This window comes from Camponotus vicinus, unplaced genomic scaffold (assembly GCF_025532165.1).
Source record: "Camponotus vicinus isolate PSW18456_S1 unplaced genomic scaffold, iyCamVici1.0 SCAF_6, whole genome shotgun sequence".
Classification (NCBI taxonomy): domain Eukaryota; kingdom Metazoa; phylum Arthropoda; class Insecta; order Hymenoptera; family Formicidae; genus Camponotus; species Camponotus vicinus.
In genome coordinates, this window is record NW_028141978.1 from 16,985,410 (window position 1) to 17,057,498 (window position 72,089).

A 72,089-nucleotide genomic window follows, 5' to 3' on the forward strand; every position below is an offset into this window, starting at 1 on the left:
GTATAATCCGTACGCCAATTCGACGCTTGGATACAGCGACGAGATACGAATACCTATACAACATCAGGATTTGTACACGTTACCGTGCGAAAGCTTTCTTTACATCGAGGGAAGGTTTAATGTGCGTAAAGCGAATGACGAAATGAAGGTTGTATTGGGAAACAATTGCGCCGCATTCATGTTTGATGAGCTTCGATACGAACTCGACGGAGTAGAGATTCTTCCGCTCGTCACTGTTCGGCGGACCGGCGAGGAGTACGACGGCCCAATCCATCGATTTCTCACGCTGATGCCGAGAGCGCCGAGGACCTCACGGAGTCATCGGTGAGACGAGCGTCGACCCCATCAGGCCGTTTATCGTTTAGATTATCAGGTAGAAGTAGCTCGAACAGGATCGCTGCCGAATTGCTGCCGTTAAAAATTCTTTTCGTGAGACGAATTCATGCTTTCGGTAATTGCGCATTAACGTATGGCGGCCGGCCGACATGTCTTGTTCGAGCTCAAGTAAAATTAAGTGCCCTCTCTCCCGAGTATGCGCCGACAGTCAAATTAATTGTCTTTCTTGTTGCGTTTATTGTGATTTTGTGAAAATCTTTGCCTGTTAAACTTTCGATACGAGCTCACGCACAAAGGCGATTGCGATATTCGATAACCGGCAACTACGTCGCGGCGTCGGCTCGCATATTTCCGAGGCTCAAATCGTTTGATACTTTATTGTTATTTATAATTTTTCATGTCTAGATTCAACCGTCCATGTTAGATACGTTAGTAGTCGCTCAATTCTTTCGTTAAAGCAGCAGATCTGTATAATCGACTCGCATCTATAATCGATCCTGTTAACTGTGTGGGCGGCGAGTAGATCCATTATTATAATTAATTATTTCTATTTACGAAAGACGGATGTCATTAAAGGAGTCGACACCGCGGTGCTCATTATTAAAAGTTATTTGGGGATTCGTAGCTGCCGAGACTCTAACAAGTCTCGTTTAGCGCGGAATTCCGGGACTTTTCTCTTACGCTTTCTTCTTGCCGCGTGACACTCGATCCCGCGGTGATCGCGCTCGAATGCCGGCCCGTCGCCGCCGGCTAATAATCCGATAATCAATTGTATAGATCCGTTCTACATCCACTCGAATTTGTGTGTCATTGAAATTTATTCATGTATTAAATATATCAATTCTTGTTATTATAATATGTTTTATTTGCAGCCACCTTGTATTCTCGATTCTTCCTTGTGAATTATTAAAACGGACCGCCCCTCTACCAATTTCGAGACGGGGTTAGCCGAGCGTCCGTCGCGGTTTTTCTGAGAGCTTTGCATTTTTTTTGTGTGTACTGCCGATACGTTAAATTTTATTAGAGTGGTGCGGATTCCCGCACCTGGCGCCCATATATTTTACTTTGGAGAAGAAACACTTTTCTTTTATATTAGGAGATCGCGCCGAAGGTGTGCCGTGGGCCATTATCACCGGTCATTTAATGTCATTAGCCCTTAACAAATTAACGGTCACAAATTGGCTATCGCAACAGAAATGTTGGAATAACTTCGACGCTCAAAAATTATGTCTCTCTAACGCACCACAAAAGTATAAATTTGAAGAACGCTGCGTGGGATTTTACTTACAACGGTGATAAAAATTATTTCAACTATTGCGTACCGCTCAACATGTTGCTGGGATTTTGCGAAGATTATAAACGCGTTGTGATTAACGCTCGTCATGAATTGATTTTGATACGTTCGCGCAACGATAATAATTGTCTATTCGGACATCCATCATCGGAAGCTGAGATTGAATTACTCAAGATACAGTGGCGTATGCCTCATGTAATATTGAACGAGATTAATAAATTGTCGATGTTGCGAATGTTGGAAAGCGGACGATGCTTGAACATGAGTTTCCGATCTTGGGATCTGTACGAATTTCCTCTGCTACATAGCACGACTAAGCATTCGTGGACCGTGAAAGCCGCCTCCCAGTTAGAGAAACCACGATATGTGAACTTTGCATTGCAAACTGGTAAAAAGAATTCAGTGTCACAAGATGTTACATTATTCGACGACTGCAAATTGACCAACGTTAAACTCTATTTAAACTCGGAATTTTATCCCTACGATGATTTAAATTTAGATTTTGAAAAAAATAGATTCGCCGTCCTATTCGACATGTACTCTCGTTTTCGCAAATCTTATTACGGATGCGATGATGACGCAACGCTATTAACCATTTCAAAGTTTCTACATCGCGGTCCTCTCGCGATCATTGATTGCTCGCAGCAAAACGAGTCTGTCAAAACTGCTACCGTGGACGTGAGAATAGAGTTTGAATGCAGGGAAAATATACCGGCGAATACTACCGCCTATTGTCTCATCTTGCACGATCGGGTTGTCGAATATAATCCATTGACCAATGTAGTCCGCAAAATTACATAAGTCAACAAATATCCCCTCCATTGCAAATGAAAAAATATAAAAGATTGAGATGTTTGATGATCGACATCAGTCTGCGATCAGATCTTGTCATCATGGCTCCGCCAACGTTTGTGGATCTACAAGGATTTATTGTTGGGAAAAATTTTGTCGTGAAGGAAGCTGCGGTTCTGAGAAAGGGATCCGTACTTTCTCATTACATTTTTACATGTCCCGAACCATGGCACATGCTCACAAAATCTGAAAGATGCCAGGTTTTATGGCTGATGAAAAATCACCATGTATTATCGTGGGATGATGGAAACGTTTCATATTGGAAATCGAATCGTTTAATTACGACGGCGGTGATGGATGCAACGGAGGAAGATGATGCGTCACCTCTCGTGTACGTTAAAGGACATGAAAAACGGCAATGGCTAGCCGATATATTGGACAATGATGCGAGAAACGATGTGATTATCGAAACTTTGGATGCAGACTATGAGGATGTAGCTTCTTTAAATAAGTTAGATGTTAAGAATACTGTACGTTGTGAAAATCATGTAAAAAATTGCGCTTTACAAAATGTATTTAAGATTTATAATTGGTAGTTGAAACATCATGATAATGATTCATCGAATCCATATTTATAATAAATTGATGATGCGATATATTTTTATCGTCTTTCTTATTCTGTCCTTTTCTTCCTTTTCCTTATCTATGTACGTGCGCAGTATTGTGTTTCCGTACGTGACACAGCTGCCACAGATATTGTATTTCGATACATGGTGATACGTTGTAATACATTTAAATATTTGATAATTGAATATAGTTTTGCGTTTGATAGCCGTTGATTTACGTTCAACAGTTGTTCATTTCTGTTCGACGAGCGTTCGTTTCCGTTCGACGGTCGTTCATTTCCGTTCGACAGTCGTTCGATAGCCGTTCGACAGTCGTTCATTTCCGTTCGACGGGCGTTCGATGACCGTTCATTTCCGTTCAACGGGCATTCGTTTCCGTTCGACAGCCGTTCAATTGCCGTTCGATGACCGTTCATTTCCGTTCAACGGGCGTTCGTTTCCGTTCGATGGTCGTTCAATTACCGTTCGATTACCGTTCAATTACCGTTCGATAGCCGTTCAATTACCGTTCGATGACCGTTCGACGGTCGTCCGTTTCCGTTCAACGGGCGTTTGATAGCCGTTCGATAGCTGTTCGACGGGCGTTCATTTCCGTTCGATGGTCGTTCAATTACCGTTCGAAGACCGTTCAATTACCGTTCGATAACCGTTCAATTATCGTTCGATAGCCGTTCAATTACCGTTCGATGACCGTTTGACGGTCGTCCGTTTCCGTTCAACGGGCGTTTGATAGCCGTTCGATAGCCGTTCGACGGGCGTTCATTTCCGTTCAACGGGCGTTCGTTTCCGTTCGATGGTCGTTCAATTACCGTTCGATGACCGTTCAATTACCGTTCGATAGCCGTTCAATTACCGTTCGATGACTGTTCAATTATCGTTCGATAGCCGTTCGATAGCCGTTCAACGATCGTTCGTTTCCGTTCGACGGGCATTCGATGACCGTTCATTTCCGTTCGATGATCGTTCAATTGCCGTTCGACAGGCGTTCATTTCCGTTCGACGAGCGTTCGTGTCCGTTCGACGGGCGTTCGACAGTCGTTCGATGACCGTTCAATTCCGTTTGACGAGCGTTCGTTTCCGTTCGATGGTCGTTCAATTACCGTTCGAAGACCGTTCAATTACCGTTCGATAACCGTTCAATTATCGTTCGATAGCCGTTCAATTACCGTTCGATGACCGTTTGACGGTCGTCCGTTTCCGTTCAACGGGCGTTTGATAGCCGTTCGATAGCCGTTCGACGAGCGTTCATTTCCGTTCGATGGCCGTTCAATTACCGTTCGATAGCCGTTCAACGGTCGTTCATTTCCGTTCGACGGGCATTCGATGATCGTTCAATAACCGTTCGATCAGGGTTGACGCATTATATTATAATGTTATATTATATCATGCTAATTTGCATGGGAACATGTATACTTTGTCTTACGACGCGTTTTTGATATGGTGATAATGCTACATCTCTACTATAAAATCTCGTGTCGAGACCTCGTTGCCTCGTCACAAAGAGTTTAGCAGTGCGAGAAGAGATTAAAAGTGTGTTAAGAAGTTTAAAAGTAATAGATCGCATAAATATCTATCCAGATTGGAAAAAAAAAATGTTCGACTTATTATGCATCGTATTTATGACGTTCCTGTGGAATGTAAGTATCGTTTTTGTGAATATTTTGTAAAAAATTGTGTATTTATATTAATTATATTTTTTAAATAAATTTTTGTGTAGTTCCGGGACCAGGTGGAAATTCCCGGGTTCGTGAACATTGAGCGTCGACGCTGGGTGCGGGCGGTGCACCGGGCTGAGAGGGAGGACTTCTCCTATATGTGGGGCGACACCCCGGAGAATCGCCAGGTCGAAGATATTTTCAACCTGCGGCAGCTCTTCGGGGAAGAGCCCTATGATGAAATAGAGGAAGAGTGTACAAGGGTACAAGAAAATTGGAACATAGAAGAAGAGAAAGAGGAGCAGGAGGAGGAGAATGAGGAGTCAGGATGAAGAAAGAGAAGAGGAATGGATTGACAGATGTAAGTGTTTTTTTTTTCTTTTTATAAATCTTATCGTAATATATTTCTATTAACGCAGCATCTTCTTTCTGTTCCAGGAGCGGCCTCCCCTTAGCCCGGCGCACCCCCCTCCATATATATATTGGGTTGGCAAATAAGTTTGTTCGGTTTTTATGTTGATACAGATTTATTCCGATTCACTTTTTTTTCTCGCCTAACTTCGCGTAACTCGATTGCGCATTTGAAAGGTTATGTTTCACTTAATCTTTCTATGAATTTTGGTTTGGCTAACATTATGATATTGTGTGCTGCATAGCTGTAAAGATGGAAGTAAATAACGTGCATTTTCGTCATATTTTGCTCTTTTATTTCAAGAAAGGTAAACGAGCTGCGGAGGCTAATAAAAAGATATGCCGTGTATATGGGGATGATGCCTTAACAGAACGCGTATGCCAAAAGTGGTTCGCCAAATTCCGTTCTGGAGATTTTGACATCAATGATGCGCCCCGTTCTGGTCGCTCGACCGAGATTGATTCGGATAGTGTCAAGGCCATCATCGATAAAGATCCATCCCAATCGGTGCGAGAGATTGCTACAGCACTTAATATATCCCATACAAGCGTAGAAAACCATTTGCACCAGCTGGGATATGTTTCTTGTCTCAATGTTTGGGTGCCGCATAAATTAACCGAAGCCAACTTGGCTACTCGTATATCCATCTGCGATTTGCTATGGAAACGCCAAGAAAACGACCCATTTTTAAAGCGAATGGTGACGGGAGATGAAAAATAAATCGTCTATGATAATATAGTGCGTAAAAGATCATGGAAGCACAGCAGCGAGCCGCCGCAAACAACTTCAAAAGCGGGACTGCATCCGAAGAAGATCATGTTATCCGTATGGTGGAATTTTAAAGGTGTCATTCACTACGAGCTGTTACCGTTAGGCAAAACGATTGATTCAACCGTATACTGCTCGCAATTAACAAAATTGGACCAAGCAATCCGCACAAAACGTCCAGAATTAGCAAATCGCAAAGGTGTTGTCTTCCACCATGACAACGCCAGATCGCATACGTCATTGATCACTCGGAACAAATTGATTAGTCTTGGCTGGGATGTTTTGCCTCATCCTGCGTACTCACCTGGCCCCTTCCGACTATCACTTATTCCGATCGTTGCAGAACTCTATGAACGGGAAATCCTTCAATAATAAGGAGACGGTCAAAAAGCAATTGGATTGGTTTTTCGCCGATAAGCCACAGATGTTCTACGAACGCGGCATAATGAAGTTGGTGGAAAGATGGCAAGAGGTCATTGATAAAAATGGTCAATATATAATTGATTAAAATTTATTTTGTGTATCAAAAAAATTGTGTTTTATTCCACCCTAAAAAACTGAACGAACTTATTTGCCAACTCAATATACAGGGTGAGCCATTTTAAGTTACCCACCCCAATAACTTTTTTATTTTTGAATGTACAACAAAATGTTTCAAATAAAAATTGCTTAACTTCGAGGGGGACAGAAGATAGTGGCAAAAATTTGACCTTGGATAGTCACTTGAAGGTCACATGAAGGTCACCTTCAATTTCTTAAATGGAACCTACTATTTTTCATTGCATATTCATATAGCTTATCTCGAGAGCTTTCCAAAACACTATAATTAAGTACCTTTTCGTTAAGTACTTTTTGAGTTATGAGGCTTGAATTTCTTAATTTTACATAAACCGTAAAATATCTTGTAAAATATTCATTTTTCGATTATCTTACCTTAATACTTTTACGTACAAAATAATGAGAGGAATCAATTGGTGTAAAGAAAACACATAATTGTTTCGAAAAAAAAAATGTAATTGTTAATTGCAAATTACATTTTTTCTTTCGAAACAATTATGTGTTTTCTTTACACCAATTGATTCCTCTCATTATTTTGTACGTAAAAGTATGAAGGTAAGATAATCGAAAAATGAATATTTTACAAGATATTTTACGGTTTATGTAAAATTAAGAAATTATTTCAAGCCTCATAACTCAAAAAGTACTTAACGAAAAGGTACTTAATTATAGTGTTTTGGAAAGCTCTCGAGATAAGCTACAAGAATATCCAATGAAAAATAGTAGATTCCACTTAAGAAATTGAAGGTGACCTTTATGTGACCTTCAAATGACTATCCAAGGTCAAATTTTTGCCACCATCTTCTGTCCCCCTCGAAGTCAAGCAACTTTTATTTGAAACATTTTGTTGTACATTCAAAAATAAAAAAGTTATTGGGGTGGGTAACTTAAAATGGCTCACCCTGTATATATATATTTTTTTTCATACTTTATTATATATTTTATTATATATATTATATTAAGTACATACACACACACACAAATTGTATAGTACACACACACATTTTAAGAAATTATATATTTTAATTGGAAAAAAAATTGCAGTTATTTATGCGCCTCTCCTTGCATTCTCATCTCCCTTATGCGTTCTCCCCTTGTGTCTCTCTCTCTCTCTCTTGCGCTAGTTATAAGTATAGCGATATCGTTCTCTCTCGCACGCGTTAATCATAAGGCTGAGTTTCCACTGAGCGCGTCACGCGTCGCGTCAACCAGCGTGAGCCAATCAAAACATCCTATTGTAATAACATGTTTTCCGTGTTATTACAATGGGATGTTTTGATTGGCTCGCGCTGGATGACGCGACGCGTGACGCGCTCAGTGGAAACTCAGCCTAAATCTCACTATCTTCGGCATGCGTCATTGTTCTTTCGCGCTATCTCTTTCTCTCGCGCTTAGAATAAGTAATCTCTCTCGCGCTATGACACAAAAATGTATAACAGATTTTTAATAAATGTATATTTATAATTTAAAAAAAAATGTGATTATTTACGCGCCTCTCCTTGCGTTCCCATCCCTTGCGTCTCTCTCTCTCTCTTGCGCTAGTTGTAAGTCTCGCGTTAATCATAAGTCTCTTTCGTATGCGTTCTCTTCGCGCTATCGTTCTCTCTCTTTCGCACGCGTTGTTCTTGCGCTATTATCGTTCTAAGTCTCGCGATATTATAGTTCTCTCTCACACGCGTTGTTCTCGCGCTATTGTCGTTCTCTCTCGCACGCGTTGTTCTCACGACATCGCTCTCTCTTTCATATGCTTGTCATTTACCTTTGCGTCGTCCTTCTCCCACCTATGCAGCATCTTACAATGCGTCGTCCTTGTCCCACGTTGACGCCATCCTTGTCACACGTTGATGTCATCCTTGTCGCACTGTCCTCTTCACATACTTAGCGCTATCCTTTTCCCACACGTAGCGCTATCCTTCTCACACCTTCGCACCGTCTTCTTTCCGCGGATCCCCCTTCTCCTCGTGGACCTAACCCCCTCGTCCATCGCTCGCGCCGCGGATCCTCTTCCCCGCGCGTGACGTCACTCACCGAGCGTCGCAATTCCTCCTTCCCCGCGCGTGACGTCACTCCCTCGCACCGCGGTTCCCCTCGCGCCTCACCCCCCCTGAGAGGACCTGAGTTAGAACCCGCCTTGTATACCTACTCGTATATTTAATACATAACGCATACATAATATATAATATAATAATACAAAAAGGCTGTAAAAACATTTAACGCTGTTACGCGTATTAAATAAAGCGAGAGACCAGAGGCAACGAGAACAAGAAGCATTGCCTCGTCGCCGACTGTGGAAAGTGAGAAGGAGACAGAAAAGAATATCTCTGTCCTCCTCTACTATCCGAAACTAGCCGAGGCTCCGGCTCTCACGGTACGCAGTTTACGTCTGCGCGCGTCATCCCCTCCGCTACGGTTGCTCGTTGCTCGCGTGGGCATTCTGGCATCACTGTGTACAGCCTTTGTACTAAAGCAGACAAATACAGCGATATATCCCTTATACAGGGTGAGCCATTTTAATTAACGCACGCAATTATTTCGGAAATAAAGCATTTTAGAGAAAAATGTTTCAGACAAAAGTTTTATGGTTTCGAGGGCGCCATAAGATGGTATCATTGGTTTGACACTGAAGAGTCATTTGAAGGTCACGTGAAGGTCACTTCAATTTTTTTAAATGGAACACCCTATATATTTTTGCACACTCTTGTAGCTTATCTCGAGAGCTTTCCAAAACACTATAATTAAGTACCTTTTCGTTAAGTACTTTTTGAGTTATGAGGCTTGAAATAATTTCTTAATTTTACATAAACCGTAAAATATCTAGTAAAATATTCATTTTTCGATTATCTTACCTTAATATCTTTACGTACAAAATAATGAGAGGAATCAATTGGTCTAAAGAAAACACATAGTTGTTTTGAAGAAAAAATATGTAATTTGCAATTAACAATTCCATATTTTTTCTTAAAAACAACTATGTGTTTTCTTTACACCAATTGATTCCTCTCATTATTTTGTACGTAAAAGTATTAAGGTAAGATAATCGAAAAATGAATATTTTACTAGATATTTTACGGTTTATGTAAAATTAAGAAATGATTTCAAGCCTCATAACTCAAAAAGTACTTAACGAAAAGGTACTTAATTATAGTGTTTTGGAAAGCTCTCGAGATAAGCTACAAGAATATGCAAAAGCATATAGGGTGTCCCATATAAAAAGTTAGAGGTTACCTTCACATAACCTTGACAACGCTATTCGAGGTCATAATAATGTTGCTGTGTAATGCGCCACATAAAACCCTATAACTTTTGTATGAAACATTTTTTTTTTAAATGCGTATTTTTCGAAATATTAAGGGGTTTCCACACTTTTGGCAAACCCTGTATAATACATAATGCATACATAATATACAATATATATAATACATAATAATTAATGAATGTGCCGATTGCGTCGTGCACATTACGATATATCGAAGTCGTTCCACAAACGTAACAATATATTTGCAATAATAACGACAACAAACGTATACTGACCACTTATACGTTTGCGTCGTGACAATAATATAAAAATAATATAAATGAATGGTGACATTCCTCACCACCCATGGGGTATCACTAAAGGCGCGTTAGGTTTTTTATTTTAGTGGACCTTCGCCCAGAGCCCTACTGTACCACACTTTAAATAATATTATATTGCACTAATATATCTACATATAATTATCTATATTACATTTATGCAGAAGTTGTTTTTTAAAAAATATTTTTACACATTAATATTTTTTTAGTCTGGTGTCAATTAGTGACAAGAAATTTTTTAATATTTTGCAAGTTTGGTGTCAATTAGCGACAAGAAATTTTTTAATATTTATGAAGTATTTGTTCTCTTTTATTATTATTGCGTTGTAAACGATCAACCGACACTTTCATCTGCTGCATATAAAGTCAAATTACTTTTTTCTTTTTTAGGATAAGCTGCATATAATTTATTAGATAACATTCGAGATAAATGTTGTTTGCTTATTGTCATGCTTATAGCTGTTTCGCCTCTACACTGAGAAAAAGGAATTGTTGAATTAAATAAATAATTTTAGTTGACTTCTATTTTGTTAATTCAATGCTAAAATTGTCTAAATAACAAAAAATGTGTTTTAATTAACAAAATAAGTGATTGAGACACTTGAATCAATTAGTTGAATGGGTATAGTTGCATGAACACCATTATGTGTTACTAGAACTAAAAAGATGTTGAATGAACTGAATCAAAATCTGAGTAACTGCACATACTGTTAAACTAAAAAATTTGGAAAAACAATTTTGATGGTTTGAAACAATCAAATATTCCATTTTAATAATCTTGTTCGCATGTTACGATGAACTAAATTTTCAGTTAGATACAAGATATATTACAACTAATAGTCTGAACTTGATGTAACGAAATAATGATTTGAGAGAAATCATAAAACAATTAAATACAATTTATAAATTTAGTTAATTGAATCAATTATTGAATTTTCTCGACGTTGTTGTATCATTTCAAAACCAAAATTAATTGAATTAAATACGATATTTGTCGATTTTTCATCATTTGTTAAGTTTTCAATTAGTGAATCATATTTTTATTGATAAAAGCAAAGCTGAGAATGATAAAACATGATATATTAGGGCTACAAAATCGGGAAGAAACAAAGCAAAACTTTGGAGGAAGGAATGAAGAAAGATTGAAAAAAGAAGGTGAAAATAGAACGAAAAGTATCAATACTTAATTATCAATATTTAATTATCATTACTCTTGATTATCAATATATTAATATGATAGAAAGAAAATAGAGAGTGAAAGAAGCTTTGAGATCATAGGTTTGCTACAAAGAAGCACTGTACATCAGTGATGCCAGATCCGGCCTTTCGGTAGCATGCGGTATCATGGAGGAGATAATAGAAAAAGACAAAACATGATTCTCTCTCGCTATTCTCTGCGAGAAAAGAGCAGAGAAGAGTGAGAGAGAATCGCAGAGAAGAGCGAGAGAGAATCATGTTTTGTCTCTTTCTATTATCCCCTCCATGCTACCGCATGCTGCCGAAAGGCCGGGATCTGGCATCACTGCTGTACATGTGCTGCCATGTTTAAGCCGCTCTGCGTGCGCGCATGTTTGTGCATGTGCGTGAGCCGGGACTTCCTTCTAGTACCATTTCGTGGATTGATTCGTTCGAGTGCGCATTTCGTGAGTATCCTTATCGCAGACACGAGACAACAGGCAAGAAAAACCGTTGGTCTTACGCTATATCCTTATTCGTATGTCGCGAACAAAGAAATCTGGAACAATTTTATTAGTGATAAACTAATAGTTGAAGAGAGAGTGCGGATAATAAAAGTTTATACGGTAAAGTGTATGTTATACATAAAACTGTAATCATATAAATAGTTTATTTTATCAAAATTATATACTATGAACAGCACGTGTGAAGAAATATTAGAACAGTGGGGACTGGCCCCATTGATCAATCGTTTCAAAGGTATATATTTTTTATTAGAAATTACATACATACACTCGTCCTTCGACTTACGCGGTATTTTGTTACGCAATTTTTTTTATTCACGGTAAACACGGTAATCTCCTTATTTACGCGGTTTCTTTGCTGCATTCATTTATATTCGAAATTACAAATATAGCTAAAAAACAATTAAATTATTCAGATATAAGCATAAACCGATTACTTTTATATTATCAAACATTGCAATGGTACTTGTCTAATGGTTTGGTAATATAAAAGTAATCGGTTTATGATAATATCTAAATAACTTAATCGTTTTTTTTATATTTATAATTTCGAATACGAATGAGTGTAGTAAAGAAAATAACGTGATTTTCAACAGTATAAGAATATAGTTTCTTAAAATTTGTTATGCTTTTGTTTTCAAAAATTGTTATTGAATAAAATAGTTTTCGTGAAATAAAATCAAAACAAACAATATTGGAATTTTCGAATGACGTATTTGCATACATTTAGATTAAAAGATTAAAAATTCGAAATCTGTGTATTGCGCATTTGTAGAGAACAGAATTGACGAAAACGCTTTAAAAAATCTGACCGAAAAATTGATTGCCGAGTTAATCCCGGAAATAGGATTGCGAACCATTTTCTTGAATAAATGGAAAGATCTTATAAAAATATCGGAATCTACTCTTTTTCCCATCATCAATGAAAAAGAAGTAAGTGAATATTTTAATTCGAAAGTGTAATATTACTATAAAATTATTTTATTTTGTTATTTTTTTTAAATTATTTTTTTTATTACTTGTGTTCATTCATTATAGACTTTATCTATAGTTTGATAAAAATTTTCGAATTTTTATGCGAGAAAAAAAGTCTTTTCTTTTTCTCTTCCTTTCGTTCTCCGAGGAGCGCGGATAATAAAAATATAATTTATCTATAAAAAAAATTTCAAAAACAATTTCGAATTTCTATGCATCAATATATTTTTCCATTACTCGTCAAATATTAAGAAGCCGAAATTATTTTTATAATAATAAAATATTAGTAGCATAGAGTATTTTACTGTTTTTAAAAAATATTCGCAGTACTATAAAAAAAAATTATTTCTAAAATTATTTCACTATTATCCATATACACTATATTTTTATGCATAAATTAAATTTATTCTTATAAATTCAATTTATTTTTTATTAAATTTTTGTGAACCTTATTCTTATATAATAACAATTATAAAAGTCGTACGCATCATATCAAAATTTACAAACTACTTTATATATTCTTTAAGGCGAAAAGTAAATAATAAAATGTTATTTTTTCAAAATTTCAGAAAAATGATTCTGATGATAATGACTTAAACACCATCAGCGTACAATCAAGTTCTCAAATATCGAATTCTTCGTCAAATATAAGCCTTAAAGAATATAAACTAACTAGGCAAAATGCTTTTGTTGGAGAAACAGAGTTTCGTAAAGTTCAATGTTGCGTGAAAAATCTTTTAAAACGTACGATACACGGACGTCTAATTCTTCAGGTATATAATAAAACAAAAGTACTGACTCGAAAAGTCCGAAATACATTGATGTTATCATATCAGAAGCATTGGATGATTTCAATAGGTAAGCCATATATTTAGAAGTCTAATTCCGAATTCGCCTTATATGCAGAATTACATTATTATGAAATTATTGCAGACGTTTGAATAACGAAGATTTCGAATTTTTATCGAACGATATTGTTAAAGTGTTTCCAACTAAATTAACTAGTACCTACTACATTCCACCTGTAAAGAAACGATTTTCAAAAGCTAATGAATCTATTACGTCACGAGGTAAACTTGTCGATAAATATCGTAATAAACTTCGCGATTATCATCGTTTGACTGGTTCAATATTATCTGAAGACTACGAGTTCTGATAACGAGATTAATAATACGGTAACCGAAGGTATGAAACATATTTTTTCAAGTATCTACATACAGGGTGATTCTGAACAAACGTTTGTCTTTAAAATATCAAATTTTCGAATGAATTCTAAAACAATTTTTCCTCTTGCAAAATTTTGCCCGGAGCTTAGTTTTTAAACTATAAAGGAAAATAGTTAACTACTTACGGAACGAGTACAAGAGGTAGGCAGGGACGGCGCGATATAGGCGATTACGTGAAGCACTCGCCGCGATCAGCTGATTGCTATTCGCGATGACTGCAACAATCAGTGTGTGTGTGAGAATGTGTACGCATACACACACACACACATACACACTGATTGTTACAGTCATCGCGAATAACAATCAGCTGATCGCGACGAGTGCTTCACGTAATCGCCTATATCGCGCCGTCCCTGCCTACCTCTTGTACTCGTTCCGTAAGTAGTTAACTATTTTCCTTTTGCAAGAGGAAAAATCGTCTTAGAATTCATTCAAGAATTTGATATTTTAAAGACAAACGTTTGTTCAGAATCACCCTGTATATACAGGGTGTCTCAAAAGTCCCGGAACGGTCGAATATTTTATAAACTATGCAGTTTAGAAAGAAATGTTTCAGACAAAAGTTGTATGGATTGAAGAGGGCCATAAAATGGTGTCATTTGTTTGACCTTGAAGAGTCACCTGAAGGTCACGTGAAGGTCACCTCCAACTTTTTAAATGGGACACCCTATATGCTTTTATATATTCTTGTAGCTCATCTCGAGAGCTTTCCAAAACACTATAATTATGTTAGTTTTCGTTAAGTACTTTCCGAGTTATGAAGCTTGAAATCGTTTCTTAATTTTACATAAACCGTAAAATATCTTGTAAAATATTCATTTTTCGATTATCTTATCTTAATACTTTTATGTACAAAATAATGAGAGGAATGAATTGGTGTAAAGAAAACACATAGTTGTTTCGAAAAAAAAGATGTAATTTGCAATTAACAATTACATATTTTTTCCTAAAAATAACTCTCATGGCAGCCTCACGAGAGCCACTTAACGCTCGATCTGCACTGGCATCCGAGTTTAGATTGCTTTTCATTCTTCACTCAGTCGACACAGTCCCGATCGGACACAGACCCGATCGGATACATGCTTTCGCTTTGTGCTTTTAATGCGAAACGAAGTCTATTATTGTACGGTTCCACATGGGTTTGCAACTTTACACGCGAAATGAGTTCAATTCATACCGCCCTGTGCTTTCAGGGCGAAACGAAGTCAAGAGCAACGTTGTCGCAAGAACGATAACATTTGACGATTACCCGCGGTGCTTGCACGAAGAGATTGAAATGACGCGTTAGCAGTCGTGTATACGATCTAAGTTACATCAAGTATTACACAATCCGCGAAACAAAAATTGCTCTGAGTTCGTACGACGACAAGCGGTATATCGTACCCGAAACCACCGATACGCTGCCGTGGGGACATTATAGCAAAGCTGTACGATTTTCATTACCATTACTAATCATTATCAACACTTTTAATGAAAATTAATAAAAATTACTAAAAGTCTGAACATTACTAAAAGTAATGGAAAGTAATGGAAAGTAATGGGCATTATTTTTCATTATTTTTCATTACTTTCCTATAGATTTACACTACTTGGAACTGGTACTGACCCACTTTTTGTAAATAGGATGTTTAATTGGGAATTTTGTGGGAATTCTCATATTTAATTTAATAGGAGTGTTAATCAATTTTAATAGTATTTATTTGATATCGATTCTTTTTTTCTTGTGAAAACCCTATTTTATTATTATTGAAAAAAATGTGGTTATTATTTGTATCACACTTGCAAATTGCAAACTGAGCTGACCGCATTGCGGTAAGTATAGATTTTCGATATCAATTGAAAATTCACTGTATTCTAACTTAATTCGATCTTGATTTCAGAGATTTGAGAATTAGGAAAAGGCTTTCATATAACTATAACCTGTACAGGAGACATTCCCGACTTTTTAATGTAAGTATTTACGAAAATCTCAAGTTGATGGACTCGAGTATAGATGATATACAATACATAAAGTAGATAGTAGACACTACAAATTGTATACAGAGTTACAATTTTAAATAATTATGCAATATTTGTGATTGATCATTTTCTAGTATTAATAATTTTTACAGAAAACAAGAACATATACATACATATCCTATCGTATCAGTCCATCGCTCTGCAGTCTGCCATTGTTCGCTTTCCACCATTGCGTTTGCCAAGTCGTCCATTCCAGATTAGCTTACCGATTACCCAGGTTAGTAATAATGCCTGTGTTTAACCCACAGACTTCTATATAATATACTAGACTGCGAACTACTCATATACTAGTATATTCGTGTCCCGAAAAAGTATGTACTAAAAGTACTGTACTGCGCATGCGTCAAATAAGCTTATGAAGAATGTCATATACAGGCTGCGGTTTAGTAAGCGCTATAAGTACTGCAGAGCATTTGTAGCAGCACTACGGTTGGTTCACTTAGCGCTACGAGACGCTATAGTAAACCTTATGACGTCATAAAATACGTCATGCTAGCAGAAAATCACATTTCATGTCAGCTTATTTGGCGCATGTGCTAGTTTTGTACATAAAAGTTGGGTACATCTCACAGATAGGAGCTCGCGGTCTATAGTGTATTATATACAGGGCGATCCTGAAAAACGTTATGTCTGCAAAATGACGTATTCCTGACACCATTCTAAGACAATTTTTCCTTTACCAAAATTTGATTTGAAGCGTAGTTTTTGAATTATTAAAGGAAGTAGTTAACGTATGACGGGTCGAATACAAGAGGCAGGCAAGGGTGACGCGATTCACCGTCAGACGCGGGTGCTTACGCGGGGCGCCTGCTGCGATCAGCTGGTCGCTATACACATACAGACACACATGCGAACACATACATTCTCTGTCTGTCTGTCTGTCTGTCTGTCTGTCTGTCTGTCTGTCTCTCTCTCTCTCTCTCTCTCTCTCTCTCTCTCTCTCTCTCTCTCTCTCTCTCTCTCTCTCATTCGCTCACTCACCTGTAATTTTTTTTTTTTTTTTTTTACGAGAGGGGAAAATGCATTTTATGCATACCCACCGGTCGATCCAGTGAGTTATGTGGGACTCGAGTACCAAGTCGAATTACCAACTCGGTACTCCCTACCCACTAAAAACCCCTCTCTTTTCACGAATTTCTTTTGACACACTGTCCCTCTGACTTCCCGAGATCTGTTTTCACATAACGTCAAAAAATAGTTATCATTACCTTGTTCGATGACTTTTGATGTATTGCTATAATTGCTTGAAGGAGAAATGAATTTTCCGATAGATCGTACGTTCTCAAATTACGTAATTAACGTAGATATCACGTTGCAAAAGACAAGAAATCCACACTAAATTATTAACTGAAAGTTTTTCTTCTTTCATGAACTGTATTCTTTTATAAACTTTAACGTAATCACATTTATTTACTCACTCGATGAGACGAGAAATTTACTAATGACTCTATCACTAATCACTATTAATCACTGTCGAATAATAACTGTTGGCGATTAAAAATCACTCAATGAAAGAAACACGCGCGGACATGTTACTACACGACACGACGACGCGACAATGCGACGATAATTACTCGGCGACTGAAAGCAGTTTTTTGTCATGGTAGGTTGCGGTAGGTTACGGTACTACTGGCGCTATCGAACGCAATCAAGTGTTCGATTGAAGAATGCGGTAAACATAATAAACATTTAACATATTAATATTATTATTATCATGAATGTGTGTGATATCCAAACATCGTATGATATCTATTTAAAAATTAATTACATTAAATAAGTGTTTTTAAAATATTTATTACTTTTACTATTATCATATAAAATATTAATATTAAATATTTATTTAAGATAATAGTAAAAGTAATAAATATTTTAAAAACACTTATTTAATCTAATTAATTTTTAAATAGATATCATACGATGTATGGATATCACACACATTCATGATAATAATAATATTAATATGTTAAATGTTTATTATGTTTACCGCATTCTTCAATCGAACACATGATCGCGTTCGATAGCGCCAGTAGTACTTTAATCTATCGCAACCTACCATGACAAAAAACTGCTTGCAGTCGCCGAATAATTATCGTCGCATTGTCGCGTCGTCGCGTCGTGTAGTAACGTGTCCGCGCGTGTTTCTTTCATCGAGTGATTTTTAATCGCCAACAGTTATTATTTGACAGTGATTAATAGTGATTAGTGATAGAGTCATTAGTAAATTTCTCGTCTCATCGAGTGAGTAAATAAATGTGATTACGTTAAAGTTTATAAAAGAATACAGTTCATGAAAGAAGAAAAACTTTCAGGGAATAATTTAGTGTGGATTTCTTGTCTTTTGCAACGTGATATCTACGTTAATTACGTAATTTGAGAACGTACGATCTATCGGAAAATTCATTTCTCCTTCAAGCAATTATAGCAATACATCAAAAGTCATCGAACAAGGTAATGATAACTATTTTTTGACGTTATGTGAAAACAGATCTCGGGAAGTCAGAGGGACAGTGTGTCAAAAGAAATTCGTGAAAAGAGAGGGGTTTTTAGTGGGTAGGGAGTACCGAGTTGGTAATTCGACTTGGTACTCGAGTCCCACATAACTCACTGGATCGACCGGTGGGTATGCATAAAATGCATTTTCCCCTCTCGTAAAAAAAAAAAAAAAAAATTACAGGTGAGTGAGCGAATGAGAGAGAGAGAGAGAGAGAGAGAGAGAGAGAGAGAGAGAGAGACAGACAGACAGAGAATGTATGTGTTCGCATGTGTGTCTGTATGTGTATAGCGACCAGCTGATCGCAGCAGGCGCCCCGCGTAAGCACCCGCGTCTGACGGTGAATCGCGTCACCCTTGCCTGCCTCTTGTATTCGACCCGTCATACGTTAACTATTTCCTTTAATAATTCAAAAACTACGCTTCAAATCAAATTTTGGTAAAGGAAAAATTGTCTTAGAATGGTGTCAGGAATACGTCATTTTACAGACATAACGTTTTTCAGGATCGCCCTGTAGAAGTCTGTGGTATAACCAGTACACATACGAGTATAATCAGTGTTGCCAAAAATAATGTCGGTATTGTCTTTACAGTTTATAGAATGAGTGTAGCTTCCGAATCCGATTTTGATTCTGACGACGTAGTGGCGGATCCGAGTTTTGTTTCCCTCGAGCAACTAACAGCGAGTGGCCAGCGTAAACGTAGGCGGGACAATTCTGCGGTTAATGAGTCTTTGCCCAGTAAGGTGCCGAAATTGGAGGAAGTGACCTTATTCAAAGGAGAATTCTACACCTGCGCCGAATATGTAAGTTAATCATACAATAATAATACATTGTATAGGACTTCCGGTTCCGTTCGGTTAGATGTGAGAAGCGTATGTGAGTGTGCGAAATTGTGGAGGTTCGATTCTGGTGTGTGAGTGCTGGATAGAGGTGAGAGTGAGAGAGAGTGGCGTGGCTAGGAGTGTGAAGAAGTGGAGTTGTAGGTGGAGTGGAGGAGTAGGTGGGAAGGGAGTGAGATAGATTAAGAGAGTGTACGGGCAGGTAAAGGTTAGGCGTGAGGCATAGAGCAAAGACTAAAGGTAGAGCGGGAATTCAGTGATTGAGATACGGGGGAATAGTGCCACCTAGAAAGAACTAGGGAAAGCAGGGGACGTGAAAGGTAGAAAGAGCTGTGATAGGGAAGTGAACGAGAATAGAAATTCAGGAGAAAAGTTTAGAGCAAAAAGGTAAATGGAGGAAGGTAGGGGAGGAGGAAAGAGGAAAGGGAGGGGTGATAAAGGCGGATTATTCAGTCAGGAGATGGGGAGAAGAGAGAGATCAGGTAGTATAGGGGTATTAGAGGATTGGTGTAAGAGAAAAAGAGATGATTCGTTAGAGGATAAAGAGGGGGGAGGGGAATGGGTGGCCATTCAAGGACAGCAAAAAGGTGATGAGATCACCGACTGGGAAAGGTGAAGGAGAGGGGGGAGATATAAAGATCATTTTGAGAGAGATTAGGGAGCTGAGAGAGGAGGGGAAGAGGGAGAGAGGGGAGATGGTTGGGAGCCTGGAAGAGATAAAGAAAGAGATAGAGGAGATGAAAAGAGAGATGAGGAGGAAGGAGGAGAGGTGGGAGAAAGAGAGAGAGGAATTGAAGGAAAGAATAGAATATTTAGAGAATTGGAGGAGGGAGGGGGGTAGAGAGTTGGGGGACAGAGGTTAGAGATTTGGAAAAAAGAGTAAAAAAATTGGAAGGTATGGGAGAGGGGAGAGGAGGGGGGATAGCGGAGGAAAGGTTAGAGGAGAGAGTTAAGAAGATGGAGTGGAAGGCAGAAATAGATGAAAGACAACTAAGGAGAAGGAATTTAGTGTTTAAGGGGGTGAAGGGAGGAGAAGGCAACTTAAAAGAGAGGGTAGTAAATATAGGTAGAGAGATAGGAGTAGAGATTGAGATAGAAGAGATAAGGAGCGTGAAGACGGGTAGGGAGGATAGGGGGAGCTAGCGATTGTGAAAGTTAAGTCGGAGGAAAATAAAAGAAAGATTATGGAGAACAAAGGAAAATTAAAAGGGAGGAATATGGATAGAAGAGGACTTAACATTTAGGGAGAGAAAGACAAGATGGAATTTGAGGTTTGCGGAGGAGGAGAGGAGGAAGGGGAGCGCAGTAAGGGTGGGATACGGAAAAGTATGGCTGGAGGGGATATGGTGGTTCTGGGATGAAGAGGAAGAATTGTTAAGAGATGGGAAAGGTAGGCAGAGAAGGTTGAGCGAGGAGGAGAAGGGGAGAGAGGGGGAAATAGGGAGCGGACGTCAGAGGGAGAGCTAAAGAGCGAGAATAGAAGACGTGTGGGGGAATGGAAAGGGAATGGGTGGGAAGGAAAAGAGGAAATAAGTAGTGAGAAGGATAGAAGGGGGAGGGGAGAGGAGAGGGAGGGAGGAAGGGAGAAAAGAGGAGTGTACAAGATAGCGTTTTGGAATGTGGCAAGGCTCTTGAATAAAGATAAGGAGTTTTGGAGGGGTTTAGAGGAGTGGGATGTAATGTGTCTATGTGAGACATGGGTGGATAGAAAGAAGTGGGATAAGATAAGGTATCAGATGCCGAAGGGGTTTAGGTGGGAAGTACAATGGGCGGGAAGAAAGAATAGGAGAGGAAGGGCGATGGGAAGTATGTTGATGGGTATAAGGGCAGATTTTAGAGTAGAGGAGGTGGGGAAGGGAAAGGAGGAAGAGGGGATAATAACAGCGAAAGTACGGATGGGAGAGGAGCAGTGGAGGATAGTAAGGGTATACGTGAACGGTGATTTGGAGAAAAAGTTAGAGAAACTGAAAGAATGGACGAAGGAGAAAGAAGAGGGAGTAAGGGTATTAATAGGGGGGGATTTTAATGCGAGGACAGGGTGTGAAGGAGGAGAGGTGGTAGAGGAAGAGGAGGAGAAATTGGGGAAGAAAAGAAGGTCGAAGGATAAAAAAGTTAATGAAGAAGGCAGAAGACTGTGCAAATTCTTGGAGGAGTATGGGTGGTCAATAGTAAACGGAAATATTAAGGGGGATGAGGAAGGAGGATGGACTTTTACGGGAGGAAGAGGGGAATCGGTAATAGATTACGTAATGGGGGACGAGAAAACTAGAGAAAGAATAGAGATGATGATGGTGGAAGGGAAGGTGGACTCGGACCATCATCCGATAACGGTATGGTTAGGAGAAGGAACGAAGGTCAGAAAGAAGAAGAAGGGAGGGAAGGCTAGAAGGAAAAGGGAAATATGAACGAAGGAGGGAAAGGAGGAATTTGCTGGGTTAATAGGCAGCAGGACAGAAGGAGCTGGAGGGGAGGAATGGAAAGAGCTGAAAGGGAGGATAGGAGAAGCTTTAGAAAGGGTAGAAGGGATGGGGAAAAAGGAAAGAGCGAAGGGATGGTGAGATGGAGATTGTAGAGAGGGAAAGAAGAGTGTTAGAAGGGAACTGAGAAGGTGGAGGAAGGAGGGAGGTGGAGGTGATAGATATAGGGAAGTGAAAAGAGCTTATAACAGATTGTGTAAGAAGAAAAGAGAAGAGGCAAGAAGATGGGAGGAGGAAGTGAAGGAGGCTAGGATAGAGAGTCATGTGTGGAAGATTGTGAATAGGGAAAGGAAAAAGAAGAAATGGGTGAACGAGGGAATCGAGTTAGAGGAGTGGGATAGATACTTTAAGGGGCTCTTGGGAGGGGTAGAATGGAGGGTAAGAAGGGGAATGGGAAGAGAGATAGGGGAGGATGGGGAGGAAGAGATAAAAATAGAAGAGATTAGAGAAGTGATAAGGAGGTTAAAGGATGGAAAGGCGATGGTAGGGGACGGAGTGCCAAATGAGGTTTGGAAATACGGAGGGGGGGGAAGTAGAGAATTGGTTGGGAGAAATATGCAAGAAGGTATGGAGGGGAGTGGGGTGGCCGAGGGATTGGACGGAGGGGACCATAATTCCGATAGTGAAGAAGGGTGAAGGAAAAAGGGTAGACGATTACAGGGATATAACGTTGTTATAAACGGCTTATAAAGTTTATGTGGCAGTCCTAGCAGGAAGACTAAGGGGGGAAATAGAAGATAAAGGTTTATTACCACCGAGTCAGACAGGATTTAGAAAGGGGCTGGGAACCACGGACAACCTATACGTTTTGAACTATTTGATAAATAGGCAGGTGTACGGAAGGAAGGGGAAGATGGTAGTATTGTTCGTGGATTTGAAGACAGTTTTTGACTCGGTGGATAGAGGGAAGCTGATAGAAGCGATGAGGGAGAGGGGAGTAAGGGAAGGTTTAGTAAGAAGGTGCGAGGAAGTTTTAAGGGAAACGGTAAGCAGAGTAAGTGTAGGAGACAGGGAGGGAGAGAGATTCTGGACAGGGAGGGGAGTTAGACAAGGGTGTCCGCTAAGCCCGAGCGTATTCACGTTACTACTGGCAGACATAGATTAGTTTTTGAAAAAGGGGGGGAGGATTGAAGATAGGGGGAAGGAAAGTGTACACCTTAGCATATGCGGACGATATTGCGATGGTAGCAGAGGATGAGGAGGAGATGAAAGGAATGATGGGAAAACTGGAGGGGTACTTGGATGAGAGAGGGCTGGAGCTGAACGTGGAAAAGACGAAGATAATGAGGCGTAGGAAGAGAGGAGGGAGATGGAAGAAAGTGAATTGGAAGTGGAAAAGCAGAGATTTAGAGGAGGTGAGGGAATTCAGTTATTTAGGTTATAAAGTTAAATTTAACGGGAGGCAGGATGGACATATAAGGGAGAGGGTAAGGAAAGGGACGGCGGTAATGGGGCATGTGTGGGGAATAGGAAAGAGGAAATTTGGGAAGGATTGGGGAAGAAGGTTATGGCTATTCGACAGATTGGTTTGATCGGTGGTTAGCTATGGTGTGGAGATTTGGGGGTGGAAGGAGAGAGAAGGTCTAGAAAAACTACAGGAGAGATTTTTGAAATGGATATTAGGAGTAGAGAGAAGTACGCCGGGTTATATGGTAAGGGAGGAATTGCAAAGGGAAAGACTAAGGGGGAGGGCGGGTATGAGGGCTTGGAGCTTCGAAAGGAAGTTAGAGGAGGGAAGAGAAGGAATAGTGGCAAGGGAATGTTGGGAAGAGATGAGAGGAAGAGCAAAAAGAGGAGTAGCCTAAAGGGGTGGGAGGAGGAGAGGAAGGATTTCTTGGAGGCAAGAGATTGGAAGGTAGAAGAAGTGGAAGAACTGAGAGAGAAGGGACAGTTAAGGGGGGAGGAGTTGAAAGAGAGAGCAGGATTCAAAAAGAGGAGAGATGGAGAAAGATAAAGAACTCAAGGAGCAACAAATGGTATGGTTGGGTAAAGGGGATGGGTATTCCGGAGTATTTGAGGAAGAATTGGGGTGAGAGTAGATGGCAAATGGTGGCAAAGTATAGGTTGGGGAATGGAATGAGAGGGGAGAGATACTGGGTGGAAGAGGAGGAGGGGAGAAGATGCAGAATATGCGAAAGAAAGGAGGAGACATGGGAGCACGTTTGGGAGGAGTGTCTGGGAGGGGGAGAGGAGACAACATGACAGGAGGTGGTGGAAGAGGTATTGGGGGAGGGGGAGAGGGTGAGGAATGGTTGAGGAGGCAGGACAGGTTGAGAGAGGTAGGAGGGGAAGAGAGTGTATGAATGATTGAAAGAGGAATGTATGAAAGAATTGAGGAGTTTGTAAGCGGAGGCGGAAGTCCGAGAGGGGAGAGGAGGGTTTAGGGCAAGCGTAATTTAAGTAAGGCGAGCGAGGCGAGCAAGGGTAGAGTTGAGAGAGCGTGGCGATGCGTGGCGTTAGGTTAGACTAAGTTTAGGTTAAGGATATGATGTAAGATGATTGTAATAGTTTTGTAAGTTTTGTAACCCCGAGGGGAACAATAAAGCATTCAATTCAATAATACATTGTATATTGTATTTGTATATTGATGTTCGTATATTTACATTACTGATAAATTCAATTTGTATAATTTACAGTTAATAGTAAATAAATGAATGTTGGTGAAACGTCTTTGGTGTTTCATATGGTATCGTTATGGTTATGGTATATTTGTAAGACAGAATTATCCCTTTAATTACATCGGTCTGTTCTATTGGTGCAGGTTAATAACAATGTTGGTGGTACATCCGATACAATTTCTGCAAAGTCTACCACCTGCAATAAGGCCATTCGCGGCAGGTAAAATGTCCAATTTCTACACTCACTTGCACAGGATGCACTCCGAGAAGTACGACCTCTATATGTGCTGAAAAGCCCATACACGCGGGGGTAGTGTCGCAAATGCATCATTTGATGATCGAATAGTTGCATTCATTGTTGACACTGCCCAACCTATATCGATCGTTGACAGGAAATCCTTTTACGATCTATTTAAAGACACAAACCTCAAAGTAATGAGTCGGGACAAACTTATGAAAAAGTTAGAGGAAAGATACAGGCACATGGTGGGCATTATCAAGAGGGAGATTGCCGATAATAAATATTTCTGCACTACTGCAGATATTTGGTCGGCATCTCATCGTAGCTTCTTGGGTTACACGTGCCACTGGCTGGGCAAAAATTTCGAAAGGAAATAAACTGCTCTGGCCTGTCGCAGATTTCCAGGGGTCCATTCGGCGGAACGGATTAAGGACTTGATTTCCGAAATACATGGAGCTTTTGATTTGAGCCATTCAAACATCGTGACAACTGTTACTGATAATGGCTCAAATTTCATAAAAGCCTTCAAAGAATTCGGAATCGAACATTGGGAGGATGATTCCGCCGAAGTGTCTGCAGAATCATGCAACGTCTACTTGCCAAAACATCAACGTTGTGCTAGTCACCCTCTTAATTTGTTGACAAGCGTGGACTTTGTACAATGTGTTCAAAAGAATGCCGACGTTCAGAGCAGACACAAACAGGTAAATATTGATTATAGTTTATGTATATGTACTAGTTATGTTGTAAATAAAATTTACTTTTTTAGGCATTTGAAATATGCAGTGACCTCTGGAAAAAGTGTAGGCAACTAAAGCAATACGAGCCCCCCGAATGGGTCTCCACCTTGGCGTGGTGGAGGGGCTTACGGTCGCATCCGGGCCCACCCGTTTAAGGGATGGAGCCGGGTGCGACCAACGAAGAGGGACCCCCCCCAAGCCAAGGTGTCAATGAAACCGTGCCGACGGCTGCGTGGCGCAGGGGGTGCGGCGTCTCGAACGGTTCCCCCGGATACCGGGCGACCTCCGGGGTATCTAGCCAAGCCCCAGCCATTCGCGGCTCTGGTTGGGTGATATCGCGCTTCCGCGGTACTCGTGGGACATACATGGATACTGACAGACAAAACAAAGACACGACAATGGACAAAGTCCTCCAGGGCGTGGCTTCTCTAGGGAGCGAACGACCGGAGGAAGGCAACTCAGGGGAACCTAAAACCCGAGTCAGGTATAGCGGAGCTGCTAGAAGACGCTATAAGAAACAGCTTCAGAGGGAGGGAAAGGCTACTAAAAACCAAATCCCTCCCGCTGAAGCCGATTCTAGTCCTGGGCCCAGTAGTGGTGGAGCCCCGACTGCGGCGCTTAAACGCGCCCGGCCGGGGAATAACACCCCTAGCCCCAACGATTCTCGCCAGGGCAAGCGACCCAAGATCAATGATCAAGGGTCATATGCCCAAGCGACCAAAGGGCTTATCAGATTAGCCCTCATTTTGGAGGGCTTTCCTGATCAGAAGCTAGGAGCCGTGGACTGTGGACTGATCAGGAAAATGATCAGAGGGCGTATCCTCGAGTTACCCGAGGGCACAAAAGCCCCCACATTCTCCGGCTCCTGGGAAAGAGACGGAGCCTTCGTTTTCGCGTGCGACGATGAGCAGTCGGGGGACTGGCTAAAAAGCCTATCCTCCGAACTGAAAGTGGGGGGAAACTCCCTACGTGTAGTGCCGGTCGATGAGCTGCCTAGGCGCCATCGAGTGGTGGTGCACGTGGAGGAGCCAGACTTGTCTGCTGAGGAAGCCTTGAGGCTCCTCGGCAGACAAAACGCAGGATTGGTGACCGGAGATTGGATCGTCACCAGGGGAAGCGTGAGTAGGGATGCCACGAGCACCCACTTCGCCTGTCTGATTGGGGATCAATCTCTAGACGCCCTGAAGTCCTGCAATTTCAGGCCCAGCTGCAGTCTAGGACGGGCAACCGTTAGGCTGCTTGAAAAGGAATGCGGCAGGAAGCCTGAATCTGTGGAGGGAATACCAGGGGAGACCGCCTAAATATGACGGTCTCCAGGGTACCCATCACCCAAATTAACTTGCATCACAGTAAAGGCGCCTCAGCTATCCTTGCCAGGAGCACTGCTGCGATGCACACACACCTTGCCATTATCCAGGAGCCTTGGCTCCTGAATAATGCCATCAAAGGTTTAGGCGGCTGTGGAACTATTTTCAGAGCCTGCTCGAATCGCAAACTAAGGATATGTATTGTAGCAAAAGGCCTTAATACTACTTTTCTGCCTCAGCTTAGCAGCGAAGATCTAACTGTCGTCCAGACGAGCATCAACCTGGAGGAGGGGAAGACAATGGACCTACTCATAGGGTCAGCATACATGCCCTATGATTTCTGCGACCCTCCACCTCAGGACAATGTCAAGAACCTGGTTGCCCATGCGGAGGAAGCAGGACTCGAACTCCTCCTGGGTTGTGACGCTAACTCTCACCATATAGGTTGGGGGAGCTCAAACATCAACCCGAGAGGGGAGAGTCTACATGACTTCATCCTGGACAAGGGACTTATCATCCTAAACAGAGGTACGGAACCTACCTTCATGGACGCTAGAAGACAGGAGGTAATTGACATTACTATTTGTACCAAGGGCGTGTCTGAACTGGTAGGAGACTGGAGGGTCTTAGATGAACCTTCAGGATCCGATCACAGACAGATACGCCTCACCCTTCGCCAGCAACCTATAATCTTGCGGAGGCGAAATCCTAGGAAAACGAATTGGGACGGCTTCAGGCTAGACTTGAAGAATAGATTAACTACCGTTCCGACTAGATTCCATACCAAGGACAACCTGGAAACTGCCGCGGCTTGCTTAAGCAACGCTATCTCGGATGCCTTTGAGGCAAACTGCCTCCTGAAACTTATACGGTCCCAGACCAAAGTCCCCTGGTGGAATAAAGAGCTGTCAAAGCTCAGATCCGAGACCAGGAGACTCTTTAACAGGGCAAGAAATTCTTGCTTGTCTTCGCACTGGGAAGCCTTTAGGAACGCCCAACGCAGGTATAGCAAGGAAATAGTCAGAAGTAAACGCAGTAGCTGGAGGGAGTTCTGCGCAAGCATCGAGAGCGCTCCAGAGGCCTCCAGGCTAAACAGAATACTCAGCTCTGACAATCGTATCCAGTTGGGATGTCTTAAGCGTCCCGACACAGGCTACACAGTCAATCTCACTGAATCCATCGAGCACCTTATGGAGACTCATTTCCCAGGTTTTCGAACGGTTGATAATCTTCCTGCCGCCCGTGTGAGACCCAGGGAAGTTTTTATACCCAGGGATTGGTCACTAGCGGCGAAGATAGTCTATCCCAAAGGTGTTGAATGGGCTGTTAAAACCTTCAAGCCTTACAAATCACCTGGACCAGATGGAATTTACCCCGCCTGCCTATAACAGGGCTTGAGCGTCTTGATAGGTCTCCTCGTTAAAGTGCTTAGGGCCAGCATAGCCCTTAGACACGTACCCCTTGTCTGGAGTGGCACTAGAGTCACCTTTATACCCAAACCAGGCAAAAATGACCATATCCTGGCCAAAGACTTCAGACCCATTAGCCTTACCTCCTTTGTTTTGAAGACACTGGAGAGACTGATAGACAGCCATATCAGGACATACCCCCTTACCATCCGACCACTGGCGCTCTCTCAATACGCCTATAGGGCGGGCAGATCTACGGATACTGCCCTTCATCACCTTGTGAGCAAGATTGAGACACAGCTGGCAAATGGAGGGTATGCCCTAGGATTATTTCTGGATATTGAGGGGGCATTTGATACCACCTCATACACAGCGATTAAAGAGGCCATGCACAGGCATCACATCCCCGAAACTCTGATCGATTGGACACAAAGTATGCTATCGGACAAAGTTCTGACTGTTGACTATGGAGATAAAACTTTGAGTGGTCTCCCGGCCAGAGGTTGCCCGCAGGGCGGTGTTCTTTCTCCGCTCCTGTGGTGCCTGGTGGTAGACGAACTTCTGGTCAAATTACAAGAAGCGGGCCTTCTCGTTTGTGGCTATGCGGATGATGTGGCTACAATCGCGAGAGGCAGCTTTCTCTCAACTCTTAAGGAGCTCATGGATAAAGCACTTAAGATTATTCAAAGCTGGTGCCAAGCCAAAAGTCTCACGGTTAATCCGTCCAAGACTGAGGCCATGATTTTTACCAGAAAATACAAGCCCGAACCTATAGGGCCTTTGAGGCTCTGGGGCAAAGAGCTAACATACACTTCTTCAGTGAAGTACTTGGGGATACATCTTGATCCCAAACTAAGCTGGAAATTTCATCTTGAAGTCAAACGTAAGAAATTTTACACCTCCATGTGGGCATGCAGAAGGGTAAAACGTGTAGGTAAAACGTGGGGCATTAAACCCAATGTTGCCCTCTGGATCTACAAAGCCATTCTACTACCCCGTCTCACATATGCTGCGGTGGTCTGGTGGCCCAGGGCGGAAAAAGTGGGGGCCAGGAACCTACTCAGAAGCCTACAGGGTTGTTACCTCAGGGCGGCGATGGGGGCCATGAAAACCACCCCTACAGAGGCGCTTGAGATTGCACTCTGTCTTCCACCCCTGGACCGCTTTATTATCAGCACAGCCAAACTTTCTGCTTACAGACTAAAGTGTCAGGGTGAGTGGAGAGGGCGGCATCTTGGTCATACCAGGCTATCGTTCCTCCATGAACACCCATTCTCTCTGCTGCAGGATAGAATACCTAGGAAATTCCAGGTCTCTAAGTTCTTCAAAACTCAGATACCTTCTAGGGAAGATTGGAGCGAACCAGAACGAATCTGCCGGCCAAACTGGGACATCTGGTACACGGATGGCTCGGGGGCGGAAGGACGATTCGGAGCTGGAGTCTACGGCTCAAGGACTAACCACAGGGAATCTTACTCCCTAGGGGAGCTGGCCACGGTCTTCCAAGCTGAGGTCCTAGCAATCCTTGAGTGCGCAAACACTTTAACCTCAGTTAAAGCCACTAATAAAAATATACTCATCTGCTCCGATAGTAGGGCAGCTATTAATGCCCTAGCCAAGACCACCACTGAGTCCTCGATGGTTTGGGACTGCATGCTAGCGCTCAACAGACTAGGTGAATCCAATAGGATCACCTTAGTCTGGGTTCCCGGTCACCAGGGAATTCATGGCAATGAAGTGGCGGACGGCCTGGCAAAGCTAGGCACCCTCGAGGTCCCGGCTAGGCAGGTCGTCGGCGTCTCCTTTACCATAGGTAAAAGGCTCATTAAAGAGTCTCTGAAACGGGAACATCTGGTTTCGTGGGGTCAGGTTCAGGGCTGTCGTCAAGCCAAGTTATTGCTGAATCGACCCCTTTCTAAAAGGACGGATGAACTCCTAACTATGAGCAGGAAAAAGCTCAATATCTCCATTGGCCTGCTCACGGGCCACGTGGACCTCAGGGCCCATTTATTCAATCTCGGCCTGGCCGAGCGGAAAGACTGCCGACTATGCGGCGAAGAAAAAGAGGACAGCATACACATTTTGTGCTACTGCCCCGCACTTGCTCTCAGGAGATACACACTCTGGGGTCACATGTTCATTGAACCCAGTGCTCTACAAATCGTGAGGGTGAGCGATCTACACAACCTTCTTGTAAGGGCCAAATTGGATCGCCACTTATAACCTCAGATAACCACGGGGTTACAGAAGATCTCTTAGATCTAGGTGACATTAGGGACTGACCTAGCCCCACCCGTTCTTATTACTACTACTAAAAGCAATACGAGACAATCGTTCAAACATTGGGATCAACTTTGGTTACTCCAGTAGTAACTAGATGGAATTCCTTGTTTGATTTGGTTAAAATCACTAGATAATAAAGTACCGCAATTCATTGTTCTCGGTTGGAGGAAATATGGCGTCGGATTACTAACCTAATCTGATTCTAACCTCAATAACAAAGCTTTATACGCGTTGTGTGTGAAGATCTCTGGTAATTTCCGAAGTAAATCGATAAAAAAATGCCAGGTTGCTGCGTCAAGGGATGCAATAACTGCAGCGAAAAAGGTTTTAAATTATTTAATGTGCCAGTTGACAAAAAAAGGCGTGAAGAATGGCTGCAATTAATTGGACGAGATACATTGACGAAGAAGGCTGCAGTTTGTAAGGTATAATTAATGAGTTATAATTGTGTAAAACATTAGATATTGCAGTAATAACAATTGCATTAATTTTGCAGGTGCATTTTGTCGAAGATCAATTTGAACAACATCGAGAAGATGGAAAGAAACTACTTCGTCCATTTGCAAAACCCAACTTGTTAGGTAAACGTACAATCAATCAACAGCAAGATAATTCGGAACAAACGACAGATCCTAGTAATGTCCAGAATATAATCTCTTGTAAGTTTTAAATAATACAATAATACTTAGATATAAGAAAGTTACAATTCAGATAATTATATCTGTAAATTACATTATAGTAATACATTACATTAATAGTACGTGTGGTTATAAGAGATAATTATATCTGAATTGTTCTTTTATAACACGTACTATTACTGTAATGTATTACTGTAATGTAATTTACTTGTGAAATAAATATTTGTAAATGAAAACGAGTCCAACGCACAAGTAACGAAAACAATTCCTGCAGTGTCAATGGTGACAATACTAATAGAGAGATAACAACCAAAAAAATGTTAAGAGACACTGCATCAAATCGTAAAACTTATGATGAAAAGTATGTTACAAAATTGAAGAAAAATTTGAAAACGACCGTGGCTGTATGTTATATTTTAAAAAAGAAGTTGCGACAAGTAAATTCAATGTTTAACACAAAGTTTAACAAAGATCAGAGATATTTCATAGCACATGGTAATCATAGAGGAATATCATGGTCTACAAATACAATTACCAAAGCATTGCGACTCTATGTGGCTTGTCGACAAAAAGGATACGAGGAAGTATGCCAACAATTACCTTATCCAAGCATTCGATGTCTACAACATCGCGTACAAGGCTTAAAATTTAAGCCAGGTATATTTGAAGATATCTTCAATCTATTAAAAATTAAAGTTAGTATCATCTTAATGCCTGGGTTCGGCAAAGCAAATCTGAGGCGTCTGGAGGCTCTTTTAACACATTCTTTGTTATTTACTGAAATTAAATAAAGATAGAGTGAGGTAAAAGAGCATTTTGACGTCTCAGATTTGCTTTGCCGAACCCACCTAACGTTTGCATGTGGATGAAGTTAATTTTATTATTTTTTTTGCAAATATTTTACTCATTTATATTTAACAAGTATTTGTAATTTAAGTTATTATTTGCTTATGATTGTTTTGTAATTTAATTTCAGATAGAAACATTCAACTGTGCAGAAAAACATTCAGTACTTTTAATTGACGAAATGTCGATAAAACCTGGATTACAATATGATAATTCTATTACTAAGATTGTAGGTCGACTTACTATGAAATTATCGGGTGGATGTGACAGTTCCAGTAAGTTAGCTACCCATAGCCTGGTTTCTATGTTGTACGGCATTTCAACCAAATGGAAACAGGCCGTTGGTTATGAATTCACAGGAAATACTTTTTGTTCACAAGAAATGCTTGAAAAAATTATAGCTATTATAAAAAAGGCACATGATATTGGGTTAACAATAAAAGTTATTGTTTCCGATATGGGACCGCAGAATAGGAGTTGGTGGAAGAATATAAATATAACAGCTGGTAAATTTAATAAGATCAATAATTATATCGAACATCCATGCAATAAAAAAGAGAAGTTATATGTTATGCCAGATTCTGTTCACGTATATAAAAATGTTGCATGTGCATTAATATCAGGTGCTAAATTTTATTTAAATGAAACTTTAGTTAAAAAGTATGATTTACCATGTAACGAAATTTCAATTCAACCCATCCCATTTTGATAAAATGAATGTGGCCTTAAGCGTAAGCTTATTAAATGACAATGTTGCTGCAGCTATAACTTATCATATAACGAATAATATTAATAGCAATATTAATAGTAAACATAAAACAACAGACTGGTTCCTCAGCCTTATGTATAAATGGTTCAAACTTTTAACAAGTCGTTGTCATAAACTTGCATTGTCTCATTATGACACAGATGTATATAAAGAAAATATCAGTTTTTTAAAAGATTTTATAGAGATTATTCAAGGAATTACAGTAGGAGATGGAAAATGGAAACCGTATCAAAGTGGGTTATTACTTTGTACACAAACTGTTCTAGACTTGCAAGTTGAATACTTGGAGAAATCTAATTTCAAGTATTTATTGTTAGGGAGATTTACGCAGGATGCATTAGAAAATTTATTTTCATTAATCTGAGCAAGAAAATCAATACCAGATGTTCGCGAATTTAAAACTACGTTAAGACTTGTTTGTTTATCACAATTTCAATCTAATATTAGTCGTGGTAATTACTCAGTTATTGATTCTGATCATGTGATCCAATATTGTAATGAAATGAAACAGTTAAATTTAAGAAATATTTCTGCGGAGGGTAAATGCCTAGAAGAAATACAAAATTTTTGCGATGATAGAATATATAATCCATTACTTGAAAACGAAACAGATTTGAGTGATGCCTCACAAACAGCGTTATATTATTTAATAGGTGCTACATTAACCAAAATTTAAAAAAATCAGGAACATTGCGATCATTGTTTTTATAGTCTTGTGACTGATCCAAATAATATGAACGATTCTAATAATAATCTAAAATTGTACACTAGATTAAGAGAATATAAGGAAAATCTATTATTCTTTCCAACTATGGATATAAATAACCTAATCTATAAGTGTGAATTATTACTCAGAAGAAATGAAAATAGTTTAATTCTTAATAGATTAAAAATTACTGAATTTGTAAACATATTGTTAAAAGTGTTCAACACGTATTCCCTCATGTCATAATATAATTTTTAAGCTTATAAAAGACTTTGTAGTAACAAGAATACACTTTTCTTTATAAAGAAAAAGTAGTGATAATAATTGTGATATTAATGAAAAAGCAGCTTTAAAAAGTAGTCGAAGTGTAGCAATGAAGATGTATGTAAATACAAAACATAAAATAAAACACTAATTTACATAATTTATGTGGTTTTATCTTTTATTTATACAAAACATAAGTTTAGCAAATAGGAGCAGCTTCTACTTTCACACAGAACGCTGTGTTGTCGGGGTTAAATCAGATTAGGTTAGTAATCCGACGTCATATTTCCTCCAACCGAGAACAATGAATTGCGGTACTTTATTATCTAGTGACTTTAGATTTGGTTACTCATTTTTTATTGCACAAGGAGAAACTCTCCGACTTGTGTGATAAATTGAATATTGCTTCGTTCTCCTCCTGCGATATAATGTATTTGGAAGAATATTCCCAAATTATGTCGCCTATTGCTCAAACATTGGATTATCTTCAAAGGGAAGAAAATCTTATGTTTGGATGTCTCATCCCGTCTTTAGTGTCTTTGAGTGTAAAATTTAAAAAAATCGCAAAAGGCGATTTTATGTACCTAAAGACGGTGGCAATCGACATGGAAGAAAAAAAGATTCCACCAATACTTCCAGCTGACTTCGGAAGCAGACAATGCTATAGTTGCAGCGGTACTGTTTCCGAAGATGAGAATGAGGTGGTATAACGCTTTGAAGAACCGCCCTGACGTGTCTCGGACCGAGAAAGATTTAACCGATCTGGTTATTGACCGCGTAAGGGACACGTTAGGTCCGGATTGGGCTGCCCCGCCTCATGCCTCCTCAGCCTCTCAGTTGGATGATTTCTTGGACATCGACGACGATGGTAATATACATTTATATTTTCAATTATTCAACATTCAACAAATAAATTAAAAAAGTTTTTCTTATTTTCAGACCAACTGGTGGAATCGGTTGCTTTACACGCTACACCCACTCCAGTATCATCTGATCCTTCGGACCCAGTTACAGTCCAGCTGCGGGATTATTTAATTGATCCGGATGTAGGAGTGGGTGTGTGGAAAAAGTACTCTCTGTTGGAGCAAACGTCATTGAAGTTCAACACTCCTTTGACTTCCTCTGCTCTTGTGGAGCGGCTTTTTTCACTCGCGGGAATCATTGATGCACCGTGGCGGCAGACTTTAGGGGACTTCTGCTTCGAAAAATTAGTTCTGCTAAACGCAAATGACCACCTATTCAATGGTATGCTATTCGTCGTTAAAATCATATTTTAGAGCTAGTTAACATTTTTAAATTTCTAAATGTCTTTTCATATATAGAGACGATGACATAAACGGCAGACTGCAGAGACAGGATCAACGGATGTAAATAAAACCAATAAAACAAATACTATTAAAATTGATTAACACTCTTCTATTAAATTAAATATGAGAATTCTCACAAAATTCCCAATTAAACATCCTATTTACAAAAAATAGGTCAGTACCAGTTCCAAGTAGTGTAAATCTATAAGAAAGTAATGAAAAATAATGAAAAATAATGAAAAATAATGCTCATTACTTTCCATTACTTTCCATTACTGAAAGTAATAATAATGAAATCAAACCATTATTTTTCATTACTTTTAGTAATGGCCAGTAATTTTCATTAATTTTCATTAAAAGTATTGGTAATGGATTAGTAATGATTAATTTTTTAATGATTATCGTACAGCTCTGCATTATAGGATACCATTGTAAATAAATGTATATTTTTCTTTATTAAGTAATTGTACATTTTGTATACAGGGTGATTCTAAATAACTTTATGTTTTTGCAAAAACATAATCTTGGCCGAATTCTAAGACGATTTTTCCTTTGGCAAAATTTCGTCCGAAGCTTAGTTTTTGAATTATTAAAGGAAGTAGTTAACGTATGACGGGTCGAATACAAGGGTGGCGCGATTCACCGTCAGACGCGGGTGCTTACGCGGGGCGCCTGCTGCGATCAGCTGGTCGCTATACATATACAGACACACATGCGAACACATACATTCTCTCTCTGTCTGTCTGTCTGTCTCTCTCTCTCTCTCTCTCTCTCTCTCTCTCTCTCTCTCTCTCTCTCATTCGCTCACTCACCTGTAATTTTTTTTTTTTTACGAGAGAGGGGAAAATGCATTTTATGCATACCCACCGGTCGATCCAGTGAGTTATGTGGGACTCGAGTACCAAGTCGAATTACCAACTCGGTACTCCCTACCCACTAAAAACCCCTCTCTTTTCACGAATTTCCTTTGACACACTTCCCGAGATCTGTTTTCACATAACGTCAAAAAATAGTTATCATTACCTTGTTCGATAACTTTTGATGTATTGCTGTAATTGCTTGAAGGAGAAATGAATTTTCCGATAGATCGTACGTTCTCAAATTTAACGTAGATATCACGTTGCAAAAGACAAGAAATCCACACTAAATTATTAACTGAAAGTTTTTCTTCTTTCATGAACTGTATTCTTTTATAAACTTTAACGTAATCACATTTATTTACTCACTCGATGAGACGAGAAATTTACTAATGACTCTATCACTAATCACTATTAATCACTGTCGAATAATAACTGTTGGCGATTAAAAATCACTCGATGAAAGAAACACGCGCGGACACGTTACTACACGACGCGACGACGCGCCAATGCGACGATAATTATTCGGCGACTGCAAGCAGTTTTTTGTCATGGTAGGTTGCGATAGATTAAGGTACTACTGGCGCTATCGAACGCGATCATGTGTTCGATTGAAGAATGCGGTAAACATAATAAACATTTAACATATTAATATTATTATTATCATGAATGTGTGTGATATCCATACATCGTATGATATCTATTTAAAAATTAATTAGATTAAATAAGTGTTTTTAAAATATTTATTACTTTTACTATTATCTTAAATAAATATTTAATATTAATATTTTATATGATAATAGTAAAAGTAATAAATATTTTAAAAACACTTATTTAATGTAATTAATTTTTAAATAGATATCATACGATGTTTGGATATCACACACATTCATGATAATAATAATATTAATATGTTAAATGTTTATTATGTTTACCGCATTCTTCAATCGAACACTTGATTGCGTTCGATAGCGCCAGTAGTACCGTAACCTACCGCAACCTACCATGACAAAAAACTGCTTTCAGTCGCCGAGTAATTATCGTCGCATTGTCGCGTCGTCGTGTCGTGTAGTAACGTGTCCGCGCGTGTTTCTTTCATTGAGTGATTTTTAATCGCCAACAGTTATTATTCGACAGTGATTAATAGTGATTAGTGATAGAGTCATTAGTAAATTTCTCGTCTCATCGAGTGAGTAAATAAATGTGATTACGTTAAAGTTTATAAAAGAATACAGTTCATGAAAGAAGAAAAACTTTCAGTTAATAATTTAGTGTGGATTTCTTGTCTTTTGCAACGTGATATCTACGTTAAATTTGAGAACGTACGATCTATCGGAAAATTCATTTCTCCTTCAAGCAATTACAGCAATACATCAAAAGTCATCGAACAAGGTAATAATAGCTATTTTTTGACGTTATGTGAAAACAGATCTCGGGAAGTCAGAGGGACAGTGTGTCAAAGGAAATTCGTGAAAAGAGAGGGGTTTTTAGTGGGTAGGGAGTACCGAGTTGGTAATTCGACTTGGTACTCGAGTCCCACATAACTCACTGGATCGACCGGTGGGTATGCATAAAATGCATTTTCCCCTCTCTCGTAAAAAAAAAAAAAATTACAGGTGAGTGAGCGAATAAGAGAGAGAGAGAGAGAGAGAGAGAGAGAGAGAGAGAGAGAGAGAGAGACAGACAGACAGACAGACAGACAGACAGACAGACAGACAGAGAGAGAATGTATGTGTTCGCATGTGTGTCTGTATGTGTATAGCGACCAGCTGATCGCAGCAGGCGCCCCGCATAAGCACCCGCGTCTGACAGTGAATCGCGCCACCCTTGCCTGCCTCTTGTATTCGACCCGTCATACGTTAACTACTTCCTTTAATAATTCAAAAACTAAGCTTCGGACGAAATTTTGCCAAAGGAAAAATCGTCTTAGAATTAGGCCAAGATTACGTTTTTGCAAAAACATAAAGTTATTTAGAATCACCCTGTATAACTATGTATATTTTATATTTTATTTATTTCATATTTTATATCTTATATATTTTGTCTTATATTTTATATTTTATATTTTTATATTTCATATATGTTATATTTTATATATTTTAATAAATGTTAACAATACATTATTTTTATGTATCCAAGAGTTGTGTGATTTATGCATTCCCAACCACTTTACGTAAACGTTATCGCCGTATTTGCGAATTATTTTTTCCACGAGATATACGTCGGGATTAGCGACGCGTTGTAGTTTATATTCGTAGAATCCTCCAGCTATGGGATTTCCGCGCGAATCTTCGAGTATGAATGTCGCGGGATTAGTTCTCTGCACCTCGACAATCTTAAACATTTCGATCGTCCAATTTGGCGTAAAACCTTTTTCAAAAAGATGATCTTGTATTTACTTACCGAATCACCTACTCTGAATCTTATTTTTTTACCGTATGATTTGGTTTATAAACCATATTTAAGTTTATCTGCGATTGCGGGAATGGTATCGACAAGTTTCGTACCGATAGTGCGATGTTTTCGTATACAATACATAATTTTTATATATCTCCAAGAGTAGAACGATTTATCTATTCCTAAACATTTTACGTAAACGCCAGATATTACATTTCGGTACTACACTGCGGTACATGATAAAACATTTTAAATATTTATTAGATAATTGAATATACTTTTGCGTTGATTGTCGCTTGATAGCCGTTCGACAGTCGTTCAATAACCGTTCAAAGCTGTTCGATGACCGTTCAACGGTCGTTAGATAATCGTTTAATGTCGTTCGACAGTCGTTCATTTCCGTTCAACAGTCGTTCGATGGTCGTTCGACAGTCGTTAATTTCCGTACAACAATCGTTTGATAGTCGTTCGACGGTCGTTCAAGGTCATTCGATAGCCGTTCGACAGTCGTTCAATGTCGTTCGATAGCCGTTCGATGGTCGCTTAATTGTCGTTCAACGGTCGTTCATTTCCGTTCGATAGCCGTTCAACGATCGTTCAAATGAATGATTGTCTATCGAACGTCTGTTGAACGGAAATCAACGATTGAACGATTATCGAACGACCATTAAACGGTTATCGAACAGCTATCAAGCGACGAGTGGCGCCCGTTTGACCATGTTAATATTGACCACGATGATATTGACCACGTTGATATTGACCACGTTGATATTGACCACATTGATATTGACCACGTTGATATTGACTACGTTGATATTGACCACGTTGCGATTGACCACAGTCCCGATTGACCACGGTTGATATTGACCACGTTGATATTGACCACGGTGATATTGACCACATATGTACACACACACACACACACACACACGCAGGGGTGCAATGGGGCCTTCGGCCCCCCTCCCGCAACCATCCCGCCGGTAGGCAAGGTGGACAATCGCAACGTGATCAATATCAACGTGGTCAATCGGGACTGTGGTCAATCGCAACGTGGTCAATATCAACCGTGGTCAATATCAATTGTGGTCAATCGCAACGTGGTCAATATCAACGTGGTCAATATCATCGTGGTCAATATTAACGTGGTCAAATGGAACGCTCCCATCAAGCGTCTATCAACGCAAAACTATATTCAATTATCTAATAAATATTTAAAATGTTTTATCATGTACCGCAATGTGGTATCGAAATGTAATATCTGGCGTTTACGTAAAATGTTTAGGAATGGATAAATCGTTCTTCTCTTGCATATATAAAAATTATGTATTTTATACAAAAACATCGCACTATCGGTATGAGACTTGTCGATATCACTCCCGCAATCGCAGATAAACTTTTAAATATAGTTTACGGATCAAATCATACGGTAAAAAGATATGATCCAAAGTAGGTGATTCGGTACGTATAAATACAAAATCATCTTTGAAAAATGCCAAATTGGACAATCGAAATGTTTAAGATTGTCGAGGTGCAGAAAACTAATCCCGCGACGTTCATACTCCAAGATTCGCGCGCAAATTCCATAGCTGGAGGATTCTATTCGAATACGAGTTACAACGCGTCGCTAATCCCGACGTATATCTCATGGAAAAAATAATTCGCAAAAACGGCGATAACATTTACGTAAAATGGTTAGAAATGATAAATCATACAACTCTTGGATACATAAAAAATAATGAATTGTAAACATTATATAAAATATAAAATATAAAATACGTATAAAATATAAAATATAAAATATGAAATGAATAAATAAAATATACATGGTTATGTACAGAATATACACAATTAATAATAAATAAAATATACATTTATTTACAATAGTATCCTATAATGTCCCCACGGTAACGTATCGGTGGTTTCGGGTACGATATACCGCTTATCGTCGTACGGACTCAGAGCAATTTTTGTCCCGCGGATCGTGTATACTTAGTGTAGTTTCGATCGTATGCACGACTGCTGACGCGTCATTTCAATCTGTTCGTCCAAGCATCGTGTATAATCGTCAAACATTATCGTTCTCGCGACAACGTTGCTCTTGATGCCTTTAACTTTTTTTGTATCCTTTCTTCCGTCCACTCGTAACGCGTACATCTTTGCTCTAAGCCCGACAAACTCGGTCATTATGGCACCGTTGTTCTCATCCTTCATTAAACTCGGTACCTTTTTATTTATAAGCGGTACATCGTACGCATTGTCCGCAGCATAATCGCTCGTGTCGAATCTGTTGACGGCGCGCTTCATATTCTCATATACGTCTTTGCACTCAATGTGATGTATGAGACTATCGGTATTAGTGTACATTACTTAACATTTGTCGCGATACATTGGCACCATGTACTCGTGATGAAACTCATACAAACACGTCTTGGATATGTCGAGTATGCACATATCCACATAAATTGGTTTGTAGAATTTCACCTGGAGTTTACACAATTCCACAGCTATTAAATTTTCCGAAAAGACGTTTCTGCTGTGGAAATTTGGCTTTGCGATCATTGCTTCTGCGCCGTACCGCCCGTCCCAGTGAGTTAGTAATTTTACATCAACGCGATTGCGCACATTTTCCATCGTTTTGCCAAATACTGCATTGTTCATTAATTTGTATAAATTTTTTTCGAAATCGTTTTTAACCAATGTTCTGAAATGTGTATTTAGTTCTATGTAATTTCGAAGCCTGGGAGATTGAGAAAACTGTAATATTCGATGTATTTTTGTTATACGAGTGACGCGTACACTGCTGCAGGTTGCGGTAGTGTATCACGTAACGCTTCTTATCGTGTAATGTTGCGATCAGCTTGAGCTCTCGCTTGCCAGGTGGTTTTTCGCGTGTCGGACAAAACGGTAGGCCAGTGTGCGCATCGTGAAGATGTTCCGGGTACTGGAGATCGACTTCGAGGATATAGCCTGTAGGCGAATCTGGCGCGATCGATGATACGTTAAAATTCGACACATCGTCAACCCATCGAAAATCGGCGTAAGACAACGGTTGACACATTGCCCATCCGTACAAATTATTTACATCAAAGTACATCAAGTACGATGATGGTTTCGATGGATCGTACGACTCCATGTACTTGTTATTAGCGCGAGCGTATCTACCCGAACATTGACTCAGACCGCCGCGTATACCACGTTCAATGAACATAACCATGTCGATGTCAGTAAACAGCTCGAACGTAATTTTCGTATGCTTCAACATGGCATCCCACGTGTATCTGGGGAGAGTATAGTAATACGCGGGGTCGAGTCCGTAACTTTCGATACATTTATCTCGAAAGTTTTCGAAAATATCGGCTAATAACAAGACATCAATTTTAAGATATAAATCGCTATATTCGCCTAGCGTCCGAATGGAGAATCGCGATGTCCAAGAATCCAGATGTTCTCGGCGTGCGCGTAACCGCTCTCGGATATAGTTTCGCCGGTCAAGGAACTGTAAAACGATTCGCGCGGTGGTAAACACGTATCTTGCAACCTATCTACAGAGTCGATGTATTCGGATGGAAATACACCTTTCCGTGTTAACAAATTGAAATTTTCTGTTGATAAATTTTGAAATTCTGATTTTAAAATTTTGAGTTTGTCTTTGTCCAAAAATGATGCCAATTTATCGAGACTCGATGCGAGAAATTTGAATGAATCGATGAAACGTAATTTTACATGAGTTTTTGATTCTTCATCCATACAAACATCTTTTGTGAACGAAATATATTTCTCTTTAATTATTGGTAATAAATCGATTTTCCCTTCGAACGATGTGGCTATTTCCTCGATAATACAGTATGAATCGTAACCGGATAAATTATGAAAAACTATCGGAATACAAAAAGATTCTTTATAATTTAAATTGCAATTTGAGTGTGCTGGACCTCTGTACCACCCGGTCAGATGGCAATGATCGCGAACGCGTGAATCGTCTTGCACGAACGGTTTTTTGCATATATGACATTGAGTGGCTCTATGGAATTTCTCTCACTCTTCGAACGTCAAATTTACCATGGGGACATTTGTTTCTAAAATATTTTTTACACGTAACGCTAAATTTTTGAGGTCTGCGGCGAACCATGCTATACAATCGGCGCTACGACGCGAATGGTACGCCGATAAAGATTCGTCGTACAAACAATGTACATAATAAGCTATACTAAATACTTGGTGATGTTGACGCAAATTTCGCTGTTCTTCATCCGTCTTGGCCAGAACGCATTCCAGGTCGGCGTAGACCACAAATGGAAGCCGCTCCTTCCGATTAAAGTTGTTGAACTCGAGCCACTTGTCCTTATCGCTCGGCAATCGGACAGCGCAATCGTTCATCTTTCCGCAGTCGACCGTATGCGACTGCAACTCGGCGTCCGAATTAAAATAATGCAGGCATCTGTAAAAGAAAAATTTTAATTAAGATTTATAACAAAGTGTATAACCTATAATTATTCAAATAATATAAATTAAACTTACCGGTCGCAGATATATTTCTTGTAGTCCTTTTTGCTCAGTTGCGAGCTCACTAGCCGGGATAAATTCTTAATCCGAGCGAAATGTCCGACGCTGTTGTCGTCTTCAATGTACAGCAAGTTGATATGCTTGTCCCGCTTCTGCTGCGAAAGACGTATCGGGACAATGCTGTTCTTGTCTTCGATGTTGTACACATTTATAGAAATGTCATTGGCAAGTTCAAAATTTTTTATTTGGTTCACAGTCACTGGAAACTCAATGTCCCGGAGATTCAGCACTGTTGTGTAATGCGGATACGATGATTCCCGATTCGTGTCTCTTTCAGCGGGGTATAGAGCGGCGACCACTGCCCACGCGAAACATGCATTGTCTCTGGATTGTACATTAATCACCGCTCTTTTCATCATAATCTCCCGCGGCAATTTGATGTAACATCTCGCACGCATAGGATTATACTTATTTATATTTACAGTTAAATTTAGTATTCGCGACAGTGCCCACCCGCTATCGCGTTCCTGAAACTCTTCCAGCGATGCTAGGGTGGGTTCGATGACGCGCCGTTCATACCACTCGCGTAAATCGGTTGTGCGAAAGAGTTCATAGTTTCTCGTATTGATACTTTTGTTGGCGCGTTTATCCCCAGCCACGAATTCACCGTTAAATATAGTGTTCACTTTCACATTATAATCTTTTTTCATAACGTTCTTCACATGTTCTATCACAATGTCTTTGGCGTCATCGAGAAATTGGCGAGGTTCGATGTTATAGTTTATCACCGCACCAGTCGATATGCGACTCTCGAATGCCGTATCAATCTCACTCCACACAAGTCCATTTTGACGCGCGCTTACATCCGGCACCCGCGTGTACGAAACGTCCACGTACCGAATTTTTCAACCCTTCGAGGCACACGATCCAAGCAATCAGCGATTGTCGATTTCCGATCGATATTCGCGGTCGCTTGATGCGACTTTGCTCTTCTAACGACTCGATATACGTATCACATCGTTGCTCCCACACAATGTAATCTTCCAGCGAATCAATCAATGTGGATTGCTCTCGCAAGTTTTGTTCTTTCATATTGTATCAGACTTGCGAAATGCGCTTCCCAATGATAGTTCTGGATGTACTTTAGCAAAAATACTGGCGGGGTGTGCCTCTTTATCATGATTTATATACTGTCTCGTGCATATCATCGAACATTCTAGAATGATTTCATCTTAAAAAATTCCCCGGAATAGCGTTTGCAATTTAACCTTGATAATTTCGCGTTTTGTCACGTACATTTGAAAAATCTAACGTGATTGTATCAGGAGCAGCCGTACATCGGCGCTCGATTTTAGCGAATTCAGCTAAATCTTTGTTCTGGAAATGATGTCACCGCAGCCGTACATCGGCGCGACAAAATTTTAGAGGAAATTAAAATGATGCGTCAGCAATAATCCCCTCTACATTGCAATTTGAGATACTATTTGAATTGATATTAATTCTAATACGATCAGTATTGCATCAATAGCGCGTGTAAAAGGTTCACTGCTGAAGAAATCAACATGAATTTTTACGTTCCGATTCCAAACGGTGAAACTCCACCGTGTAAGAAGCAAAAATGCGACACGTAAGTTTCGATCGTTTAAAAATTTTATTTATTAATTTTTTAAAATATTGATCTAATTATTTTATATTTTTATAGCATTCAGCCTCGTCGTGCGACTCGCATACTTGGAAGAAGATACGCTCTAACCCCAACGTCGTACAAGTATTTGGACATTGGAATAAGCGTTGGAGCTGTGTCGTACGTGGAACTGATTCTCGGCGATAATCGAGGCAATCAAATAGTGTTGCCTTTTTCAATTGGAATTTGTTGATGCAAAAGCAAGCAGACGTTGAACAATTTCTACAATCGACTGCTCTCCCATTAAGGATTGGAGATTTATCGATCGAAATGTATCAATCGAAAATGGTAAAACATTATGCGAAAATTCTTTGTACATGAAACCACAAACATTATTACATTTATTTAATTTTGAAAATTGTATCGATCATATGCACAATTGGTTATGCGAGAATACCTATCTCGTAAATGAAAAATTTAAACAATTTGAAACTGTATTACAACGTAACAATATTACTACTGTATGTGATGCTGTAAAAACGATACGCGATAGTGATGTCTTTAACAGCGAATCATTAATCGATTGCGAATTACTAACATGCACTGTAAATGATATTCTTTACGATGCTTGCAATAAATAATTATTTTTATTCCATCTGTGATTTTAATTCTTTCCTTCCATATGAATAAGACTAGTTGACAATTTTTCTCAACACGCTCCGCTAAAGATGTAGAGAAATGCTGAGGTAGATGAGACGTGATGCTCTAGTTGGAATGAGACAAAAGATATTAAAAGATACCAGTATATAATGAAGAGGAGTCTGCAGCATTAGAATATTATTTCTTTCGTTGTTCTTTGCGTTTCGTTAGTCTTGTGTTACGTTAGTGCAATGGCTGAAGAAGAGATTATTATCATCGATGACGAAGATGTTATTATCATCGACGAGGACATTGAAGAGGTTGTTATCGTCGAAGATGGCAACCAAATGGATGTTGATAATCTAGACGAATCAGACGAGGATGGCTCTGAGGAAGAATCCGAGGGGGAAATACCATCTTTAGTGGATTCAGATTATGTTAGTGATAATGATGAAGAATTAAGACTGAAAAAGTATAAATATTTAAACGCGATGGAAATAAATAATCTGGATACCATAAAAATGTGTCGCATCAAATACTATTATTATGATGCGGAAGAAGGAACTAAGTATTGTTCAGACTGTTTTCTGAGATTGGCATCGTCGTTTCGAAACATATACTCCGTCCGGAAACACAAAACGGATTATTGTGCTCTATTAATAGGCAGTTATTGCAAAGAGTGCAGGAAAAATTTGCACCAAATAATACCATGCAATATATGCCCCATTTGCACAAATTAAAATAAATGGATAACATTGTAAGTAACTTTCAATTTATAATACATCAAAAGTTCTAAAATAAATTATTAAATCTAATGAAATGTATGTCTTTTTCTGTTCCAGGAGCGGCCTCCCGTTAGCTCGGCGCACCCCCCCCCATATATAATTTTATTTTTTATTATATACTTTTTCTTATATTTTTATTATATTATTATTAAATATTATTAAATATTATTTTATTAGACACACACACACACACACACAATTGTATTACACACTATAATAAATTTTATATATTTTAATTAAAAAAGAAAAAAAATGTATTTATTTACGCGCCTCTTCTTGCGCTCCCATCCTTTGGCATCTCTCTGCGCTAGTTATAAGAATTTATCGTTCTCTCTCGCACGCGTTGTTCTCGCGGTATTATCGTTCTCTCTTTTGTACGCGCTATCGTTCTCTCTCTCTCTTGCGCTAGTTGTAAGTATAGCGATATCGTTCTCTCTCGCACGCGTTGTTCTCGCGCTATTATCGTTCTAAGTCTCGCGATATTATAGTTCTCTTTCGTATGCGTTCTCTTCGCGCTATCGTTCTCTCTCGCCCACGTTGCTCTTGCAATATCGTTCTCTTTCGTACGTGTTGTTCGCGATATTATCGTTCTCTCTCTTTCATATGCTCGCCGCTATCACTCACTCACTTATCTCGTCCTTCTCCCACCTATGCAGCATTTTACAATGCGTCGTCCTTGTCCCACGTTGACACCATCCTTGTCACACGTTGATGTCATCCTTGTCGCACATTAATGCCATCCTTGTCGCACTGTCCTCTTCACACACTTAGCGCTATCCTTTTCCCACAACTAGAGCTATCCTTCTCACACCACCGTCTTCTTTCCGCGGATCCCCCTTCTCCTCGCGGACCCCCTCGTCCATCGCTCACGCCGCGGATTCCCCTTCCCCGCGCGGACACCCTCGTCCATCGCTCGCGCCGCGGATCCCCCCCTACCCGCGCGGACCCCCTCGTCCATCGGTCGCGCCGCGGATCCCCCCCTACCCGCGCGGACCCCCTCGTCCATCGCTCGCGCCGCGGAACCCCCCTACCCCGCGCGTGACGTCACTCTTCCCCCCGCACGTGACGTCACCCCCCCGCGCGTGACGCCATCCCCCCTGCACGTGACGTCACCCCCCCGTGTGACGTCATCCCCGCGTGACGTCACACCCCCCGCGGTTCCCCTCGCCCCTCACCCCCCCTGAGATCCCAGCATTAGAACCGGCCCTGTCTTACTACTTATACAGGGTGTCCTAGACAACCCGTACACCCCTTTTCTTTCAAAAACTAAGCATTTTAGAGAAAAACGTTTTCGACAAAAATTGTTTTGAGGGGAACATAAGATGGTGTCATTGGTTTGACTTTGGATGGCATCGTTAAGGTGAGGTCAAGGACACCTTTAATTTCTTAAATGGAACCACCTATTTTTTATTGAATATTCTTATAGCTTATGTCGAGAGCTTTCCAAAACACTATAATAAAGTATTTTTTCATCAAGTACTTTTCGAATTATAAGGCTTGAAATAATTTCTTAATTTTACATAAACCATAAAATATCTAGTAAAATATTCATTTTTCCATTATCTTACCTTAATACTTTTATGTACAAAATAATGAGAGGAATCAATTGGTGTAAAGAAAACACAAAATTGTTTCGAAAAAGAAAATGTAATTTGCAATTAACAATTACATTTTTTTTTTCGAAACAATTATGTGTTTTCTTTACACCAATCGATTCCTCTCATTATTTTGTACATAAAAGTATTAAGGTAAGATAATCGAAAAATGAATATTTTACTAGATATTTTATGGTTTATGTAAAATTAAGAAATTATTTCAAGCCTTATAACTCGAAAAGTACTTGATGAAAAAATACTTTATTATAGTGTTTTGGAAAGCTCTCGACATAAGCTATAAGAATATGCAATAAAAAATAGGTGGTTTCATTTAAGAAATTAAAGGTGTCCTTGACCTCACCTTAACGATGCCATCCAAGGTCAAACCAATGACACCATCTTATGTTCTCCTCAAAACCATACAATTTTTGTCGAAAACGTTTTTCTTTAAAATGCTTAGTTTTTGAAAGAAAAGGGGTGTACGGGTGGTCTAGGACACCCTGTATACAGGGTGACCCATTTTAACTTAGGCAGCCAAATAACTCGAAAAATAAGCAAGATAGAGAAAAATGTTTTAGACAAAAGTTGTATGGTTTCGAGGGGGCCATAAGATGGTATCATTGGTTTGACCTTGAAGAGTCATTTGAAGGTCACGTGAAGGTCACTTCAATTTTTTTAAATGGAACATCCTATATATTTTTGTACATTCTTGTAGCTTATTTCGAGAGCTTTCCAAAACACTATAATTAAGTACCTTTCCGTTAAGTACTTTTTGAGTTATGATGCTTGAAATAATTTCTTAATTTTACATAAACCGTAAAATATCTTGTAAAATATTCATTTTTCGATTATCTTACCTTAATACTTTTATGTACAAAATAATGAGAGGAATCAATTGGTGTAAAGAAAACACATAGTTGTTTCGAAGAAAAAATATGGAATTGTTAATTGCAAATTACATATTTTTTCTTCGAAACAACTATGTGTTTTCTTTACACCAATTGATTCCTCTCATTATTTTGTACATAAAAGTATTAAGGTAAGATAATCGAAAAATGAATATTTTACAAGATATTTTACGGTTTATGTAAAATTAAGAAATTATTTCAAGCCTCATAACTCAAAAAGTACTTAACGAAAATGTACTTAATTATAGTGTTTTGGAAAGCTCTCGAGATGAGCTACAAGAATGTACAAAAATATATAGGATGTTCCATTTAAAAAAATTGAAGTGACCTTCACGTGACCTTCAAATGACTCTTCAAGGTCAAACCAATGATACCATCTTATGGCCCCCTCGAAACCATACAACTTTTGTCTAAAACATTTTTCTCTATCTTGCTTATTTTTCGAGTTATTTGGCTGCCTAAGTTAAAATGGGTCACCCTGTATATATATACAGGGTTAGTTTTATTTCCTGTGTCAAACTTTTTATCATACGAGAGATTATCGACTGCAATTATAATAAATTGATCGGTACACAGATGTCAGTTATTTGGATCGACCGTATCGATCCATATACAGGGTGTCCGATTCGTGAGGGACCAAACGAAAAGTCCTGATAGATTGGGTCAAACTAAGAAGAAAAGTCCTCTACCATTTTGCAAAATTCGCAATAATTATTAAGTAATAAGCAAAAATGTCCCGGCGCATGAGAAGCGGTAAACCGCTTGTAGTGTGTGATTATTAAGTGATCAAACGAAAAGTGGTGATAGATTGGGTCAAACTGAAAAGAAAATATCTCTAGCATATTGCAAAATTCGCAATAATTATTAAGTTATAGGCAAAAATGTCTCAGCGCATAAGAAGCGATCTGTCTACCGCTTCTCCCATTATCGACCCTGGATCGCGAGATCCAAGGAGACACTCGGTGCGGGCGCTCATAATGAGTAGTTGTCTTGAGTCTCTCGTAAAATTTGTCGTTGTGTCGTGTGTCGCAACCGAGATCAAGGCGAAAGGACGAGACCGAGGATCATCCCCTGGCTACAGGGAGTATCGGTGAGGTTGCCCATCTCTAAATTGTGAGCCACGTACGCGATTCCGTCCGTAGACCGGCCGCTTTGTCGCCGTCGCCATTTTCGTGTCTCGTTGTTGCTCGGATTTTGTACCGAGCTTTCGATTTTCATGCATTTCGGGCGATCGGAGACAAGCGACCGTGGCAACAAGGACGATCGTAACGTCGGCCGTAGTTGATAAGGAATTATCTCCGTTCGTCTCTCTCCGGGATTTGGGGTGTCGCGAAACACGTAGCGACCGGCTCTCGTATATCGACCACGTGCGCGGTAAATCACGGGGAATGCGTCCGTTATATGTGCTGTCGAAAAGAGTTGTCGAAGCCGCGTAAGGCATCCCCGCAATCGATCTTTGTGCGATTTTCGTGTTAAATAGCGCGCGCGCGCGTGTGTGTGAGACCGTTGCGTGTCGTGACTTTACGAATATCGCTCTGTCTTTGTCGCGCTTATTACGTGTATGCTTGACGCCTATTTCGTTATATTTGTCGTGTGTCGCGGTGGGTAATAAATGAGGATAAATTAAGAAATTGCCGAAATTCGAAAGCTTCCCGTAAGTAAAGAGTGTTACGCCGAAAAGAAAGTAAGCGGCGTCCGACGGTCGTCGATTATCAATAGCATTGACCGTGCTCGTCGCAAGCGAGATTTTCCGTCTTCGCAAATTCATTATTCTCGCTCAGTTATTAAGCATCCTATCGAACATATTGCTGTCGATTAGCATAGCGAATTAAAGATTACAGGGAAAAGACCTGTACGATAAGTCGACGATTTGATTGTCGAATTTCCGTTACATCTTCGAAACGCCGTTCTGCCTCGCAGAGTCTAGCTATAAAAACGGGCTCGAAGAAATACAAGAAATGACTTAGCGCTTTCTTATGTTATCGATTTCGTGCAAATATTCGATCCTTCTAATTTATTATTATTACCGCTGTCGAATTAATATCTGTTATATATTTCGCTATTTCAAATTTCCTGATTCATTGTTATTATTCTTTATTTCTTTAATTTGTTATTTATCTTATTTTTATGTTATTTTCTTTTTAATAAACGTGTTATATTTCTCTTTATTAAATTCGCGTAATTTATTTGAGTGCTAAATTCTGTTGTGTTTGTCAAATTTCGAAATTGCCAAAACGCTCGTATAGAACAAATAACGTTTCCATAGACCCTGCCCCTCTATCGTTAAGCGAGTCGGCCCGTGGCGAATAAGGCACGCGTTCTTCGCGTTATTTTGGCGTTTAGCAAACTGATACGTGAAAGACCGTATCTAGCGCTCAATTTCGAGATCTCGAGACGGCCTTCGCTTCGCCGCGGCTCGCGCGGAACATCCTCCATCTCTGTTCCTCCGAGCGCGAGTATTCTCTATTCATCCTGTGTTTTTGACGACGTTTTCGCTCCCCTTTACATCTTCCTCCCTAACACCTCGAGGAGGAATTGTGTAAGAAAAAATAAAACGTCGCAATATATATATATATATATATATATATATATATATATATATATGTATATATTGCGACGTTTTATTTTTTCTTACACAATTCCTCCATATATATATACAGGGTGTTAAAAAAGTATCGCATACGCTCAGTGCCATCCGATAGAGAAGGAGAATTTAAGAAAAAATGTCTAATACTATTTTTCGATCCCATGAATAATTTCGCCGCAATTAATTGTAATCAGTTAATCAGCGCGGAGCTACAAGAGGAAGCCAGGGGCGAGGCGCGCGAAATCTGCGGCGCGACGGCTACCGCACTCATACCATGCTCTCGTACCGAGCGGAGGGAAAGTGCTTGCGATCTATTTATTTATTTTACTCACCTTCTTTTTGATAACAGTAACAAAATAATTTACAGGAACAATCATCACGTAAAAATTTGCGTAATTATATCACGATACAGACTTTGTTAATTTAATGAAAGAATTTATTTTTAATAAGTAAGAAGGCAAGATAATTTAATTAATATTAATAATTATTTTAGAAGACTAAGCAGACTTTACCTAAAAAATCGCTTGCGAAAATTATCAAACTGTTAGCTAGGTGCTTATTTGAAAAATCATTTAGTTTATGCGCTAAACAAAAAAAAACGATATAACAGATAGAAATTTACAAATAAACAATTACATAATCACAGAACTTTTACACATAAAACAAACTTACTTTATTTATTAGCAAGATGCCAGTATGTTTGCTGCAATTTTTTTTCTTATTTAATAAAAAGTTGTATCAGTGCATGCAATGTTATCAAGGTTTTAAATGACAAAATAAAGAAAATAAATTTATTTATTAAATAGTGATAAAGTATTTACTTTTTCTTACATTAAATGCTGAAAGTGACCACCATTAGCTTCCAAACATTTATTTGCCCTGTACGCAACACTTCCTGTGGCATTTCGTATGTGCTGCCGCTGTATGGTAGCAAACGCTATTTCAATTTGCTCCTCCAATTCGTCCTGCGTTTCTATACGGTTAAAATAAATTCTCTCTTTCTGTGCACCCCACAAGAAAAAGTCACAAGGATTATAATCTGGTGATCTTGGTGGCCGTTGCCAGAAATGTGCTCCACGACCCATCCAATTATCACCATATGTAATATTTAAATATTGACGGACAGGTGCTGTTAGTTAAAACAATAACATAATTAATTAAATAATTAAAATTAAATAATTAAAACAATGATAGAATATGTTATAAAATTCCTATTTATTTTTACTCAATTTTATAGAAAACTATGTTTCAACATTTATCGATATTGATATTCTTTTAATATTTAACGCATGTAGATCTGTAAAAGGTATAGTTTCTAAAAATTGAGCGTACTGCTGATATTGACAGTGACTTTTATCATACAGATTTTCTGTTAAGATACAAATTAAAAAAATTTTCAAGCAAGTAAGTAATAATAATTAAACATAATTTTCGTTTACGAAAAAAAATAATATCTATCTGTATAAAATAAAATTTCTTTAAAATCAAAAGTTGCGAAAATACATTGAAATAATATCAAAGCATCATGTGTTTATTAAAAATCATAAGTTTAGAAGCTCTCAGAAGCTAGTATTTTATGATACAAAAAACATATTGCAAAGTGATACTAATAGTTGTAAATTCTTTATAAGTTGTACTAAAAAAATTTAAACTTTACATTAATTTATTATTTGAGACAAAAAAAATTTTATTAAAATAAATTATGTTTCCAAATATGTTTAATAATTTATAATAATTGTAACCTGCATTGTGTGCTGGACATCCATCATGCATAAAAATGATGTTACGTCGAAATAGCGGCATATCGTCGATAGCAGCGGGAGGAAAAAGTAAATTTGGCAACTCATCGCGCAAAAATTCCAGATAATTTAAACCGTTTAATCTCTCCGGCAAGAATACTGGTCCAATCTAAGGATAATTATTTGAAGTGAGCCATTTTAATCCGTCCACGGGAATATCTCCTCAGGTAGGGGCGATAGCGGAAAATGCCTCAGACAAAAGTTGTATGGCTTGAAGGGGGCCATAAGATGGTATCATTGATTTGATCTTGAAGAGTTATTTGAAGGTCACGTGAAGGTTACCTTCAATTTTTTAAATGGAACCCCCTATTTTTTATTACTTATTCTTGTAGCTTATCTCGAGAGCTTTCCAAAACACTATAACAAAGTATTTCTTCATTGAGTACTTTTCGAGTTGTGAGATTTGAAATAATTTCTTAATTTTACATAAACCATAAAATATCTAGTAAAATATTCATTTTTCAATTATCTTACCTTAATACTTTTATGTACAAAATAATGAGAGGAATCAATTGGTGTAAAGAAAAAATAGTTTAAAAAAAAAAATGTAATTGTTAATTGCACGCGCTATGTAATCTCAAGTCGAGCATAAAGATAAAAATAGCATCACCCCTAAATCTGTTCGACTGACGACCTCCGTGTCATTTCGTACTTACACCCGCGAGAAAACACACATACATCCATACTCACACACTCTCATTACACTTGATATAGCGCTATTAATTATAAAATTATAATTATATTATTACCTTTTATGTTTAAATTTAATCAATTGTTTTTATGAATAAACTTAAATTTTTGTGACTAATTTTCTCTATTAATTAATTACCCTGCTCTCATTCCTAGTCATTAAGGATCGCACTTGGTCCCGCCCCGTTTAAAAGGGATTAGATTCCCTTACCGAAAAGGGGATCACCGAGCGAACGTTCGAAACAGAGTAATAATTTAATAATAGCGATTCAAAGAGAGTCGTTTACCTGTCGTTTACCTGTCTTCGAGGTTTAAAGTTCGTTCGATCCGAGTCGCTTACCTCCTGCTGCGACTTTGGGTCGCAAATAAAAATATTTGTGTTACGCCCTTCCTTCGATCCATCCTTCTCCGGGCCTGGACATCCTTTCCGATTTTTTCCTAGAAGTCCAAAATCAATAAGGCCTTCTATTTCATCTAGTTTTCGCGACTATTCTTCATAAGATTTTATGGCCATTTCGTTCCATTTTAAGGCACATATTCTTTCTTCCATTGGTATGTGAGAAATCTTTTCCTTCAATTTTTCAAGTATAAAATCACAAAATCCTTATATCATCTTCTTCCAACCATCTTTTGATAGTTTGCTGGCTCGGAAAATTACAACCTGCTTTTCTTAAGTGACAGAAAGAAGCATCTGAATAATAATACAGTTACCTTGACAAATTTTTCTCTTCTATGTATGGTGCATTGAGTATGTGCAATTGCAAATTTATCATCACCTTCGCAACAGGATGTAAATCTTGTTCATTTATCAATTTTTTAAATATTTTCTTTTTCTATTTATGTTTTTTAGCATTTTATGTGTTTGTGGAATATGATGTAAACAATATTTCAATTTTCTTATATATTTTCGCAATCCAATATTTTCAGATTTTAGAGATTGAATTGTTGCATATAGTTTATTTATTATTATTCTATTATCTTTTGTATTATCTTTTTTGGTATTAGTTTCTGTATTAGAATCTTTTGTACTTCTTATATTTTTATTTATTATATTTGTACTTATATTAGCTGGAAAAGATGTAGGAACTCTTTGATGTATAGGTTCAAGATGCATCCATTCCATAATATTTTCCTCCATAGAAGTATCAAAATATAATGTATATGCTCGTTCCTCATGTTCTCATTAAGAGTATATTTAAATGATATTAATGTAATATTTTTTTCTATTGATTGAGCTACTTGTTCTCTTGCTTCTTATAAATGAAATACTTGTTCAATTTTTTTATTTACTTCATTATTTTTGTGAGCAACCTGCGATCGATACTTCGATCGAACCAATAAATCGACAAGAAGCTCGGGAATTATGATACGGCAGGCAGCGCTTCTGCGCGTATAGAGCGTGTGCGATTTTACTAAACTTGTAATTTTGCTTCTTCGCGATCTATCCGTCGCTTCGATCGGACAGTCAGTCGCATCAGCTTGAAACAGCCGCACGCAGTTTCTCTACTTTTTGTTCAAATATAGAATAATTATCAATATAGAATAAATCTATCTTTCACTGTTATAAGTAGCAGATTTTATTCGCCCTGATTCCTATCAGGTTATGGGCCCAGAGCTCTCAGTGCACTGCGCGAATGTTTAGATTCAGTGAAGAAAAGGACAAAAGACGTGATAAAAATGGCTACGGCCGTCAGTTTCGCGAACATAGAGAAGTTAACGGAAAACAACTACGAACTGTGGAAGGTCCAGATGAAAAGTGTACTGATATTTAACGACCTATGGCAGTACGTTGACGGCATGGAAATAAAATCAGCAGAAAATCCACAAGAATGGGTGAAAAAAGACTCGAAAGCACTGGCATTAATAAATTTAAGTATCACACATGGCCAGCTCAATCATGTTAAGAAAGCCACGACGTCCAAGGGAGTATGGGACAGCCTGAAAGCAGTATTTGAATCTCGAGGGCCAGTGAGGAAGGCAGTCTTATACAAGCAATTGCTGAGGATGGAGAAAAAGCCGGACATCACCATGACGCAGTATGTAACCGACTTTACACGGAAAGCAGAGCAGCTTGCAGAAACGGGTATCGAAATACCAAATGAGTTATTATCAATTATGTTATTAGGTTCTCTACCGCCCGAATACGAAAACTTTAGTGTAGCTATCGAGTCACGCGACGAAATATCAACGCTTGAAAATTTAAAATTAAAACTTATCGAGGAAGAAGCGAGACAAAGCGATCGCGTTACCAAAACAAACGAGAATAATAGCGATGCATTATTGACAAAAGGACGTTTCGAACGCTCGAAACGTTCGTATCCAAAACCGAAAGATAGTTTTACGAAAGCGAGTACACATAAATTCGTAGGGAAATGTTATAATTGCGGCAAAAACGGGCATATAAGTAGGAATTGTAGAGCGAAATCAAAGCGTAATCAAACGATGCGATGCGATGACCGCGATTGCGTGCAACGCCGAAATTATTAATAAATCAAGAGATTGGTATCTTGATAGCGGGGGAACTAAACATATGAGTAATGACGAGCGAATATTTACCATACTGAAAGACAATAAAGATTTAAAAGTATACACAGCCGCGGAACACGTTGCAAAATCAATCGGTCGAGGTGATATAAAATTAAATGCAAAGATAAATAGATACGTAACAAATTCTGTTAAATTGAAAGATGCTCTGTATGTACCGGAATTGCGTAATAATCTCTTGTCGGTGTCGAGCGTTACAGACAACGGTTATTCTGTCATATTTAAAGGGAATAGGACGACCGTCAATCGAGAAGATGGTTTGGTAGTTCTCACGGCGACCAAACGCGATCAGTTATATGTGATTAACGAGAAGAAGGAACACGCGGCGTTCGTGGATAAAAAGAGCGAAACAGATTTATTAAAATGGCATCAAAGATACGAGCATCTAAATATAAACGATTTAAAAATGATGAAAAATAAAGATATGATTCTTGGCATGAATTTTGTATCAAAAACGAAGGAAATGAGCTGTGAGATATGCGCGAAATGCAAAATTCATGTTCAATCTTTTAAACCGTCATCTAATCGCGAGAAAAATTTGTTAGGATTAGTGCATTCCGATATTTGCGGACCAATGAACGTAGAATCGATCGGTGGCGCAAGATATTTTGTCACTTTCATAGATGACAGTTCTAGATACACAACAATCGCAATGCTTCGTAATCGGTCGGATGTCCTTCAAGCGTTCAAGAATTACAAACGAAGAGTAGAAAATCAGACTGGTCAACGGATTAAGAAACTCCGAATAGACAATGGAAAGGAATATTTGTCGAAGAATTTTAAAGATTTCCTCAGAGAAGAAGGGGTTCAGCATCAACTAAGTGTTGAATACACACCTCAACAAAACGGAATGGCAGAACGAGCCAATCGCACATTAGTTGAAATGGCCAGATGTATAATGCTACAAGCGAATCTTCCCGATTCATTATGGGCAGAAGCGATGAATACGGCGACATTTTTAAGAAACAGATGTGCAACGAAATGTCTCGATGGAGTCACGCCATTCAAAGTATGGATACAACGAAAACCATACGTAGGTTACTTTAGAACTATTGGCAGCAAAACGATAGCACTTAATAAAAGGCAAAGAGGAAAAAAGTTTAAACCAAAAGGCGACGAATACTTGTTAGTAGGCTACTCGGAAGAATCGAAAGCATATCGGGAAACCGGGAACGAAAACTGTCATCAAGGCACGCGATGTGAAATTTTTTGAAAGGATCGAGCCTCTTCAGGAATTCTTATCGAGAGGAATTTTTACAATGCCTGACAAAATTATAGAGACAACGAACGAAGAATGCCTGGAACAGCACGATGGAAAAACTGAAGACAAAAGCAAAGAAGACACGAAAGACGAGAAAAATGATGATTCGTCAGAAGATACTCAGGTATATGAACAAGAGGATAATGAGCAACGGCACACACGAGGACCGGGACGCCCCAAAATTATAAGAACTGGTAGACCAGGCAGACTGCGAAAAGCCTATCATCGCACTGATGAATATTATTCAGAACCAAAGTCCGTACCACAAATGTTGAAACAAGATGATAAAGAAGAATGACTAACCGCCATGAGGAAGGAGTACGACGCGTTGCAAGAAAATAAAACGTGGACTCTCGTACCTAGACCAACCAATAAGAAGATTTTGACGAACCGATGGGTATTCAAGGTCAAAACCAATCGAGATGGTAAAATTGAGAAATATAAGGCGAGACTAGTTGCTTGGGGACACACAAAAATTAGGAATAGACTATGAAGAAGTTTTTGCTCCCGTAGCAAGATATGAAACTATTCGGACACTACTCGCTGCATCTGTAAATGAAGGAATGCACGTGCATCAAATGGATGTGGTTTCAGCATACGTGCAAGGAGAGTTGAACGAAGAAATATACATGGAGTAACCCGAAATGTTTGTTAAGCACGGATGCGAAGAAAAGGTGTGCAAGCTTCTCAGACCTTTGTACGGTCTAAAGCAATCAGGTCGAGAATGGTACAAGAAACTCGATAGTTATATTACAGAAACCGGTGATAAACGTACATCGGCGGACCCATGTGTTTACGTGTATGACGAAAATGAAGAACGAATAATTGTCATCATTTACGTTGACGATATTATCTTGGCCTCGAAGAAACTCGACAAACTTGAGCTCATTAAAATAAAAATGAGATCAATGTTCAAGATGGTGGATCTTGGTCTAATAAGCAATATTCTCGGAATTAACGTGCTACGAGAAGGCAACACTGGAAAAATGCGCCTTTCACAAAAAGGTTACGTCGAAGACTTACTCGCAAGATTTAATATGGAACAAGCAAAAGCAGTGTCAACACCAATCGAATCGAACTTAAAAATTACCAAAGATATGAGTCCAATGACGGAAATTGAAAAACTCGAAATGGAAGATCGACCGTATAGAGAATTAATAGGCGGACTAATCTATCTGGCAAATGCTACGCGTCCTGATATAGCATTTGCGGCCAGTACCTTGAGCCGTTTTTGTGCAAATCCTGGGAAGGAGCACTGGCTCATTGCGAAGAGAGTACTGAGATACTTAAAGGAAACTTCTCACTACGGAATCACGTATACTCAAGATGGAGAATGTTTGAATGCCTACTCCGACTCAGACTGGGCAGGAGATGTTGATGACCGTAAATCGTGCTCAGGCAACGTTTTAATGTTATCCGGAGATCCGATTAGTTAGAAGTCAAAAAAACAAGCATCTGTAGCTTTATCAACCATGGAAGCAGAATATGCAGCACTCTCTAAAGTCTCACGAGAAATAGTTTATATCAAAAGACTTTTAGCTCATATGGGTTTTGAAAAATATGTAATATCTCCGATTAATGTGTTTTGTGATAATCAAAGTGCAATAGAATTGTCGAAGAATGCCGTCTTTCATAAACGGAGCAAGCACATTGATATTAATTTCCACTTTACTCGCGAATTAGTTGGAAAAGGGGAAATAGCAATTTATTATTTATAAACAAACTTGATGCTCGCTACCCAACGCGTCCAACAAAAAGTTCTGAACAACAATAGCAAAGTCGTTCCCATAAAATCATTTGCTGAAGCTGTCAATGAGAATTCGGCTCAAACCGCAACCAGCCATGCAGAGTCCTCAACCAAGTCTGAGGAACCGACTAACTTCGAAATTTGGAAAGCGATCAAAATCATACAGAATAAACTTGTTGATACGGAGCGAAAGCTAAACATAATAGGAAAAAGTAACATGCCTACAAAAACCAACAAAAGAAAAAAAAACAAGTGACAGAAACATCGCTTAGAATCATTACTTGGAATGCTAATGGATTAGCGTTAAGAAGCAGAGAACTCGAAGTATTTCTCAATGACAACAAAGTAGATATCGCATTGATTTCTGAAACTCACTTCACCAGTAAAAATTATTTGAAGATATACGGATTTACCTCATATCACACTATTCATCCCAGAGGTAAAGCTCATGCTGGATCAGCTGTCATTATTAAGAATAATATTAAACGCTTTCTACGAGGTGAAATAAGTAAAACATATATACAAGCCACTGTCATTACGACACAATACAACAACGCTGACCTCAACGTGGTTGCAGTATATTGTCCTCCTCATTACAACTTAAAGAAAGATCAATATATAGCTGAGTTTATTAATCTTGGTCCCCGCTTTATTATAGGAGGTGATTTTAATACCAAGCATACCGCTTGGGGATCTCGTTTAAACACTCCTAAGGCCAGAGAGTTGCTCCAGGCTATAAATGACTGTGCATGTAACTTTATCTTCTCGGGAAAACCAACTTACTGGCCTTCTGACAGGGATAGGTTGCCCGATCTAATAGATTTCTTCATAACGAAAGGTATATCAACTGCTTATATTGCTGCAGATAACGTTGAGGATCTCTCATCTGATCACATTCCTGTGATGATGAATGCTCAACGGTAATGCGTAAACGGAGGAAAGCAACACTTATTAATAACCGACTGGGAGGCTTTCGTAAGGAACTCGACGAATTGATCAACTTAAAAATCAGATTAAAAAATACGGAAGAACTGGTTGCACAAGCCCAAGATATTGTGAATATTATACACCTAGCCGCAAGGAACTCTACTCCAATCCTCAAAGACTCTTTTACTCAGCCTAACTACTATCCTTTAGAGATCAGAGACTTGATAAAGGAAATCTCGCCGCATATCAATCGTGATTCCCTGAAGATAAAAATGCGTTTAATCACATTAGCAACCGGCTTAATCGTCTAATAAAAGACATTAATAAAAAAAACTTTGAAGCGTATGTAAGTAACTTATCAGCAGATGCTGAAACTAACTATTCATTATGGAAGGTCTAGAAAACTTAAACGACTAGTGGTTAGAATCTCCCCAATACGGAAGAAGGACGCGGAGAGGGAGAGGCGCGGCGAAGGTCGATGCCGCGCAACTCCCTCTCCGCCGAGGGATGGGGGCATGCCTCCGCCAATCGGGCCACCACCGAGAAGGCGGAGGCATCTTAGCCCCCACCGTCTCCCCCCACGTACCAATGGGGGGGGATGACCTCGACAGGGGGCGGGGACCTGGTAATTCGGTCTCCCCTCCCCCTGCCGAGGAGAGATGGGGGTGCTGCTTTGGGGAGCAACCGCTCCCCACAGCAGCGCCCCGCGGAAGGAGAGACGGAGCCCTCCCGGGGCATGGCCGAATCCCAATCCCATAGGGAGAGGGAGGGAGCCCGCCCCTGGAGGGACATTAGAGAAAGAGCCCCGGGGTGCTGCCCGAATCCCAACCCCTTTCGGGGAAGGGAGGGAAGCCCACCCCGGGACTCGGGGGGCCGGGGCTCGAGCGGGAGACTCGAGCCCCGACCCCGCCCCCCGGAAACACTGAGGAGGACGTGGCGTGGAGGTGATGCCCCTCCGCGCCACAACTAGAGTAGGAGCCGCCGCACACACGCGGCGGCGTGGGCGGGCCCCCACCCAGCATGATATGTTGGACGGGGTCCGCCCACAAGGTTAGGTCAGATGGGTGGGAGGAGGACGTCCGATAGACATCGCTAAGCGCACCCGGTCCTCCCCCCAAACGAGTTGGCATCCGGTGGGGTTTTAGTGGGTAAACCGGTCCTTCAGACCGGGAGTCCCACATAACCCGCCCTTCCTCCCCGGGGTGAGGCGGGTATCCATAAAGGATTTCCCCACCGATATAAAAAAAAGAATCTCCCCAATAAGAGATGAGCTGGGAAATTGGATGCGCTCTGATCAGGAGAAGGCTGACTTATTCGCCCATTACTTGTTTAATTCATTTCAAACGCACTACACTCCATCGAATGTCGTGCTAAATAAAAGTTACAACAATGATGCAATACTCAAATACATCACGACCCTAGAGGTAGCTCAGGAAATCGACAAAATCAATCTCAAGAAAGCACCTAGCGCTGACAACATTTCATCCATAAAACTTAAAAAGTTCTCTAGGAAGAGAATAGTACTTATTACTTATATATTTAACACATGTCTTCGGCTTGAACATATTCCATATTGTTTTAAAATGGCTCAGATTAAAATGATCAAAAAAACCTAATAAACCAGAAGAAATGGTAACGTCCTATAGACCTACAGGGCGATCCCAAAAAACCTTCCGTCTGTAAAATGACGAATTCCTGACACCATTCTAAGACAATTTTTCCTTTACAAAAAATTTGATTTGAAGCGTAGTTTTTTAATTATGAGCAAAAATAGTAAATCACGCGTCGGGTACGGAAGGCAGGCAGGAGCGGCGCGGCGTGCCGCGAGCGCGGGCGCAGCTGACCGCCCGACGGGTGATTACCACCGCATGAATCGCTAACTATTTTATCTTATAACATAAAATTATGCTTTAAATAAAATTTTGGTAAAGAAGAAAATGTCTTAGAATTACGTCAGAAATACGTGTTCCTTAAAATAACGTTATTTTAATAATGAAAAGTTGTTCCGGATCGCCGGCTGTCCGACGTTGCAATCAGCTGATTGCTACACGCGATGTGTGTATGGCGGAGTGTGTGCGTAAGAGAGACAGAGAGAGAGAAAGAGAGAGAGAGGGAGAGAGGGAGGGTAGGAGGGACAGACATTCATACACACGCACGCACTTTTTTTCTCGCTCTCTTTCTCTCTTTTACGCAACACTCATACACTCTCTCATTCAGTCTCTCATTCACACTCTCTCGGTCACTCACTCACTCACTCACCTGCTTACTCACTTGCTTACTCACCTTGTAGCAGCGTAGCGAATCTTCATGCTATGTATTATTGTTATCTGCTGCACGGTTATGATTGCTAGAGATGCGCGACACATCGAAATTTTTTCGATTATTAGTCTCACACTCGATTGACACAATACAGATTACGCGATAACGAGTTTACAGTTTATTCACTCACTATCGATTTATCGATACCAAAAATTACTTTCAAAGAAACGCGAATGCAAACAGCACATGACTCGACGCGAAGCGACGGACCGCGAAGACTGCGCGACCACAAGAGTTATGTTGCCAGAAACGCGACACGCGACATCTAACAAACGACTTGCGCGTGGCGCGTGATTGACGCGAGATAAGACGAATGATCGGCTAAAACCTTCGCATTGCGAATGCCGTAGAAAACATGAAACGTATAATGACATACTTAAAAAATTAATTATTTATTATAAATAATAACTATTTCTAATTATAATAAATAATTATTATTTTAAAAAGCATGTGTTATACGTTATTACGTTTTCGAAATTATTGCATTCACGATACGAAGATTTAAGTCAATCGCAAGAATAATGTAATTAAAATTACATTTGGAAAAATTTATTTTTATTCTGCTCACAATGAAATGTTCCAACGTGAAAATGTATTGGTCGCTCTGAAAAGAGCGGATTGACTAAAAGAAATTTTAAAGCAGATGCTCAAAATGCCCGCCATCCATCTTAATGCAAGCTCTCATGCGTTTTAATAAGTTTCTTTCGACGTTTTCCATTATTTCTTCGTCAGTATTCCAAATAGCGAATCGTAATCTTATCTCCAGATCTTCAATATCTTCGGGAAGCGTTTTATAAATTACTTCCTTGCAGTATCCCCATAAGAAAAAATCTAGAGGATTGAGATCCAGAGATCTTGCGGGCCAACGTATCGGGCCGTACCGATCCATCCAGCGTCCGGGAAAATTCTCGTTTAAGTAATTCGTAACGATCCTGGCGTTGTGTGGCCCAGCACCGTCTTGTTGGAAGATAAGTTGGAGGAAAGGAAGTATTGCTCCGCTGTCTTTCTTGATGTTGCACAAGCCTTTGATAGAGTGTGGCACGAGGGACTTGCGTTTAAAATGAGTGGGCTGCTTCCTGGAAACTACTGTTGCTTGCTGGAATCATACCTTTCAGACCGCTGCTTCAGGATGATCCACGGGGAGGCCATCTCTGAACTTTATCAAATAAAGGCAGGAGTACCACAGGGCGTCCTGGGTCCTATACTGTATCTGTTATATAATGCAAATATTCCTACTGACAACAACACGATAATAGCTACTTTTGCGGACGATACAGCTATAATGGCTGTAAGTGAAAATTTAAATGCAGCTACAGTCAAGTTACAAAAAACCTTAAATAGAATTACTAACTGGACTAATAACTAATAACTATAAATTAAACTTAACCATCAGAAATCCGTTCACATCATATTTGCTTTAAGAAAAGTTAATAACTCAGATGTCGATTTCGGTTGGTCTCGATCGCCTTCGTCGAAGCAAGGTCTGGGAATCTCCAAGGATTGACACAGTGAATTTGCACAAGTATAATTTCTTTATTTGAATTTTACTGAACGATATAGCAGATTGCTACAAGGTATTAAATTTTAGTTATAATGAATGGTTAAAGAATAATAAAGAATAACGGCAAAGCGATTACGAAAATAACAACTAACAGCGAGTCTGCTATACTGGCTAATTATTAATGATAGAATGAATCGCTCGCCCCTAGAATCCGGGGTCTGTATACTGGCGATTTCGTTACTCCTTGCATGATCTTTAGCCGTAGGAATCCTCGAGTAAGGTGATCTTTACATCGGATCACGTCGTTCTCGGAAGCACTACTGAATTACTTATCAATTGTTTTGACATAGATATCCTTTTCATAGAAGCGCGGCGGTGATCAAAGAGTAGTACGCGACTTTCATCGGAAGTGTCGGTTGACATCTCCGAGAAATCAATGTTCGATATGTTTATGACTTCCTCTTAGACCACCTCACGCGTTAAAACTATGCGCTCTTAATTTAATATCTATCATTAGCGGTGTTAGGATTACGGAATCATTTTATATGTATAACTTCCTTTATATTTTAGAAAAGGTTAAGAAATTTACGGCTCAAGTTAGAAAGATTAATTTTAAGTTGTAGCGTATAGAGAAAGTTATTTCCACTGGTTATGATTCCATAATGGATTTTAAATAAAGCATTTCAAAGTGTTTAAATATATTTGTATTTATTCATATTTAAGATCAATTCAACAGTTCCTTTGAAATACCTTACTTGTTATTGCTTAAATTATATATTTTCGGTCGCGTTTGTTAAAATCTAAATTCGAATTTAGCGCGTATATAAAGTCCTCATTATACATTGATTGAGGGAGTACTTATTTAATTAGCAGGCTAAATAACCGTGTAGAATAAAACAGTAAGCAAATATTATAATTGATATTTTAAGCGTTAGAATTCGTATGCGCATATATTAGAATTAAAATTAATAGTAATATAATTGATAATAGTGAGTAAAATTGAATTACGAATAATAGAATTGAATATTCATTCTTATTCCATGGATATCGAAGAAAAAATATGTAATTTGCAATTAACAATTCCATATTTTTTCTTAAAAACAACTATGTGTTTTCTTTACACCAATTGATTCCTCTCATTATTTTGTACATAAAAGTATTAAGGTAAGATAATCGAAAAATGAATATTTTACAAGATATTTTACGGTTTATGTAAAATTAAGAAATTATTTCAAGCATCATAACTCAAAAAGTACTTAACGGAAAGGTACTTAATTATAGTGTTTTGGAAAGCTCTCGAAATAAGCTACAAGAATGTACAAAAATATATAGGATGTTCCATTTAAAAAAATTGAAGTGACCTTCACGTGACCTTCAAATGACTCTTCAAGGTCAAACCAATGATACCATCTTATGGCCCCCTCGAAACCATACAACTTTTGTCTAAAACATTTTTCTCTATCTTGCTTATTTTTCGAGTTATTTGGCTGCCTAAGTTAAAATGGGTCACCCTGTATATATATTGAAATATAAATTTTGTAAAATTTTTTTGATCTAAAAAAACTTCTACTTTTATACTTACATTAACCTTTACGTTTTGAAATTGCCGGCTATATTCAGTGCAGGAATAAAAAACGCCTCCTTGGTTGCTCTACACTGCTGGCACTACCTCCGGACCTAGTGCAGCCAGTTCAGTGAACTCGTGCACTAAGTTTTCCTGCACTGGAATAACGAACGGTATCGGTTACACCAGTTCTGGAATAACGAACGCTTTAGTGTACACTTTTTGAACTAGTGCAGCCAGTGCAGGAATAAAAAACAAACCTTTAGAGTCTGGTACCAATATATTTCGGAAGTTGAGGTTACTGGGTCGACGACAGCGTCGGTGGATTTGTTTATTTCCGGGATCTCCTCTGTTGTTAATTTTTCAGGCGCAGTCGGAGTCTGAGTCGGTATTTCGTTGGTTTGGATGTTGTCCCTTTTATCAACGGGTCCACGTGCCAGGTGCAATAACAGATGTGTGACAGCCCCAGATAGCTCCGAGTAAATGCATGCTGCATCCGTATGCGGTATGCAAGGCGTATCCGTGGATAGCTGTATCAACCACGAGTTTAACGATGCGGATGACTAACAGGATGCCGAATATTCCAGCAGTTGCTGAACCAAAGGTGACGAACCCTCTCCATACTCGAGAAGCGGTGTTCTCAACTATTTTATTGAGAGAGGTTTCATTCAACAGGCTGTATATCGAGATTGCATCTCCGTTGATGGAATGGCTGGTGAGTCCTCTGGCAACGGTGTTGAGAAAAGCAGGTTTCTCTGCAGGAAACATGATGTGATCTCTCAACTTCTCTATATCCTTTTCAGAGTATATTCCGCTGACAGCGAGTGGGTCTGGTGTTAAGTACTTCCAGGACAAGGTTGTCATGGGTTGTAGTTGCTGCGGAGCCGATTGTCTGACTTGCGCGTCAGGTGTGAACTGCACCCAGGTGTCTTCGATGCGATACATGGTGGGTAATTCATAACTGCATTCCCTTTGATTCCCAAATTTGATAATTATTCGGGATTTGGGAGTAAGGAAAAATGAGGAGTTACGTACAGTTACAGGTAACTCGGTATAACATTCTTTAGTTCTCCTTATTATAACGTCCACAGGTATGCACTTTGTAGCTTGTGTAGCCTCCCCAGTCGTCACTGCCATGTAGCCTGGTCCTTTCATTAATCGATATGCAAATTCGTCTGGCTGAAGGGTGGCAAATGACAAGGCGTTAGTTATAACCTGTCTTTCTAATTCACATTTCTGTTGCATAACATTATGATACAAGGAAGTCATTTGATGGCGAACATGTTTCTCTACGTATACGAATTTAGAGTTCATGTAGGCGAAGATGTCTAAGTTGTCCACCGGAATGATGCCTCGATGGACGAAAGTATTTCCCTCCTTGGTTTCAAGAATGAATAATTTTGGATGTTCTGTGCCCAGTAAGGTGTATCCGCACAAGGGCTGCTCTCTGGTTTTGGTGAGGGCAAAGGTAATATCTTGTGTCGTTAAACTATAGATGATTGGGACGAAGAGTCGATCATATCATCCTTGATTACAGTTGCTGGGCCTTCGTAAAGGACATCGTATTGATGGAAATTACAAGATGACGTAGGCACAGGTTTCCAGTAAGTATATCCGTCATCTGAATCAATACAGAAACTTTCACTGAACGTACATACAGTTCCGGATTTTAATATTATTTTCCCGGAATTTAATTGCACAGGAACGTGTGAAGATTTCATGGATATTTTGACTGCGGCTTGAACCACAACGTCGTCCCAGGTTCCGTAGGGGTCGGAATACTGAGTACCCTTACAGCTTCCATCGTTACTGAGACGTCCTGCTAGGGTGAGACTGCGATAAGTAGTCTGATTGGCCTTTAGTCCATACACGAGGTTTCCAACTCCTAGAGAGAGCGTTCCATCCTGGAACATCCTTAAGCACTGCGTTCCAGTTTCGTGAATAATCCAGTTTCGTGAATAATCCGCTCTTCCATTCTGAACTACAGAGACATGTGAGTGCATTCCGCAGTAATAAATCGTTCGCGATACTTCGACCTTACATTGGATAACTTCAGCATGATTATAATCAGAGAGTTGCAAGAGTTGAACGTATGTATCGCTTGCGTTAGGTTTTCGATAATCGAGATTACATTCGCCAACATCTAGCAAGGATACTGAAGTAATATTTAGATGCTGTCCGCCGCAATCAAAAATCCAATGAGGGCATCGGTGGCCGCTACAAGGATCACTATCGCAAGGTATTCTAACATTTCTGTAATTATACAATATACTTATGTAACTTATGAACTATAACTCATACTTATAACTACTTATAACTCATACTTATCCTTAATTATTATTCCTATTTCCCCTTTTTTTTTATTTTGTAGTAGTTTTCCTCTTATATATATTTCTTAATACTATATCGAATTTATTACTTATTAAATTTGTCTAATTATTAATAAATGAGGCATTAAGCAGTTAATATTGGAATACGTGCATGTAAGTAGAGGCTTATAAGATGTATGTATTTTATTCATTTTATCTTATTCTAAGAATTTAAATGGGCGTTTTTGTATATATTTTTTATTATTATTATTATTATTTCTTATTTATTTATTTTTCATGTATGTATATGTAAGAGTTGATTACCTTAATTATAATTGATTATAATGCGAAAATATATATAGTACATAATAATAATGACTATGTCATATAATAAGGTTCTAAGATATCCTCCCGAATTTCGTCTAAGTTCTCAGGAGGAGGAAGCTCGGGTAACACTCCTAATTCTACGGTGCGGTTGGCGTTTACATCATAGCGGAATATACTCACAGTATATACAGTAGCGCAACTCCCTGTCGGCACCTTTGAAGTTTGTGTAGCATAAAATGAAATGCGCATGCGCGAAGTCAGCGAGTATACTAGTACTGCCATCTGTACTTTCCTCTCATTCTCTCCTTTGGTTTTCGTTCTCTTTCTAACACATTATAATATGTAATATAAATTAAATTCAATAAAACTTGAATATATGTACATAAAGAAATTGTAAAAAATATAATACAAAATATATAATGCAAATATATATAAAAAATAGTATATATGACATGATGTGAATATTAATTAACCATTTTATATGTCATATATAACTGATAGCAGAAAAGATATATACTCATAATACTCATATATAATTTATAATATATTTACATATTAATACTTATATATATAATTTTTAATATATTTATATATTAATTGTACATACGTATAATTTATATATATATTCAAAAACTTAAAATTAAAAAAAAAACATTTAGATTGAGACTACAATCACTTAAATTTTATTATATAAAATATATATATTTATGAGCAAAATGAATAAAAAAACAAGAAATATATATTTGTTAATAATATATATTTATTTATAAACAGTTGTATTTCGTTAAAAATATTTATTTCACAAACAGACATAATCTTGAAACTAAACCTTTTCTCTCTCAAATCATCTGACCATACCTCAGCTACTCGGTCCACCTCAGCATGAATCAGAAAGAGAGAATGAGAGAGTAGAAGAAGAGAAACAAGAAAGTGTTTTACATTCAATTAAAATACAAATGTGTGAAATACGTTATAACATATATGTCATATAAACGTTTGATGTTTACATCATATAAACATCAAACGTTTATATGACATATATGTTATAACGTATTTCACATTTGTATTTTAATTGAATGTAAAACACTTTCTTGTTTCTATTCTTCTACTCTCTCATTTTCTCTTTCTGATTCATGCTGAGGTGGATCGAGTAGCTGAGGTATGGTCAGATGATTGATTTGAGAGAGAAAAAGTTTAATTTCAAGATTATTTCTGTTTGTGAAATAAATATTTTTAACGAAATACAACTGTTTATAAATAAATATATATTATTAACAAATATATATTTCTTGTTTTTTTATTCATTTTGCTCATAAATATATATATTTTATATAATAAAATTTAAGTGATTGTAGTCTTAATCTAAATGTTTTTTTTTAATTTTAAGTTTTTGAATATATATATAGAATATACGTATGTACAATTAATATATAAATATATTAAAAATTATATATATAAGTATTAATATGTAAATATATTATAAATTATATGTGAGTATTATGAGTATATATCTTTTCTGCTATCAGTTATATATGACATATAAAATGGTTAATTAATATTCACATCATGTCATATGTACTATTTTTTATATATATTTGCATTATATATTTTGTATTATATTTTTCACAATTTCTTTATGTACATATATTCAAGTTTTATTGAATTTAATTTATATTACATATTATAATGTGTTAGAAAGAGAACGAAAACCAAAGGAGAGAATGAGAGGAAAGTACAGATGGCAGTACTAGTATACTCGCTGACTTCGCGCATGCGCATTCCATTTTATGCTACACAAAATCGGGAGAGTTGCGCTACTGTATATACTGTGATATACTTATGTTATCCATATCATAGTAGTCTACTTCACTTAATAGGCGGTACTCTCTTATATACGCAGAGAAGCACTGCTCGCACCCAAAGACTGACTGGATTCTTGTTTCCAGGGGTTTTTTACATGCTGTACATCGAATCTCTGCGATAGGGCCTTCAATGAACTCATGGCTATGAAGAGGTGCTGAGAGAGCTTTAAGCAAGGGGTAGACGGGGCAATCAGCACAGTATATGGTCCTAGAGGGCATCATCTGTCGTCCAATTCTTTGTACGCATTTTACTGCGTACAATCCCGGGTAATCTCGTAGTAATTTGTGAATCTTTGGTTTATACGCTACTGGGATGCACATTCTAAAAAAAAAGGAAGGTAATATCTTTTATGGTTATGATTCACCCGCGCGCGCGTGGGGGTGCAGGGGGGCCTTCGGCCCCCCCCTCCCGCACCACCCAGCCGGTAGGCAAGGTGAACCTCGCTTTGCCACAATAGACACATGCTGAAGTTGTAAAGCGGTCCACCTTACCTACCGGCGGGGTGGTGCGGCAGGGGGGCCGAAGGCGTATGTGTACGCACGCGCGCGCGCATTATTTTCTAATTTAGTACCCAAAATAACGAGTTTAGGAAAAAAATGTATATAACCTTTCTTGTAGATCTTTTCAAGTGCTTCAACTTCTATTGGAAACTTTTTTCTCTAAAATCAATATTTTCGAAGATACAGAGTAAAATATTTTTTTACCTTTGAGGGGATGGAACGGGGCGCATCCCGTTTGGACACTGCACGATTGGACACTGCACGATTGGACACTGCACGATTGCTACCGGCGGAGTGGATGCGGGAGGGGGGCCAAAGGCCTCCCTTGCACTCTCCGCGCGCGCGCGTGTGTGTGTACATATGCGGTGTGTGTTGAACCTCGTTTCGTGGAATATTGCAAACCCATGTGGAACGGTGTCTAATCGTACAGTGTCGAATCGTGCAGTGTCGAATCGTGCAGTGTCCAATCGTGCAGTGTCCAATCGTGCAGTGTCCAAAAAAGTGTCACCCGACGGAACGGTGCCGATGCGCCAAAAATCCCTTGGACGATTTTCTTATATTGTTGAGAAAAAGGTCTCTGCAAAATTTCAACCCAATCGGAGGTAACAGCTATTCGGAACTACAGCCAAAATGTTTAAACTAATTAGCAAAAAAGTTGAAAAAATATAATACAGGGTATCTGGAAATTTTTCGCAGTCCCGAAGTGTGAAAATAGATTGGTTCAAATTAAGAAGGAAGGTCCTATACTATTTTGCGATATTCGCAATAATTAACGAAAAATTAATTAAAGAAGATCGGCCAATCTGCGTGAGTAGACGCGCGCGGCGACGAGAGTCGTCCCACTGTAACCTTATATTAGGCGCGCGGCGAAGCGGCGAGTGGGGAAGGAGTGATGAATCCGGCCTCACTCACCATTCCTTCCCCACTCACCACTTCGCCGCGCGCCGCCATTATGTTTCAGTGGAACGACTCTCGTCGCCGCGCGCTTCTACTCACGCAGATTGGTCGATCTTCTTTAATTAATTTTTCATTAATGCAAATTTTTCGTTATTGCGAATATCGCAAAATAGTATAGGACCTTCCTTCTTAATTTGAACCAATCTACCTTCACACTCGGGATTGCGAAAAATTTCCAGACATCCTATATAATGACTTGAATTATGAGTTTTATTCAATTAAGTGTTTCTAAATATGGCATCAAATTTGTAAAATGCATTTGAAATTATTCGAACAATAAACAATTCAAACAAATCAGCAATAAGATTGAAAGAAATTGAAGTGCTTTGTAGCGTTCAACTGTTCTTCGAGAAGCAGTGTTGCTTACACCGATATGGCGTAATGATGCCAGATAAGGGATTATAACAACACGCAATTGTTTTCGCAATTTTAGGCACAAGAGATGTCACACACAAGCGAAAACAATTGACTTGCCTCTCGAAGAACAGTTGAACGCTTGGATAGAGAAAGACATCGAGATTCGAAGTCTGCCCATCGGCTTTCTGCGTAAACTACGCGCGATTACTCAATGCAAGCATTTTTATTTTTCCATCTGCATTTTCCATACGTTCGTACCCTCAATTTTCATTCACACGCATAGCGGATAATCTTACAACAATTTCATATATAGGGAAAATGAATCCAAAAAATATTTTGAATTTACTACGTAAAAGTTTTGATCATCCACAATATGATATTGAATCTATTGTTACTACCCTAACAGCACGATATATTGCAGCAAAATTGCAGGGCAAGATTGCAATATTGCATGCAATATTGCTGCAATGTTGCAGCAATCTATCTATGTCCTACCTTGCGCAACATTGCTGCAACGTTGAGCAATATTGTAGCGCAATATTGCTGTAATGTTCAGCATTATTGTGGCAATGTTGTAGCGCAATATTGCTGTAACGTTCAGCAATATTGTGGCAATGTTGTAGCGCAATGTTCAGCAATATTGCTGCAATGTTGTGGCA

The 72,089-nt window shown here is 39.0% G+C and overlaps 1 protein-coding gene across 1 annotated transcript; it reads left to right on the forward strand.

Annotated features, from left to right (window-relative positions):
- Positions 1-25,499: 25,499 nt before the first annotated feature.
- LOC145973739 (uncharacterized) lies at positions 25,500-26,642 on the forward strand. The gene has a single exon (XM_083103318.1). It carries the CDS (start codon positions 25,500-25,502, stop codon positions 26,640-26,642), a length of 1,143 nt encoding a protein of 380 aa, XP_082959444.1.
- The last annotated feature ends 45,447 nt before the right edge of the window (positions 26,643-72,089 follow it).

What these genes read in the sequence shown, in the direction of transcription:
- LOC145973739 (XM_083103318.1), top strand. Translation starts at nt 25,500, where the DNA reads ATGGAGCCGGGTGCGACCAACGAAGAGGGACCCCCCCCAAGCCAAGGT.